Source organism: Ischnura elegans, chromosome 3, assembly GCF_921293095.1.
Source record: "Ischnura elegans chromosome 3, ioIscEleg1.1, whole genome shotgun sequence".
In the NCBI taxonomy this organism is placed as follows: Eukaryota; Metazoa; Arthropoda; class Insecta; order Odonata; family Coenagrionidae; genus Ischnura; species Ischnura elegans.
Genome location: NC_060248.1, coordinates 131,424,326 through 131,496,414, shown reverse-complemented (window position 1 = coordinate 131,496,414; position 72,089 = coordinate 131,424,326). Strand labels below are relative to the sequence as shown.

Sequence of the window (72,089 nt, the reverse complement as noted above, 5' to 3'; positions counted from 1 at the left end):
TGGACGCCCCGAGTGCGAGAAAAGTGAACGCACTTTGTTTTCTCCAAAGAGAAAAGGAAGCCGTTATTTTGGGTCCATTTGTGAAGTTTATTGATGGTGAGTTGCGCCATACGCAATGCATTCACGACCCTAGATGATCTGCAGAAAATCGCGAGATCATCCACAAACAGTGACCCTAACACTGGCTCCTTGATGCAGTGAGCTATGTCGTTGATCGCAATAGCGAACAACGTCACGCTCAGAACGGAGCCTTGGGGAACTCCGTTGTCAAGAGGGTAAAAATTTGACAACAACTGTCCCGTCCTTACTTTAAAAACACGGTTGGTTAAAAATTTTTGTATAAAAATGGGCAAACAGCCTCTAAAACCCCACTCGCGTAATACGCGTAGAATCCTACGTCGCCAAACCCGGTCGTAAGCCTTCTCTAAGTCGAAAAATACACCGACTACGTGTTGGCGGAGAAGGAAGGCTTCTTGGATGAAATTTTCAATTCTAACCAAGTGATCCATTGTGGAACGGTTCCGTCTGAATCCGCATTGTATCCTAGAGAGGAGTTTTCGACGCTCCAGCCACCAAATGAGACGTCGATTTACCATTCGCTCCATTAACTTGCACAGGCAGCTGGTGAGAGAAATCGGCCGGTAAGAATTCGGATCAGCTCGGTCTTTTCCATGTTTTGGGATGGGAACAATGACGGACTCCCGCCAGGACGGAGGAAAATCCCCATTGGCCCAGAGCTGATTAAAAGTTTCAAGGATTTCCAGCAACGCCGATTCCGATAGATTTCGGAGGAAGGCATTGTGGATCTCGTCGGGTCCTGGGGACGTGTCGTGGGAGTCATGGATGGCAGATTTCAGCTCCCAAATGGTAAATGGCATATTGTAGTCTGCCGTTGTTTTAGGCTCCATAAAGGATATAGGGACGTTCTCGAGCCCTTTCTTGAGGATCGCAAAAGAAGGTTCATAGCATTCGTCGCTGCTCACTTTGGCGAGTAATTGGGCGAATACGTTCCCTATCGCAGCTGGAGAAGTGATAACCTTTCCTTCGACTTCTAGGAAGGATATACCTAGATGCTGTCTGCTACCCGATATGCTCCTCACCTTACGCCATACCTGTGCAAGTGGAGTCCTGTGGTTGACACCGGAGACAAAATTCATCCAAGAAATCCTCTTTGCGTCCTTCACTACCTGACGCGCTTTCGCTCTTAGTCGCCGAAAAGCGGAGAGATTATTTGCTGTAGGATACTTGTTGAAAATTCGGAGAGCTTTCTTACGTTTTTAATGGCTTCTGCGCAGGTTTCATTCCACCATGGCACAGCATTTCTTGGAAGGATGCTTCGAGATCGTGGTATGCTAATTTCGGCGGCTTGAATGATGCTGGATGTCAAATGATTTACGTTTGTTACACAGTCGTTGTTTTTATCCCACACGTAGTTAAAATTTGAGTTAAAAAGATGCCAATCAGCTTTCCGGACAATCCAACAGCCTGGTCTAATAAAATCGGGGTTTAAATTTTGCTCCCTTTTGATTAAAAGGGGAAAGTGATCGCTCCCACTAAGATCCTTATGCACAGAGAGTTTGAGTTTATTGACCAAACTAGTCGATACAATACCCAAGTCAATGGAGGAAGAATCGCCGCTATAAGAGTTAAAACGGGTTTTCTCGCCGTTATTGAGTAAAAATAGGTTAAAATCACTAATAAAACTTGATAAAATACGTCCCCTGCGGTTGCACTGTCCCGGGGTGCTTCCCCATAGCCGATCGTGAGCATTGAAATCTCCGAGTAAAATAAAAGGCTGAGGTAGCTGGTGAACAAGGGATTCTAGATTAAAACGTGTGACGGGTGCACCCTCCGGCAGGTAAACGTTGCACATCGTTATCGCCTCGGGAGCGTGCACCGTCACCGCTACCGCTTGGAACGGTGTGTTAAGATTAATTCTGGAGGTGTAAAGTGCCTCCCGAACAAAAACCGCCACTCCACCATGGGCTCGTTGGCCGCTGGTATCGTCCAATCTAAAAGCGTTAAAATGTTTTAAATATCCCTTGTCCGTGTCCTTAAAATGTGTTTCCTGCAAACATATACAGGACGGGTTAAAATCTCTGATTAAAATGTCTAGCTCCTCCTTATGCCGATAAAAACCGTTACAGTTCCACTGTATGATAAAAGCCATTAAAAATTGATAAAAATTAAATAAATAAATAAATAGATAAATTAATTTAAAACTGCCAAAGGGAGAGTCAACACTTAATGCGTCTTCTCTCCTTAGCCTTCGCCCGGATGATTTCTGACTCGGATATATATTCGTCTTCTTCCATAGACTCTGGTTGGCTACGCGTAGGCGAACCAGATGGACCCGGGGACTGAGATTTTCCACGCCTGCTTTGCGTGGCCACGGTGGGTGTTGTGGTTGGGTTCTTCTTTGAAGAGCCCTGACTAGCATCGTTTTTTTCCGGCGGTGTGCCCTTCTTCGTTGCCGGCTTGGTAGCCTTATCCGGCTTGGCTTGCTTTGCATTCTTAATAGTATGTTCTTCCTTATTTTTCTCTTGCGTGTCTGTATTGTTAGTTTTCTCACTGTCTACTACGGCAGCATACGAACGGGAGAACGTAGGCGCGATGAGTGTTCTGTATTTCTTTCGTGCTTCTTGATATGGCAGCTTTTCCACGGTCTTTATCTCCATTATTTTTTTCTCTTCTCTCATCTTGGGGCAATCTCGAGAATAAACCGGATGTGATCCCTCGCAATTCACACAGGTTGGTGCAGAGGTGCACGCGTCACCTTCGTGTTTCTCTTTGCCACAGCGCGGGCAGGTGGCCTTGCCCTCACATCTGGTAGCGATGTGGCCGAAACGCTGGCATTGAAAACACCGCATGGGGCTAGGAATGAATGGCCTTACGGAAACAGATTCGTATCCCACATAGACCTTGTCAGGAAGTTTGTCACGACAGAAAGTGAGGATGACGGACGTGCTGTTGGTCAGCTCACCGTTCCTCTTTGTCTTTAGACGGCGGCAGTCTATTACACCCTGAGACGCCATCTCACTCTTTATCTCATCTTCAGAGACGTAGAGTAGGTCGTAATGCGAAATGACTCCCCGACATGTATTGAGTGTTTGGTGCACCTGGACCTTAACCGGTATTTCGTTAAATTTTGTAATTTTCAATAACTTTTCGCTTTGTGTTTCGTTGCTGGTTTTAATTAACAGTGATCCATCCCTTAATTTTTTGGCCGATTCTAAGTCACCGGGTATCGCTGCCGACAGAACTCGTCTTATTAGAAAGGGGGATACCTTTGTCAGGGTCTCACCATCATTAGCACATCTCATAACAAGGAATTTCCGACATGCGGTAGACTTACTTTCTCCCCCGCCCACTTCCGGACGGGATCTTTTCGTTGGAGGAAGAAAGTTGTTGTCCATGGACTCAAAACAGAAATTCATCCCCTGGGCTCCCCACCCACCACGGAGCCACACATTCGGGACGCCACATCGAGATCCGGTGTGGTCGCCAGGGCTACCCGAGGGATATAGGAACCTTTGACAGGGGATCTCTTTTGGGTTAGAACCTCCAGCGCGGGGGCCCTCCGAACCCACGCACCTTCGGCCGCCCTCCGGAGATCCCCATATCTCCAGCACTAACCCGTCCTGGCGTACGCTCGGAAGGAGCCGCCAAGCTCCCCAGCCGCCAGGAGCCGATTGACCGAGCTGGGCTCTTCTCGGCCGCCCGTTTTTCGGGGAATCCAGGGCCGAAGTGGGGTGTTGAACTCCGGCCCATACCGGGTTTCCGACGCCCAGCTGGGTGTCGGAGAACTCACCCACCAGGATCCCCTTCTCCCCCTTGTACGGGTCTCCACGCACGGCAAACACGTGGGTGAATCTGGACGCCAGATGTTTCGGCTACTCAGCACAGCAGAGTCACATGCTGTCTGGACGCTATCCTAGCGTACGAAGGGTTTTTTGACGAGGTTGTCTCCCCGGTGGGCTCGGGTCCGTGGGGGCGCGACTCCCCAAAGGAAGAGATTACTCTCTTCCCCCCGTGCGGGGCTTATGCCAAAAACTGAACGAGACTCTCTTAGACCTTTGTCCATAACTAATACTGACTACAAAATTTTAGCGAAGGCTCTCTCTAATAGATTGTCAAAAGTTATCTCCTCTCTGGTGTCTGAAGAGCAATCTTATTGCATTCCTGGGAGAACCATATATGACTCAATTGCATGCACTCGAGATCTTGTTAATCTTCATAAAAATAGCCAAGAACCTCTAGCTGTGGTATCCTTGGATCAAAAAAAGGCTTTCGATAATGTAAGCCATGCTTTTTTATTCAAAGTTATGGAAAAAATGGGATTTGGTATGGTTTTTATTAATATGATCAAAACCCTTTATCAAAACTCTTTATGCATGGTAAGAATTGTGACAAATCTCACCAGTCCCATTCCGTTTTGCAACGGAATACGACAGGGGTGTCCTCTTTCTGGGCAATTATACTCAATTGCCTTTGAGCCCTTGATGAGGAAACTCAGACACGAGTTAACCCCTGTAGTAATCCCTGGTCAGGTACATTCTAGTATTGTAGCAAGCGCGTACGCAGATGACATTACGGTTTATATAAATAAAAACGATGACTTCAATAAAATCACAGATTGCTTTAAAATTTATTCTGCACACAGCGGTGCGAAACTGAATATGTGCAAAAGTCGCGGCCTGTGGGTTGGACGTTGGCAATCACGGGATGACGACCCCCTCGGCATTCAGTGGTCTAAAGATGGCATTAAATGTCTCGGCGCTTGGATAGATGTGCAACCAGAGAGGCAGCAAAATATTCTGGATACAGATATACGAGAAAGAATATTAAGAGCCATTCGTAGGTGGACCCCAATAGCAGGGCCTATGTCTCTCAGGGGAAGGGTACTAATATGTAATCAATTTATAGCCCCTACCATCTGGCATATTCTACATTCCTACTCTCCCTCTGAAAATATAGCTCGGAGGTTACAGGCCATACTAGTGAACTTTGTATGGTGTGATAGGAAGCATTGGGTTACCAAAGAAGTAGTGTCAACACCTCTAAATGAAGGAGGCCTTGGATTGGTGGATATTTCATCAAAGCTGATTGCTTTCCGGTACCTCACAGCGCAGCGTATTGCCCTCGGATCAATGTCCAGTATGAGGAGGGCTCTGGCGTTGGAGTGCATTAGAAGAGAGTGGGAGGTGGACGATCCTTACACTCTGTTCACTCAGACCGAGAGAATCGTCCCAAGTCGTCTCCACCCGAATGACCTACTCTATCATAGCGTCATGAAAGCGTGGAAAATGTACCGAGTGACACCGAATGAAAATCCACAACTTAGAATATCTGAGCGTCCTGTACCGACCGGTTGGCCACCACCAAGTCCTTCGTATGCTTTCAAATATTTCAGCCGCAGGCAAGACAAAAGTCTCGTTCTGCCAATTCAAAAAGCCTTTGTTTATAAAGAATGCCTCTACTTACAAAATAGCCACCTTTGGCCTTTGAAGGGCAAACATACTGACGATGGAATTTTGTGGCTAGCTTTGAGGAAGTGGCCAACCTTGGGAGTTGATGCAGACATTGCTTGGCGATTATGTCATGGGGCATGGGCCGATGGGGTCTTTCTCTCCCGAGTGGGTCACACTCCTACCGACAGGTGCCCTTGGTGCCCTGACACAATAGCTACGGCATGGCACTTGGCCTTTGTGTGCCAAAAAGCAAAGGAAGTTTGGAAAGCAGCTGTGTCCTGTGCTAAACAACTAACGGGTATGAACAGCATACTAGTATTATATCTGTATGCTGGGATTCCCCTTCGTGCCTTGGTTCAGAAACGGGGCATAGCCCTGGCAAATTACTTGTTTTCACTTGTTAAATCCACAATCCATAGAGAAGTGGTACTTTATTACAAAGGAAAAATAAATGACGTACAATATGCACAGGCCCTTAAGAAAAGAATTATCAAGAGGCTTACCAATGAAAAGGCCTACCACTCTCAAAATGGAAATGAAAAATGTTTCCTAAGCATATGGGCACACAATAATGTGTTCATTGAACAAAATACCGGGAATATTAATGAACAGTGTCCGCTATTTTGTACTAATTAGCGGCTAATATTATATCCACCATAAATGAATTATTTTTGGATATTTACGCACAATCCTGGTCAGTAATATGATGACTAAGTATTGGATATAAAATATTTTTAAAAAGCTTAGGATGATTTAGGTACTCCCCTACCTTGGAGTATAATAATAATAATAATAATAATAATGGAGACTAATGAATGATGGAGACTAAATCGGAAGCCTCGGATGGCCTGCCGCTGCCTGGGGATCGCCAGGGTGCCTCTGGAGCCGTCGCTGGAGGTAACAGTATGCGAACCGACGGTGGTCATGCAACAAAATAAAAGGAAAAGAACCAAGATGCCACACTCTATCGCATCTCTTCTATATGGACGATCTCAAGCTATATGCAGGATCTAATAATAATCTAAATCAATTAGTCCGTTTAACTGAAATATTTTCTAAGGATATAAACATGGAATTTGGAATAGATAAATGTAGAACTATCACAATATTCCGAGGTAAAGTACAAAGGAATGATATTCCACTACTGGATGGGCAAATAATAGAGGCCATGGATGAGGGAGACACCTATAAATACCTAGGATTCCAACAAGCAAGACGACTAGACCACTACGATAAAGCAAAAACTTTCGACTGAATTCCAAAATAGAATCAAGAAACTTGTTCGCACGGAATTGAACAGCAGAAACCTCACTAATTCAATTAATACCTTTGCCATCCCTCTCCTGACATACTCCTTTGGTATAATCAAATGGTCACAAACAGATCTAGACGACCTACAAAGAAAAATTCGATCCCAAATGACAGAGAAAAATATGCTCCATAAAAGCTCAAACATAGAGAGGAGCACGTTGCCCAGAAAATTTGATGGAAGGGGTATCGTAGACATCAAGAATCAGCACAACTCACAACTTTCTCAGTTACGGAAATATTTTTTCAGCAAGAAATCTACCTCGGATCTCCTGAGAACTATCTGTGACGCAGACAATAAATACACACCGTTAAACCTATCTGACGAAAGTATGCAAGTTAGTGAAACCACTGTTACTATAGACAGTAAAATGTCAATATGGAAAGCTAAATCCCTTCACGGAAGACACCCTCATGCCCTGGAGGCCCCTGAAATCGATAAAGATGCATCGCACGCATGGCTCAGGCATGGGCAACTCTTCCCAGAAACAGAAGGATTTATGATCGCAATACAAGACCAGGTGGTGAAAACAAAAAATTATGAAAAATATATCATTAAAAACCCAAATTTATTGGATGACAGATGCAGAAAATGTGATAATGCCTCTGAGACGATACAGCACATCACAAGTGGATGCAGTAAATTATCTCAAAAAGACTACCTGCACCGTCACAATCAAATATGCAACATCATACACCAGAAATTAGCTCTGAAGTATAAACTCATAGAAAATGGAGTTCCTTATTATAAGTACACACCTAAAACCATCCTTGAAAACGACCACTGTAAGATTTATTATGACCGTTCAATTATTACCGATAAAACAGTCCATAGCAATAGACCTGATCTAGTAGTACAAGATAAAACTCACAATGAAACGTACTTGATAGACATTACCGTACCTAATTCGCATAATATCACTACAGCCTACACCAGCAAAATGGAAAAGTATGAAGAATTAAAAAATGAAATCAAGAGATTGTGGAAATCAGATAAAGTACACATAATACCCATCATTATCTCCGCCACAGGAGTAGTGCCTCATTCACTCCATCAAGGTCTTCAAACTATTGGACTGCCGAAAAACTTGTTTATTACCATACAAAAATCAGCAATTTTAAATACTTGCCGGATTGTCAGAAAATTTTTCAAAACAGAGTAAAGAGACGAGAGTACTTGGTGATACCCGTACCTCGCCTAAAACCAGCAAAAATGCTGTGAAAACATAAAATAATAATAATAAAAAAAAATCAAACCGAATTCCCGATCTGAAACAGTGCCAGTAAGAAAAGAAACAATTCCACCATGGAGAAAACGCTTAGAGAGCGATATAAAACATCTAAGGCAGCAAATTGGTAAATTGACCCAATATCAAAATGGAAATATATCAAGAAAGTTAGTATCATCACTTAAATGTGTTTTCAAAAATTTCAACATAGATGTAGCTAATGAAAACCACAGCAGGTATGTCAAAGAGTTGCTCGAACTTAATAAACAAAAACTAGCAGTTAAAGTTGGGCGCCTTAAAAGATACAATAAGTCTTTCAATAGAAAGGAACAAAACCGGGAATTTAAAACTTCCGAAAAATCATTTTACAAGAAGCTGAGATCATCTGCAACAACTGACATCGAAGGTAAATTGCCAGATCAGGATGGAGTGTACAACTTCTGGTCCTCAATATGGTCGACCCCAACAGAAAGCAATTCGAGTGCAAGCTGGATTGGAAACGAAGAAAACTTACACCTCAATTTAATTGAAATGCAGTTTACTAAAATCTCAACCGAGGACATCAAAATAGTTTTAAGAAAGGCACATAATTGGAAATCACCAGGTCCTGATGGAATTCAAAACTTCTGGTATAAACAGTTTACGTCTCTACATGGAGCCATAGCCAAATGTTTTAATGATATTATTAATAACCCAACAATCCTCCCTGATTTCTTCACAACAGGGATAACATACATGAAGCCCAAAACAATGAATACGGAAGATCCAACACAATATCGACCCATAACATGTCTACCTACTATATACAAAATACTCACGTCTTGTATTACAAATAAAATATATAGCCATATTGACCAGAATAATATACTTGCAGAAGAGCAAAAAGGATGCCGAAAGTTCCATATGGGATGCAAGGAGCAATTGACAATTGATTCTGTAGTATTACAACAATCACGCTAAAATAACAGAAACCTTCATGTTGCTTATATTGACTACCGTAAGGCGTTTGACAGTGTCCCACATAATTGGCTCTTAAAAGTTCTGACTACATACAAAATCCACGGCACCATCGTTAAGTTTTTAGAAGCAACTATGGCAAAGTGGAAAACAGCCCTAATGGTCAATATATCGGGTAAAGGCTTTATAACACCAACCATTGATATACAACTGGGTTTATTCCAAGGAGACTCATTGAGTCCACTTTGGTTTTGCCTGGCGTTGAACCCATTATCAAATGCCCTCAATAGCACTAAATATGGATACAAAATAAAAAATAGTACAAACACCAGTTTTACTTTGTCTCACCTTCTATATATGGACGATATTAAAATCTATGCCTCAAATGAAATACAGCTCAAGTACCTTTTGGATGTCACAAGTAGGTTCTCCGCGGATATAAAAATGCAATTCGGATTGGATAAATGCAGATTGCTTCACATAGAAAAAGGGAAAATCAAGCATGGTAACTTCAATGTTACAGATGACGAGTCAATAATATCTATGGAAGCAAATGAGAACTACAAATACCTTGGATTCCTGCAAGCAAAATCAATACAACATAAACAGATCAAGAAGGAATTAACAACTGAATTCCATAAAAGACTAACATCCATCCTTAAAACAGAATTAAATGCACGAAATGTAATCAAAGCCATCAATACGTTTGCGGTACCTGTGTTGACATATACATTTGGAGTGATTGACTGGACCAAAACCGAAATAGCAGGCATAGAAAGATCAATACGTACAACATTCACAAAATTTAATTTACATCACCCAAAGGCTGCAATAGAAAGGCTAACGCTACCCCGCTATATGGGAGGTAGAGGGTTAATAGATTTACAACAGCTCCTCAAAAACCAAATTCATGGACTAAAACATTTCTTCTACGATAAATCAAACAGTTCGAAGCTTCACAAATCAATAGTATATGCCGACAACAAATTAACACCATTAAATCTAAAAAATGGCACGACCGATGAAGCAACCAACACAGGAGCTGTTCTATTAAATAGAAAGGTAGAAGTATGGGCCCAGTAGGGGCTTTCTCTAACTCGTTAACGTTTTGTTGTTAACGGGTTGTTAACGAAAGTCCTCTCTTGCAACGACACCCTCTTATCGAAAGTGTGTTTCTGTATCTCACCTTAACGACAGCTCGTCGTTGCAAAACAAGACCACGGCTCGTCGATAGCAAACAATACACCGTCGGCGCCTGCGAGTGAGGCTAGAATTTTCAACCAATCACATGCCTAGATTTATTCGTTCGGTAGCATTAAGAAGCAGTGCCTAACTACGGTAACTAATAAACGATAAATAGTCACCATAAATAAACAAGAAGCTGCTAAAGAACGCACCGGTCGATTTGGAAAAGAATAATAAATGATGGAGAAAACTGATGAGTATCATTTAAGTAGTGGATTCATATACTGTTTTTATGATGTGTCGTAATATATTTTCATGATGAACGAAATAAAGTAAGGGGGAAATTAGTGTAAATAAGCATGTATATTCAAGGATTCAACAGTCGTCGATGGAAGAATATCGGCAACTTTTGGTGCATTATGTATCGTAATTTTCAAGTATAATTATCTTGGAGAGGACTCTGTCTGCTACTTACTCGTTCACCTACGCCTATAATAATTTTTCTCTCGTGGTTATAGTAGTGACAAAATTATTTTTATTAATAGTATTGTAACGATGTAAATTTCGGAGTGCATCTTCAGCCACGGCTTGTTTACATCTTTTGCCTTATTTCCGTTTTAAGTCCACAACTTCCACAGTGGTAGTTATTCAATTAGAAAACCTTATTGATGCTTTCATCATATTTTGAGATGCTTGAAATCAATTCGTTGATAAAAAATACCGAGATTACGCGGATGTCATGGAAGGAATCATCGTGAGTGTTATGATTGTGAACTCGTGTCACATACTTAACGCTTTTTAGTGATAATTTCTTGAGTATAGATTACGGAAGTGTTAATGTTGTTGGTGTTGTTATTACTTATAATTATATTCTACGCAAAGCGAAGATAAGCACAATATAGTAAACATAGAAAAAAATGTGCATTTAAGGAAATAATATAAATATTTTCATAGTCGCCCACCATGTTGAGGCATCGAATCACTGATTAAATTCACACAAATCAAAGCGTAGCATAGGTTTATCGTTGGTAGCCACAATTAGGCATAGGAAATCACTGCAATCAACAGCTGAAAATGATACTAAAATAAGTGTATGCATGTACCCATCAAAACACAGGCATATTTTTCGTTGGGACTTAGTTTAACAGCATTGCAAAAGTTAAAAGTGACGACTAATGAGTTCTGAGTAAATGAGGGAAACCGTAATTATTTTCGTGAACGGTGGCTTGAGCCAGCCAAAAAAAGGCGTCAAAAAATCCGTCATTGTTACGGCCACATCGGGGGTTATTCAAAAGGTTGTTTTCAATTAAAAATCCGGCGAAAATTAGGATTCTGAACATTCCTAAGTCGTCTTCTCTGCACTAGATGCTTAATTACATTTGCTCTCACCTCAAGATGTGATCAGATCCCTACCTAAAAAGTTAAGACCCATCAATCGAGCCTAAATAAACTACCGGCTGAAAATAATCGGAGCACTATAATTGGAATGTGTAAATATTATTTTCACAAGGTAAATAACTTTTTTAAATCTACTTCAAACAACGTGTTCACTCCCCCGCAAAAACTAATGTCTCTGTTGCCACTTTTTATTATCATTGATTGCTGCAAAACGTTTTAATGCTTTCCATCTCCTTTGCAAAAGTGTATCTATAATTTTTCAAGTAAAAATACCTTTATCGCTTTATGGTAGCAGAATTATAACTTTGCCACGCACTGAGCAACCGATACCTAAAAACATTATAGCGGGCGTCGATAAGCTTAAGACGGGCTCCCGAGTCCCCGGATAAGCTATCGGCATTTTTCGTTAGTGCTATCGAGAAAATATCGTTAAGCGAGCGTAGAGAAAACCAATTGTCGTTAGTGAAGATTTTCGATAAGCTAACGACGCATCAACGTCGATAAGACTTGCTATCGAGTTAGAGAAAGCCCCTACAGAAGGAATTACATGGACGACACATCAATGACCTCAATCAACCATATGTTGATGAAATCTCATCAAACAAATGGTTGTCATTGGGTGATCTTTATGGAGAAACCGAAGGGTTCATGCTTGCAATACAAGACCAGGTCATCCGCACTAAAAATTATGCAAAGTACATCCTTGGTGATAAAAGCATAACAGATGACAAATGTAGAAGGTGTTTTCAGGTACCTGAAACAATCCAGCACATTATATCTGGCTGTAAGATGCTAGCTAATACAGAATATTTAAGTAAACATAATCAAGTTGCAAAAATTATCCACCAAAAACTGGCCTACCAACACAAGTTAATAGATACTAAGACCCCATATTATGTGTACCACCCTGAAACAGTGCTTGAAAACGGCGAATTTAAAATCTATTACGATCTGCCTATTCAAACAGATAAAACTATAGTTAATAATAGACCAGATATAGTGTTGATTGACAAGAAATATAGAACTTACTACATAGTTGATATTGCCGTGCCACTGTCGCATAACATCGAAAAGACAATTACAGGAAAAATTAACAAGTACCAAGATCTGGCAATAGAAATAAAAAGAATATGGAATATGGAACAGGTTTATATAGCTCCAATTGTCATCTCAGCTACCGGTATCATCCCAAAACACATACAAAATAGTTTCAAAATACTCAACCTCCATCCAAATACTTACATCAAACTGCAAAAGGCTGTAATAATTTCAACCTGTCATATCACGAGAAAATTTCTCAACGCAATTCAATAGTGAAGAGTTACCTTGGTGAAAACCCGTGCTCTTAACACTAAAGCTACTCGGTGAAAACTGAAGAAAATTTAAGAAAAAACATAATAATAATAATAAACACACAACCATACAAAAATCGGCGAAAACACATTCATCCCTTCTTGCTCATCCACGCCTTCCTCCACGGGCCATGGTCTGGGGGTGGGGTTTTGGGAATGGTCGTGGAAAGAGCGGGTAAACTGGTAGGGAAGAAAATGCGCCGAGTAGAAATGCACTGTAATGGGGCTTGAACCATTACACTGCTGCCCATCACAAACTTGTGCAAATGCAGTCCCCCCAAGGGAGCTACTACCCCACTTTGAAGCAAGAGGTGCCAACTAGGTGGAATTACACGTAAATCATGTTTAAATCCATCTTAAGAAACAAAGAGCCTCTATTATCCACCCCAGCTCTACTTAAAACAGAGGCAACAATAATACAAAAAGATTTCGAAATTATTGGAAAATTATGTCACATTTGATTGCCATTCTATGAAGTTACTCTAGAAGTTAGCTCGGAAAAACACGTGACCGCATCAAATTTAATACCCCTCACTCAAGGCATGAAGAGATACTTAGAGACCCTGAATTTTGATGATCAGGAAGAGTTGGGGTCAATATATTTGGTAAAAATTAAGAGTTAGATGGAGAGGAGGTTCTCGCATATTGAGGAGATAACCTCTGCTAGCCGAGGCATCCATGGTAGACCCTCGTTTTAAAAAAAGGGTCTTAGTAGTAATAGTAATAAAGCTATTGAAAAAACTAAAAATAATTTTATTCGAAAAGCAACAGCTGTTTCTCTCGTCGATGAAGCCCCAGGTCCTAGCCAGGAAATTAGAATGGAGTTGGAAACATCTGGGTGTGTGTGGAAGCACTTAGATTCTCTTGTGCAACACAAAATCTGTGATAGGTGCCCAACTGCTGCTGCTATAACTGAAGTGGATAAATATCTGAAGGAACCACATCTCCTACGACATGAAGATCCTCTTCAGTAGTGGTGTAAAAATCAAAGAGCTTTCCCAAGACTCTTTCTAGTGATGCAGAAAAGGCTCTGCATAGTTGGTTCCGCTGTACCATGCGAAAGAGTTTTCTTCACGGCAGGGAAATTTTGTCTGAAATGAGGAGAAGAAAACTTTAAAAAATTCAAAAATTTTATTCTTGAATTATAATCTCGATTAATTTATTTGCAAAAAATTGAAGGGTGATGCTCCATTTTGGGGACACTTGACTTTTTAGGTGTTTCAATGATATTTCTTCTGGTTATTACATTATGATGATATTTTGACATTATGAACGGTGTTCACACAAAAACACATGACTATTGGCAAAGTGTTTTAAGGGTATTTTTTCAGTTCATTTATTTCGCAAGAGTATTCTGGTCAATGACAATGTGATGTTACATTTTTGAAGATATGAACAATGCTCCAATTAGGGAACACAAGATGCATGAAGAAGTATTTTAATGGTATTTATCTGGCTATTGAAATTTGATAATTGTTTTTGAAGCTATGAGTGGTGTTCTCATCTATAAACACAAGACCGTTGGCAAGGTGCTTTAATGGTATTTAATCTGCAGTTATTGAAATGTTGCAATTATAGTTTTAACTTAGGAGTGGTGCTTCAAGTTGTGAACATCTAATGTTCTAATCTAGAAACACAAGACCGTGGATTTATGAACACTCTAGTTGACAAAGTATTTCAAGGGTATTACGCAAATATATTCTATGATTAGGATCGACTATGGAATGGAGAACATGGCGGACATACCTGTACACGACACAGCGGGAGCTTTATTTAGAACATTAACTAATCTCTCTAGAACATTAACTAATAAATATATGAAGTATCCTACTCTTGTGTTCGGAAGGTTCCCTTTAATCCAAAGAGGGAGTTGGGTAATTTCAGATCCTATGTATACAACTGCGAAAGAGAAAACCACCCTGGAATTTGTGAAGCCAAACGCACCGCTCTGGCATCAGCATCAGAGAATTGGAACCCGAGATATTGGGCTGACCAACTTACAGAGGAACCATTGTCACCGGATGGGGGAGCGGTTACGTCTTCTTTCGCTTTTCCGATGCGGCACGCGGGGTGATTCGTCGTACCGGAAGGGGAAGCTGAGGAGTTCGAAAGGACAATGCGGGACCGTGGTGACTTACACTACCGGCACGACGCACAATGATACCGGAGAATGCAGAATAACCTGGAGGACCCGGCCGTAATATTCTGGCTCACCTCCACTACACCATCACTTCGTAGAAGGGTGTCATTTGGGCTTGTCAAAGTCACAAGATCTCCCCGGAGCTCATCAGTCCCCAAACCCTGGAGGAGCGACTTCAATCAGCTAAACGAACCAATGAGGCGGCGGGTCATGAACCGGCAATTAGTGATTTCTCCCGATACTACATCCTACCCTTGTTGGACAGCTTGCTATCTCCAACACACCTTCACCTTATCCTTTTCGTCCCCTTTCACCTTCTGCAAACCTTCCTACCCATACCTTTTGCCCGAGGAGAAGACACCTGTCCAGTACGGAGGAACCGTCCATTTGGCAGTCACACATACCAGCACAGGTACAAGCCTCAAGCTCTCTCATGTAATATCTACACGGATGAGCTCTGCACGCTAAAAAAATCCATTTGGGGAAACACTAAGGACCATTAGGTACGCAGAGGCGATGGTCAAGGGGGCCATGGCCAAAGAAATGGCAGCATAGTGCCCATTGGAGTGTGAGAAGTCAAATGACACCATCGTCACTAGGGTCGGTAGTGATGTGTACAAAATAACCCATCCCTCGTCCAATTCAGCAATTAACTGTGGTGAAAAAATCAACGCTACTTTGGATGAGAAATTAGAATTCGGCAGCTTATATAATCTTAAGGAATCTTAAGGAAAAATCTTAAAATTAGGAAAAATTAAGATCCCCTGCACATGTGCGTTAAAATTAGGAACATCTAATTTTTCGGCGTTATCTCCATGTGAACTCAGTGATACGAAGGTGGGAATACACCGGATTACACCAGCCTCATGGGTATCCCTAACTGCCTAAAAACTACCCCCTTACGATAAAATAATTTTTGCGACTTGTACTAATTTGAGTGAATGCCTAAATTTGACGACAGCACCTGATGACAACTATAGTAGTGGGGAGGCATCCTCCTGTGTGTGATGTATGCTAGTAGTTTGTCTTTTGCATTCTCCTTGATAAGCTTTGTGTATATGGTGCATCACCTAAGTTGTAGGATTAAAGATTATAACTTCCCGACGATGGAGAAACCGCGAGAAAGTGTTAGTGCTAACAGTGACCATGTACAATTAGGTATCACCGAACCGAAAGTAAGGTTTAGTAGGCCCCCTGAGAGTAGGGCACCCATTCCTCCGCCTATTTCAACAATTTCAGAAGAGACAGCATCGGTTGTATACACCAACATAGACGGTGATTATGAGATCAGTTATCTAGCAATAAAAATTTTAAGGCAAGACAAGACTAATGGTGTTGCATATTTTATTTCGTGCGTGTATATTGCCCTGATGTTTAAATAATTTTTCGCCAAGGAATTTGAAAATCAGTTCAAAATGTTCCCAATTGAGTTATAATGTGTGACTTTTTCTTTTTTAGTTGTGAACTAGTGCATTTTATGATATTATTGTTGGCAGTGATTAAGGTTTGAATCTTTGTGTTTTGGTGTTTGATTGTCATATTTTTTGGTTTTCAAACATATTGTTCTGTGATTCAAGATAGTTTCTTTGAAGAAATTGTTACGGGTTTTTTTGGATGATATTGTTTAGGGGTTCATTTTTATCGTGCTACTATGTAATTGAATTCGAGAGTGATCGAATCGCCTGATAGGGTAATCGGTGAGTAACGCTTCCACTGATACCACACTCAAGGCTTCGTCCGGAGGTCGAAGTTTTGAGGGGAGGGTTATGTCACATCCTGACTTCATTTTTCAATCGATTTAGTTCTCACACTTTTTTATGCGTGTCTATTCTTTCGGTCGATTCCATTTTCGGTCTATGCATCCTCTTTATCCGTCTTATTCATCTTTTTTTCGTTAGTTTCTGGAACTTTCCTTTATATGCCTGTGCGGTGCTGATAGTGAGGAATGCATTTTTGATATGCTTATGCGTGTGCGCTTTTCTGAAAGGAAATCCACTCGTAGCGGCCGTGGTACCCACAAGGCCATGGAAGGGAAGCTCTACGATTGAACCGGAGCATTCGAGGGACGAGATCACTCTTGTTCAACGACCAACTGTCTCAAAATACACTCCTTGCGGCAAACTCCGTATCTTTCATTTCTCACCGATACTGTCCCGCACAGAGGACCGCCTTCGCAGTCCGGAATCCCTCAGCTGACGCCAGTCAAGATCCCTAGTCTGAGTCGCCCCTTGTCCGGCTGTCCACGAGAGGACACGACAGTATTATTGCAGAAAATAGTATAGAGAGAAATCCAGATACTATCGTGTTCATGGGGAAACGATTCACTCAGTCTGAAGATCTTTACACGTACCCACTTCAATCATCTCGCCTTGGCATCCATAGTTTCTGCGCTTAACAACATCTGTGAAATATTTCCCATTAACAGTGTTTCTGGGAAGTGCTGGCTGTTAAATATTGGAAATTATTTTGCTTCACTTCCTTTCCTTCACAGTACGCCACTGCTCCATTAAGTTTACACTCATTCATTGTTTAAATTCTTTTATATTTTTTAGTTTTGTTTCAGTTTATCTTATCTTTATTATTTTTAAATCATTGCTTATCATTTTACTATTTTTATTGGATTTTGTTTGATTGTTTTACTACATTACTTCTTGGTTTGTTACCATGTTTGCTTAGTTTTCTTTTTTTTGGATTAATTTATAATCCAGGGTATTTATTATTTGAGTGGCAGATGGCTGTCTTGTAAGTATGTGCATTGTTATTCCTGGATTGGACAGTAGCAGAGAAGTAGGCCATTAAGTACGACTTTGGGTACTAGAAGGTTAAGTAGTTAATGAAAGAGATTTTTTATCCTCATTTCTCATCAGGTAACTTGTACAGCAATGAGAGTGCATGTTTATTTAATCATTTTTTGTGACTGCTAATCTTTTTCACATATCCATTTCAGTTTGTTCTGCTGCAGTTATCTGTGCCTGATGAAAATAATCCTTCAGAAACCAAGGAAGTACAGGAACAAGGGAAGCAAAGTTGGTTGCAAGTCAATCCTTACTCAAATTAACTTGAATGCTCAAATAAACTTGGCCTGCTCAAGATTTTGAACCTCATCAACTTAGGGCTTTCGTAACTAAGCACCCTCACCCATACAGCAGTTGGGCTCTTCACATTTGTGAAGTGATAAGGAGTTACGGTAAGGCACTGAACCATATGTGAAGGACATGTTCTGTCATAACCCTGTTAGATAACTCCAGTCATCTTTTTCCATTTTATTTTCGGTTACTACCTCTCCGCTCATCTAGGTTTGAAGAATCGTTTGGATGATTCCAATTATGAAACACAACATAACCTTGGCAAAGGTAAAAGAAATCGGCTTAAGCGAGCAATTGAGTCTTCAGATGAGGAAAGAACTGAAAAAAAAACTTCCGGAATAGCTATTTAGACTGTCACCTCTACTTTGCCAAAGCCTCCCACCTTACTTAATGATGTACATCATCCTGGCACATTTTTCCAAGCAAAGTCCCATTCCTTTATAGTGCGTAGGGAGAAAGCTGATGTGAAAAATAACACACTGAAGGAGTCTCAAAAGAACTAAGGCTAATAGTTCGACAGAAATGAAACAAATTTTGGCTAAAAAAGAAGATGAATTTGACCCTGCAGGACTATCATATGAGAAGATTTAGTGCCAGCAGTGATACGCTTTCATTGCCTGATAAAGAGGTCAATTTTGGTGCTTCCACATGCAGCCCAGAAAATTTTAACTTTTCCATCTCCCAATTTTCTTCTCCAAGCAATGAGGGGTTACTTCAGAGTGTAATTTCCAGAAGGGCTCCCAACAGTCAGAAAATTCCTTCACCAAGACCAGAGAGGTCATCATCACCAGCAAGTGATACTGCAAACGAAGGGAAGTCATGCAACTCATCCTTAACCCGAGTTCCTTCAGCATCCAGGAATGTCTCCGCTGCTCAAGTATCACCGAAACGTATGTTATTTATTGATATTTTCAGACACTGATGTGTTGTGATGCTTGTTTTGTTTCATTAACCCTGTCACTCTCTCTCTCTCTCTCTCTCTCTCAGATGATGACTTTAAAAGATCTGAGCTCCTTGCCTTGCGGGAAATCAATCAAAAAAATCGTTTCAAGACCATCAGGGACGCCTCCTCTTTCATTCCATATAGAGGTGGATCTTCAGAAGGTGGAGGAGTTTTTGATGGAATCTGATGAAAGTCTCTGACCTGATAATTGTCTTTAACATTTTAAACTTGTGCTTGGATACAAGTTGTGCTCCCCTTAGTTTTTTTATTATTATTCTGTATTTGTAGTCCATGTGCTTGAGCGTACATGTTTCAAACAACAAAGACAAGGAGTACGAAAGTGCTTTGAAAGTTATGGTAAACTCACCGACAAAGGAGTACAGCTTCAAAGGGAAACGGAGGAATACAGTATCTCTGATTTGAAGCTGTGGACTCCAGTCAAAGGTGAACTTGTCTCTTGAATTTTTCGATAATTAACACTTGATATTTCAAGATTTGAGCATTATACTCAATCAATTAAGGATAAATTTGATGGCCTAGAAACATGATTTCTCTAACTCCAAGTACTGTTTTAGCATGACTACGGCAAAATTTTAAGAGCACTGAAAAGCATAATTTTTCATTCAAATTAGCATAAGGTATTCTTGGTGTTATTGCTGCATAAAAAGGCACAGAAGACATTTTAGAGATTAATTTAGGCTTGAATGTGCGGTGAATTAGTAAAAACTACATTTTTAAAATTTTTATTTGATTTGTTGTCCCCGAAGTTCGTGTTAGGTTTTCAAACCAATGCAATCAGAGTAGTGTCGAATGCGAATGCTGTACTTTTAATATAACACAAGTTACGTACGTTAACCTTTTATGCATTCTACTGAACATAAGGTGGTATAAATTGTGAGTTTTAAAAGTCATGATTAGGTCAAATTTTAGAATTTTAAGGGTGAAAAATGGGCAAAAATTAGAACTTTAAGGAGCACAAACTTGGCGTAATGCTGTGCACTATCCTAATACTATGTGTTTGCATTACTATTTTATTTTGCTTTTGTATCTCTCTAAACAATCTTTTCCTTACAGGAGCCATTCTTTGGAAAATAGAGTGATCTCGCTGAAACTGAAAGAGCGGTGAAATCTTGGTTGAAGGATGCTGCTTACAGGACTCAGTTGGATGGATTTGTAACTTCTAAGAAACCTCAGCAGGGCACATCACCTAGTCACAAGCTACAAAAATATACAAAAAAATGTCTAAATTTTCATTTTGTGTTCATATTTTATTGTACTGACATACAATACATTGGATAAACTATATCATTTCACTACCTATTGTTTGTATTAATTTATTGTCACGATGCCTTAATGCACTGACAGAGTAGTATAACTTCAATGTTTTTAAGATTTATTTTTAGTGTTAAATTACGAGTGCCACAAGTAACCATTTGGAATACAGAGCCTTTATATTACGTTTAAAACACTTACTGAAGTAACGCTTAAGATGTTGAAGACTTACTTCAGAAGAAACACTTATCAAGAACTTTCAGCTGAAATGTCATCCCTCGAGGTATCAATAAAATCAGTATTTAACTCACTCATTGTTTTTTACCTTCGTGGAGTTAAGTGCCATGTTAATGCTTCCAGTCAGTGTTGCTTGAGTTTCAGTAGTGCCCTTGGACATCCGCTACACACGGTTATGTTCGATTCCCGACTCTGCAATCGTCTTCCGGGAATGGAAACGTCGACGGACATAGAGGAAATATCCCGGCGGAGGACCCGAAACCTTCACGCAGCAGACTTGGCGTTGTGACTACGGCTAATTCATTTTGATACCTTTGCGCTCGCGCCACGGGTGTCGACATGATCTAACATTTTTTTCTCAAGGGTGTCTGCTTATTACTGAACATAAATTGCAGGACTCGAATTACAATTCACATAGCACCACATTTCGCATGCTTCCACTCTTGACTTCTCTGCTATCTGTCAAGCGTAGAATTTCACGCTAAAGCTTTAAAATCCTTAGGGTTTATTTTCAGATTTTGTAGCGATTTTTAGATATATCAACTGTTTAAAAGTGTTATGTGTTTCACTTGAAAGATCTATTGTTGAGTACTGTTCACGTGGATGATCACCTTATTACAAGATTCAAATTGAATTCATCGAAAGAGTACAATATAAATTTCTTAAATTTTTAAGTACAGGTTTGGTCTTCATCATTTGGACAACATGGAAATCCTCTGCATTTACAATCTGAAACCGGTTTTCGTGCGTGGAAGTATCTGGGAATTGTATTCTACGTAGGTTAGGTATGACTTTCTTAGATGTACCTGAATTACTACATGACATTAATATCAAAGTGCCATGGAATAGTGTGACTAACCCCGCCATATTTAGCATTCCACATCGCTCCACCAACTATTCCTTCTTTTCACCGATATCAACTTAATGCGTGAATCTATCAGTGAAGACATTGATGTATTTAAACTTTCGAACGACCAGCGCAAGAAATATCTTAATAATATTGCATAGCGTACTTAAGCACGCTATTTCACTTTACAGGCACATTTTATCTAATATGTGCATTAGAGTAGTAATTGATTTTATTTCTAATTTTATCGTGATATTTATTTTTGCGGTATGTTGAATGTCATCATAATTATTATAAATAAATAATATCTTATCAGATCACTATTCTTTTACTCCATAACTATTTATCTAAAATCGTTGTATAATTTCAAATAGTGCCAGGTATATTTTTTAATGAATAAATTTAAAGGGATGTTTATTATTTTTTATGTACCTACTATTTATCTAGCTGCAATCCTGAACGTTACCAAAATCACTGATAATGATTCTCTCAATGATGTATATATCATGTTTATTCTCTATACAATTGCATGTAATCATTTAATTCTTTTATGACCCGTAGCCCCCATTTTATGAGGCGCCAGGTTGGCAATTCAAGAAGGGAAGAAACGATTTCGCTCGCACAGACGTATTGAGTCAAGCAGCGATCTAACGTCCCCCACTAGTGAAAATAGTGCATCTAGACGTATTGAGTCAAGCCTTTGTCGCATCTTGAGTAGAAATTGACAAAAAACACATCACGACGAGCGAAGGAATGCAACTCCCGAGATGATGGCACAGATTGCACCACGTTATCGTGGAAAGCTTGAAAACTTCAATCCTAGGCACAAGAAACAGCAAAGGCTCTGAAGAAACAAGCAAAGCAGTCAGAGGGTGAAGCCGCGAAGCCGACCCCAAAGCCAAAACCTCAGCCGACTCTGGTAGGACCAACGCCCACCCATCTGAACCAGAACCCGACCCTAACCAGAACAGGACCACTGTTTAAGGATTCGGTGTTTGGAATAGATATGGACCCCTATCCCATCGAAGAGCGCCACGAAATCAAAGCGAATTTCGCGGGGCTTAGTGCACTGTCATCAGAAATGTACCGCAAGTTGCAATCATCGATCCCCTCGCTAAACAACCACCTCACTCCAGCTATGCTAGAGTATTATGTATCCGTCTCATCGATATCAAAAGCAAACAAAGAGATGGCGATGTTCAGACTGAGGAAAGAGCGTTGCTGAAGACATTCGTAGATGTAGTTTACTGCATTCCCGAACCACTTCGGCTATACCTCACATCGATAGGCGACACTGTGGACGACATTGGCAATCCAGTGTTCTTAATAGTTCCAACCCTCCCAATAGAAAAGTATCTGGCGGAGGCGGTTTCCATGCTGCCACGATCGACGCTCAGAACCACGTGCTTTTCGAGGAAGTCCCATGCCTTGGAATCATCATCCGCACCTTGATGGCTCAATCCGCTCAGGAAGAGTCACCTAAGCTGGATAGTTTGATCTCCGACGGCACCGAACCAACTGACCTCGTAGGACACACAGCACACTGCGAAAAGAACGCAGACGTCGCCGACCGCCTTCTGGCGCTCGGAGTAAACGGCGGACGCTTCAAGGAATCAGTTAACAACACAGGATTCCAAACGCAACTGCTGAATGCCATCAGTAACATCTTGTCGAACACCGCGGTACACAATCACTCCACCGTTACAATTCCAAGTCTGCCCCCCCAGCGGACACAGGGGTCAGCTTATACAGACGAAACCTACATGCAAAGGAGACACCGACCGATTCTGGATCAACACCGAAGTGGTGGCCTACAATCATATCCAGTCTCTCAGTAATGCTCGTAGGAGGCTGACGTGCCTAGTGGTCGCTCCGCTCCTTTTCACTTTCCCACCCTCTCTACCTGCTGCCACGCCTCCAAAGCCCAAGAAGGACCAGGAGTCCGACCATAGTGATCTTCGGTCGATGATCGATGGAGTGATGAGGAAAATGTCCTCATTCAAGGCAGAATTAGATGAGGTGAAGAAAGAAGACTCGACCAAAAAGCGTGAAAGCCTCTCTGCTCCGGAGGAAAAGTTCCTGTCCTTCAAGAACGTGGTGGAAACTGACCTCAAGCGTGTACTGAGATGTTTGGACGAGCTGAAGGAAAAGTGGGAGAACTTCGAGGATCGATTGGATGTCATGGAGCAATACTCCCGCCGGAACTGCCTTCTTATTCGTGGAGTCCAGGAGAGAGAGCGAGAGGACTGTCTGAAGGTAGCAGAAGAGTTTTTCACAAGCAAATTAAAGGTTAGTTTTAACCCTATACTACTTGGGCGTGCTCTTAGGATAGGACCACACAAAACATCGAGCGAATCTCATGCAAGGCCTATAATAGTGAGGTTCTTACCCTACCACGAGAGGGATAAAATTTGGAAGGCCAAAAAAGTACTTAAGGCTACTGGGTACTTAATTACAGAGTCTTTAACTGCCACTAGAAAAAAGTATTGCATGCTGCTAAAGACCTCTTGGGTCCTAGAAATGCCTGGACGCAAGACGGAAAAATCGTGTTGTTACGGAGAAATGGCAGTAGGTATTATGCTTCCACCATGAAAGACATAGACCATATCAGGGCTGGCTAGCTATTCATATTCCCCAAACTTCAGAGACAGAGTCATATCATGACTTGACGTAGCCTTCAACAGTCAAAGGCTAGAGTAAGAGAGACGTGCTGCTTCATTGCCGTTGTGTTTTGGCTTCCTTTTCCTTGATCATCTCTGTTCGCTCTCTCGCTAACCTTTCAACTAGGAACTAATCATCATTGGCATCTTTTAAGAGGAGGCTACACAAAGCACTTTTCACTTCACAACTAGCTGGTAAATATGCATGACACTGAGCAGCACCTATGACAAAGTGATATGTATCATCGAATGCTTGTGTATATATATATATATGTTATATTTTACATCTTAATTGCATGTGTAATATTTGTTTATACTTTGTACCTCATTGACTATGTTGTATTTTACAAATAACATTACTTTAGCTTTCACGCAGTAGGTTTTTCACGCCCCCCTTCTTGTGTGGGCGTTTTCCTGCACTGGGTTTTTTTGCTGAAGGATACTACACCCTTATCCTCATATTTTTTCCCACAAACAGAAATATTTTTTCCACAAAATTTTCAAATACAGTTGTTCATATTTTCGACATTTCACAAATATTGTATATCCTTTGTATTGTAAATGTTTGTCTACTATTTTTAATACGTTTGCAATAGGTTTGCCTTGCATTGCTCGTCACACAAGTGCTACTTGAGAGAAGCCATTCCTCAATTACACCTCTTAATTCTCAAAATCCGATTTTATCCAGTGCTTAAGGCCTAGCCTCATATACCAGGGAGGGATTCATTTTATTGTTTGGAGCCTGGGTTGTAAAATACTAAACGGGAGCCCAGAGTGTATACAGCTATTCACTTAACTATTATCAAGAGTTCTCTTCCATCAATTAAATAATACTCAAACCAAATGGTTATGCAAAAACTAAATTGCAAGGCATGCTAACAACTAGACCGTAGAATTTTGAACTAAAATTCAGACAGTTGAAATGTGCTTCAAGTCATCTCAACGTCAAGCCTCAGTTATGTAACTTTCTCACTTATGAAACTTTTTGAGGCAGTCTGCTGAAAGTGTCATAAGTGATAATCTAAACTATTTATGTTGTTACATATATTCCTGACACCCTTTTAGTCGCCTTGTACGACAAGCAGGGATACTGCGGGAGTATTCTACATCCCCCAACCCGCAGGGGTGAAAAAACAAACATTCATTGCTATTAGCCAGATGGCATGGTGAATGGCGACGACTTTAAGTGAATCCAACTGTCTATTTCCTTCAGAAAACCTATTTGTGAGAAAGCTTGAGATTATGGCAATTAAATCCACCACCAAAAGGAGAACATAAAAGCAGCAGCCCATATGCCACCTCTTAACTAGGTGTTAGATTTGAATAGGAGCATCAATAGAAGTAACTCAATTCTTGGAGCAGGAACCTAACAAAATAATGCAGGTTTTGTAAATGAATGCTGCCTTCATTCTTTACAACACAAACAAAATTATCATAGAGGGACAAAATATTTTTACTTTCATATAAACCTCATTTAATTTACAAGGGTCCAGCATAATTCACAAAATAATTGTCTCTAATGGTAATTACTTTGCACAATAACAGCTTCGTGGCAAAGCAAAAATTAAAATTAGGACTCCAAAATTTCCATTCCAATAATGTAGCCAACAACATCATTTAATTTCCAGTGATTGTATTGACCATTAGACTTTGCCTTTAGCAACAAGAATAGCTGAATTTACATACATGAAAATATTTGAGGGAATAGACCATTTTTGCACCAGCATAAAACCATTTTGGGAAAAGCTGATTTTTCGAGATCTATGACAAAACATTTTTGGAGGAAATGTTTTCCCTTACCCAAGATTCACTCAGAAGTTAATTCGGACGTGTTCTCCACCAGATAGTATTGAAGTGAGTTAATAGGGCATGCAAACGAACAGGAATAAGAGGAAAATATTTATTTGTTAGAAGAGGGGCAATACTCATTTGATAACAAATCACATCAAGACTTGAAAGCATATTACTTCCACAAAATTCATAATTGGATAAATAAAATTTTCATAAGGTTTATTTTTAAATTTTAATGTTGATGGCAATTATTACATCTAACTGCCACAATACCAATGCTGCACTTAAAGGAAGAGTCGTTGGAAAATTTCAAAAAAATAATACAATACCAGGCACAATGACACATTTAAAACATCAAAGCCTACAGAGGCTCCTTAAGGCACCATTAGCTCTACAGTCCATGATAAAGACATTTAATTGCACAGGAGAAATGAACATCCAGCCAATCCCAGCTGGGCAGTCAAAAAGCAGCCAAAAAGAAATCAGCCACCATGAAATCCCCACAAATTTTCCACAGGTCTGCTTCAGTTTTGATATCCTGCAGGAATTGCTCGGCCATACACTAGGCTCCAATTGGGGTCCACTCCATGTCAGGACAACCCTGATGAAAATATAAATCATATCAATAACTACCAGCAGTGTGGATGCTATGTTTGAAATTCTGCAGTAGCAATACTAAGATCAAAATCCACTGTAGATATAACAGCATTAGAAAATGAATTTCATGATAAGCATGTTATTTTAGAAACTATATTTTGTTATAAGAATCATCAATTTTTTCGATTAATCAATCTTTGAGTTCAAATTTTGATTTTTGCTGAAAAGTCATGCTTTTCATTTTAACACGTTGCATACCGGGGTAAGCTAATGTTTAAAATATAACGTTACCCAATCAAACATTATGATGCATCAAATCATTATGAATACCGAACAACAACTGAAAACGTACTAATGAATACGTATTGTTCGCTTTAAAATTGTTTAGGTCGACGCGCCTAAATGACGAGAATCTTCGTCATCCGTCCAAAACGTTCGGGAAAAAAAAGACGAGAATTCTCGCCATCTGTACGCAACGTGCTAATTAAAAATCAATGGCTTTGGAACTCGATTATAACCAACATTTTTGCAGCACTAGATGTAGTGTATTCACAGGATATTAACTTACGTTTCCCATACCAGTCTTATTTACACAGGAATACCCTGAGAGAATAAGAATGAAAATACTCAAAGTTGAATTTAGATGAGAAGGGGCACTTTACCTTTTTCTCCCAAAAAGAACTCTGACATTAAAGGGAGAGCGATGCCATGGAGGGAATGCTAAGATTGAACCGAAAGCATTCTGTGGGTGAACCAAAGAGGGATAGACCACCTAACCTATAAGCATTGCAGCCCTTGGTGCTTAATGAATTGCATCAATAAAACTGTTTTCTATGACTTCAATAAGAATAAAGCAGACTCCCGATTATCAGGCAGTGTGCCCGATATCCCGTTTATATACCCGCGTTGATGATAATTGGTGCATGAGTTTCACACTCTGCCAATGTTTTCCGCAATCTTTACAAAAAATAAAATCGGACGGCACTGAAAATATTGCATTTTAATTAGTGACGGGACGTTCGAATAGTCAAATCACCGAATACCTCGAATAATAGGCTTTGTAAACTATTCGGTATTTGATGACACAAGGTCACCAATTATTCGAATTTTGAACACACAGCACAGATCATCAGTGATCATATTCAAATTTATTGAAAATGGTTGGGTCTTACATGAAAGTTGGCACATTTGCTTGGTTCAATTCTTTAATAATATTTTTACGAAAACTTATCTAGTAAGTGCTAATATATGTAAAAATGCCGATGTCTCCACGAGAACAACACTAAGAAGAATGTATGCATACGTTCAAATGCACGCTAGATGACTTTTCCCCGACTCCCTGTGCATGATGAAATTTAAGTTTTGCAATGAACGCAAGAAAGCATTACTAATAATAAAACCTTTAATATGCAAATAATAAAAAACAAAAGAACTGCGGAACTCGACGGGCGTAAGTTTTACTTAATAGTGGGTGAAAATTGCTTGAGGATTTAGGAGTTGTATTGAAGTACATTGACTTTAAAAGTGTTCAGCATTTTTTAACTTTAATTTTCATTGGTACTTAAAATTGGTGAAAAAATACAAATTCAGCATTCAGTGATGAAGTATTCGTATTCGATGTCGAGAAAAATGTAATTCGAGCCATCTCTAATTTTAATGCAAGGCTACACTGGGTTTATTATTTGATTCCCTTAGTAAAATGCAATTAATTAATTTATAGTGGAACCACGTTAAGCGAGTATGGGCTATTGCAAGACCCCCACCATTACGAGAGATAGCAGATTCATTAGCATGTAAAGAAATATTTTTACAAGCGTAATTTATAAAAAAACACTTTAAACATGAGCCAATGGAAGCATTGGATGCAAGAAATAACCCAGATACAGTTTAATCAGTAGTTGTTAGATTTTCCTGCGAAAAATACCAAGGTAATAGAATGATCACTTAAATGCACAAGTATGTAGTAAGTGACAATCGTGGTTGTTTGTGCATAGGGATAATGATTGACAAAGCATGATTTGCATGATTTTGTTTCAGCACGGTGCTTAAAAATTGAATGGCTAGTTGTTATTCAGGTAAGGAAATTTAGTGATGCAAAAAACATCGTCTTCCTTCTGGATTTATGCTCAAATTATATAATATGGAAATATCTCCTTACTCACACCAATCCTGTTCCTATACAAGTGTTGAAAATAGGTTTATTGGCTATTATTATCTCCACCTCCAGTAAAGTGACAATTCTCCATAGCGATTGTTTATTCTAGCACCTTAGGGTCTCGCTTTATCGAGGATGCACTGTATTTGCTGTAAAATCTAGTGCGATCTTTTTCATGATCACCTGAGGTAATGATGCTTACGAGTAAGAAAAGCAAACAGGAGCATTGTAAAAATACGTCACTGAGGGAGAAACTCCTCTGCCTGCCGCTTGTTTTTGACCTAAGGTTTCAGACGACTGACTCACACTGAAAACCAAGGCCACTCAGTTCCCCTTGGACTTGCGACCGGAGAAAGGGGAAGGGGGGAAGATAATAAATTCATGCAAGAGAGACACCCCCATTTTTAGCTACAATTTCCAGGAAAAGGTCCGTCTCTTACACGCGTTTATACGGTACTCAATTGAGATCAATGCTGCTTCACAATAAAATCAGACAATGTTGTTTAAATTTTTTAGAAGCAAAAAAATTAATAGAAAAATGAAATGTCTTGAAGTTCATGTCTGATGCGTGTTATAACCCCTATATATACTTTTTATTGACCTTTACCACATTTTCAAAGCTTAATTTAATGTCATTTTTATTCTACATCATTTTTTCCAGGGACATTGAGTGATATTACATAAGGACCAACTGTTAATTGACAATTGGCCTGACATGTATGAAGTTCCAATCTTACACTGCCAGCAAATATATTTGACATACCTCAGTCCAGTTTTGTGGACTTTGTCCCTTTCCTGTTGGCACTTGGTATGACCTCCAAAAGATGGCTACTCCACAGGGCTCTAATGAGTCCCACCCGATCATCGTCACTTGGCAGAGCTATGTCTTTTACACTCGTAAATTGGTCACACGATGACTTCAAGTGACTCATTGCATTTAGATAATGTTTAGGAAATCGAAGAGCAAATCCCATCTGCAAGATAAAATCAAATGTTAAAGTAAAAAATCACGGGATGTAATTGCGCCTTGGTACTAAATGTAGAATGTGGTTCTAGGATTTACTACCCTCTGGGACACCAATGACTTATGAAATGCTTCTCAATGAAATGAAAGTTCAGGAGGATCTCCCAAGCTGAAAAGTTATAGACGTGAAATGCATACCTGAAATACATACTCATAATATGTTGTACTGGTTTGGTAAAACCTTGGATTGGAAAAACTTGTAAATGATAACCATTTTCCACTTTCTCAGGAATTACTGCCAGAGACCCACTCTCAATACAGTTATATCTCTCATTAATACAAAGTTCAAGGGAATAAAATTTCATGCTGATTTTCACTCTCTTAACTACCTCCTCCAAAAGAATTTACCTTAAATGTTCTCCACATGAAAATGAATTCAACTCTGTGAAATATGCTAACTAGAAACTGCAGAGACATGACATCCAGATTGTAACAGTTCTGCTGAAAAGCTTCTGAATATCAGCTGTAAGTATATGAATAAATGAAAAATGCCAAGTTACCATCAATTTTTACAGAAAATTCTTGCAGTAGAAAGTTATTGGAGGAGATGCTTTGCAACATGCATCGAACTCCAATTTTTCCAGGACAGCTGCCAAAATTCCAGGTGTTCTCTGAGTTTTTTTTTCAAAAGACTGATATTCACAGAGTTTTCCTGGTTATCTAGGAAATTGGACACCTATGAAATCACATAAACAATGCATATTCAACAATGTTTTAGGATTAGGTCAGGAGCATGACTTTACCTCATAATAATGAAACAATAATAAAAGCATTGTCTGTATTACTGAGAGCCCACCATGTGCCTCAGTGTAGTACTAACTAGAGATTCAAGCAGAAACAGGGAGCGAATAGGAGATGATTACAGGCAAGGGCACCAGCAGTTAAACATTATGACCCCCTAAAATCACCAAATATGGAAGAGCACTGAAGATAATCTGTAATTACTGTATTTAACTGAACATAGTCCCCCCTTTTTTTCCAAAAATGCCCCTGGTAAAAGTAAAGGGGGGACTATATTCAAACGCATTTCTAAAATTTTTCCCAAAAATGAATACTCAACATTGGGGGGTGGGGATTATATTCTGAAGGGGACTATATTTGGAGAAATATGGTAATAGGTGTGAACAACTTTTCAAGGATGTCAAGGGGAGCATGGTGGCCTAGAGTGTGGGGCAACTGGCTTTCTGTTAAATGTCCTTGGTCCACATCCCACGGTTAAGGCTTTTCACACCCCTAAACATAAATACTCAAAATGCTAGGTGACCCTGGGAAAGGAGCACGCTCCATTACCTTGAATTAATTTGGCACACTTGCAGATCAGTCAGCTGTAAGATCTAACCTCACCAATTCAAACAAGCCGTATGATTTAATAACTGAGTGAACACGTGATGGTTGCATGTTTTGTCACACCCTTAACACCTTAATAGCCCTCTAAAATAATTTCTGTGATACACAAGGTACAATATGAACAAAGGTATCTCATGTGCATATATCATATGTAAAAGCCATAACAGTCATGCCCTTGAAAAGGTAATGCTATTTTTCACCCACTCAGTGATGTGATCCCAAGGCTGGTTTAGATAGGTGAGGTTAGCCCACGTAAATCCAGCGTAGGGGGAGCCAGTTCCTTTCCCAGGACCAACCCACCCGTTGAAGTTTAAATCTGGGAACATTTGAAGCCTCCAAACTTCAAAGGATGTCCAGCCAATCAAATCAGAAAAATTCAAGCATAATTCCAGGTTTTCAACGGAAATTTAACAAAACTCTAGATTAATCTTATGTGATTACTATGATAGGTAAGTATTTCAAAACACCCGAAATTAATTCAATACTTTTAAATGATATTATATTTATGCATTACTTTACGCTCCTAATTTAATGACTTAAACTAGTGATAGAAATTTAAGATGTCACCTGGCATTCCATTCTTTGTGTTTTTGAATCTCACTAGAGTCAAGAGTGCCGGTCATTTTGATTCTGTAGTCTTGACATTCCACGTTTCGATGTAAAAATTCTATTAAGCTACTGCACTTAAAATTACGACAAATACATTTTAGGGCAGAAAATGGTTCGAAAGATCCACAGAGAAAAAAATCATCCGCCTTGACCGGGATTCCCCGATCTCCGGTCGAGTGCTTTAGCCAGTTCAGCTACCGAGGCTTCATTCTTCCCAGTGGATATTTCTTCCCGGTCAAGGCAGATGATTTTTTTCCCTGTGGATCTTTCGCACGATTGTGCATTGCGGGTGACTCCCGTAAAAGTTATCACCACGGCTAGTCCCAGTACACTTTAAACCAGAAAATGGTTGTTGAACTGGCAAAATGTTATGCGAAATGAATTTGAGATAAATGATTCTGAAATCCAAATTTGAGGCAAAAATCGTGTATAACTCATGCATAATTCCAGGGATTAAAAATTCATGCATGATTCCAGATTTTCCCACTCACTGGGCACACTGCTTCGCCTGGATTTGAACACATGACCCTCCAATCAGATCAATCATCCACCCACTAGGCCACCACACACCTCACACCAATTTCGCACATAGAATTACATATTATCCTAATAGCCTCCACTTCCAGTCCCACTCATACAACTCCTCTAATACTCACCTCTGTTTTATCACGGGTGGATAACATGTGGTGAGGGCGTTCATTAAATATTGAAGAGTAAACCACAAGAGATTCCGAATCCTGGTTTGGCAGAGACAACTCAAGGGTTTGGTTAGAACGAGTGCTGCCCGAACTATACTCCGGCTCACCTCCTGCTGATTTAATCATTATTACAATCATTAATCACAAATGATGCAGGAAAGACATGAAATATCACCACAAAAACATGCAAAAAGGAAGAAAAATTACATGTATTTCATGCAAGGCAATATGTGTGTCAATGCTATGGGAATACGAGAATAGTGGGTTCAGGAGTTACATGGTATTGGCACTGTACTTGCATGAATCTAAGACGAGGTTTTTTTTCCATCCCAACTCCTGGAGAAAAGAGGGTTTGTCTTAATATTGGATGCAAAGCTCTCAAATGCAATTGGGCTGCATAATCTACATCGGAAAAATGAAGGATAACCGAGTTTGCCACCTGGTAGCTAAACAACAAAAAATCATCACTAAAAATAGCTGAACAGTAATTCAGCTTATTTAATTTTGCGTTTAAGTAAAAAAAAATTTTCCATTTTTTGGCAGTAGGCAAAGATTTGGTGCACGCCGATCAGTCGCCGGGTGCACTTCTGCCATGTCCGCAAGCTCACCTGCTTTACCCTGGGTTCGGTTCTGTTCAAGTTTAAGCTTGATCAACTCTCAAAATGTTCAAAAATTTACCTAAATTGTAAGATTAAAGCCTCAATACCGTTGTGGAATAAACTGCTCCAAAGTTGTTGTATTTGTCTCAGAGCAATGGTAAGAAGGCAACATGATTTGCCTCTGATTAGAGAGATCGGTTCAATTTTAATCCTGTCCCTTTCAGAGTACTTGGATGGCAGAGAAAAGAGGTCATTACACTGCCACTTTCAAAAGAAAATTTAAATTATTTGCAGAGAAAAATTCCAATTTGGCACCTGGAAGAGTATTTGGTAATTCAGAATATAATGTTAGATGCTGGAGACAAGATTTGATTAAGATTTTCTCGTGTGTAGCAACAAGGAGGGAATTTTCTCAACCTCAAAAAGGAAGGTAAGAAGAATTAGAAACAAAACTCAGTGACTTGGTTACAGTGGAACCCCAGTCTATCGTTCCCGCATTCATCGTTCGCCGTCCCTGGTCCCAAAAAAAAGTCCCATGAAGACAATCTAATTTTTTCCTGCATCTATCATTCCCTGAATTATCATTTTCCCACATTGATTGTTGGCAGATCATGGTCCCAATGTATTTTTTTCCCGCATTCATCGTTTGATAAAAATGAAATTACGTATTTACAATGTGGCACTCGAGGCCAAAATCGACAGGCACATAGTTTGAATCTTCCCCAAGAGATGGAACCACCATAGGGAGAAGCTCAGGGCCGTGGGATTGTCTACGTTGTACAGTTCTCACAATCCACTATCCCCCCTCCCATCAGCCCTCGATTCCCCTCCCTCCGACTCTTTCCTCCACTATGAGACCAACCAAGAGGCATCTAACATCCCAGGTTACGTTTCACACCGAGTTCGTGTTACGAAGACCATCACTCATTAGCTTCGAAAGGAAATATCAAATTACACGAGAACAATAGAAAAGTATTTCACCCCTCCTCCTTTCCCTCCCACTGACCTTTTTCATCTTACTTGGCTTCAAAGCTCCGTTTTCAGGAAGCCAATTGCTGCCTGAATCACCTATTGGCCCCAAAGGTGATTAACAATGACTCTCGGCAATTGGATTTATACCTTCACTAGATTGAAATATTAGTAATGCGCTCGTAATTCAAGAAATAATGAGACCAAACACAATGTATTTCTGACATTAATTAAGCATTTTAAGCGAGGAAATACATAGTTGGTAAAGACAAGGCAGACGAAACTCGATTGGCAAAATTTTGGTGAAACTGGATAAGTCGATTCAAAAATCGACATGGTCGTGTATTCAAGATGCTGGCGGGAGAGAGTGCAGAAGTAAATGCTGAAAGCACAGATGACTGGCTGGAAAGTCTGCCATCAATTCTGGATGGCTACGAGCCACGAGATGTGTATAATGCAGATGAGAGTGGTCTGTTTCTCAATGTGCTTCCAGATATAACATTGGCCAGTAAAGGGGAATGCTGCCATGGTGGTAAATTATCCAAACACAGACTAATGGTTTTGCTTTGCGTGAATAGTGATGGCAGCGGCAAGCAAGTGCCGATTGTGATAGGGAAATCCCAAAAACCGAGGTGCTTCAAAAACGTACAAAAATTGCCGACAAAATATTACCCAAAGAATAAATTATGGATGACGACAGAAATTTTTATTTCATTCCTCCATGCATTAGACATGCAGATGGGGGGCAAAATAGAAAAATTATCCTCTTTGTGGATAACTGTGCGGCACATTCCAAATACACATCTTTTTTGAGGAATGTTAAAGTGGTACAGTTCCCAGCAAACTGTACAAGTTCGCTCCAGCCCCTTGACTTAGGGATTATACGCAGTTTAAAAGCATACTATAGACAATGCCTTGTACAAAAATCCATTTTCCTTATGGAACAAGGAAAGGCAATGAAGAAAAAACTTAACTTACTTGAAGCACTCCACCACATTATGGCAGCATGGAAACAAGTGAGCCAGTACACTATTCAGAATTGCTTCTGTAAAGCTGGGCACAGATACCCTATTGATAACAATGAACTTGCAGGCAGTGATGTTGATGATTTTAGTCAAATCTGGGAAGAACTTTGTAGAGCCCAGAAATACGATTTTCAGAGCTACGTTGCAGTAGATCATCATGTGGTAACAAGTGGCACTGAAACCATTGAAGAACTGTGTGAGGCGTACACAGCTACTGGGGCTGTAGAGCAAGAAGAGGAAAACAAAGTAGAAGTGATCCCAAGCTTTGTCGAGACTTACAAGGCTTTGCAAAAAGTGAAAGCATTTTACTATGTGCATAGTGGAAGCGACAAGGATCGTGAAAACATTTTGGAAAAATCATATTTTCAACTACGACTGAATACCGCTGAGAAACAGAAGAAAATGCATGACTTGTTTGAAAAGCATAGTGATTAAAATGTGAACAGTTTTAATAGTGTATCCTAGCCAAAAGTGATTCAATTCCATTATTCAATGGGTTTTATCAATTATAATTTGTGTCTTTGTTTGACAAAGGGTGTCCGGTGAATGTAACCACTAAAATTCCAATATGTTTGACGAAGTACCATAGAGTTAGTATTAACTCTTACGGTATTTTTACTATGGTATTTTGGTGCCCAGTTTGAAGAGAAGTGATGAGCAATGCATTCTCAAGTGAATGAATGAGTAAATGGGACGCAAATAAAAAACGCAAGAAAATAGGAGGGAATCATTTACTTTTTTTGAAGCCTAATAATTTTTATGAGGACTTTCCTGATTTTATGACATCCCATCAATATTTCATTGTAGCCTGGACGATACATTAAAACAACAAGGAAGTGCTGCACCTACGACTAAAATATTTTCGATTGGTTACTATTTTCTTCAGTTTCACCAAGAGAGTGCGTGTGGGGATTTAAATACCCACTGAGGTAAGGATACATCATTTTAACATATCAGCACATGAATACATTTACCTCCTAGAAAATAAATAAAATTTTCCAAGAGTTGGCTAGTTAGTTTGGGTTGAATCCAGTACTCCTCATCCCAAGTAGACAACTGAAGTTGGGTCTTGAAGGCCACTGACGAGGGGAGATAATGTACCCCGCCAAGCCTTTTTCAATGCCATATTTTTATGGCAATCGGAATGGCGAAAGCCTCTCGGAATGGGTACAGTTCCATGGAATGGGCCTGAGTTTGATTGTATTTTTCATGCGGTACATTTAACATGCCTTAGATAATTTAAAAATAGCAACCCTTTCTCCATGATGCATGGTGGTGTAATGATTATCATTATGATTATCCATCAGGAAGGCAAGGGTTTGCGGCTCCACAAAAGCGATGTATTTTGTCGTCTTCATACAGATCATTTTTGCCCGGCTTCAATATATGTAATTTAAATTGTAGCAAGCCTAGGCCAGAGGAGAAATTTCTATCGTGGTAATGGCTTTTGGGTATTGAAGCAATCTTATTACGAGCTCGGAGATAGGAAGACTACACTAGAAAGTGTTGGTCCCCCACAGGCACAATTCGTCTTTGGAACTCCGTCGAAAAAACAGGCCCACAACACATTTCGGAAAACACTTCTGGTGTGTACAAGTTTTGATGCAAGGCATGCATATTTTAGCACACAGTTGAATTTTGGTGAAAAGAGATGGTCGTAATAAGACTGCCGAAGCTGTCATGGCAGAGTGAATGCTGAGATGGTGAGCAAACTTTTTTAGCAAGGTGTCGTATTCCTTAGGATTATTGAAAGAGATATTATTTGAACCACTTATACCCAAAATGTTTACATAAAATTAAAATATTGCTGTAAATAGCTATATTTCAACATGAACCCTTTATAGAATATCACAATTACTCGCCAAAATCCTGCATTTCCTGCTGCATAGGCAACCATGCCAAACGTTCACGCATTCATCGTTTATTTCGTCTGTCCCTTTGAATAACGATAGATCAAGTTCCACTGTATATCCCATCAGTCTAAAGGACTACCAGTTTCTACAAAATCATTCAAGTGAAAGAAAAAGAATTAGCTCGGACTTGGGAATTCTGCAAACTGAATTTGGAGCTAGTCAATCTTGGATGCAATAGTTCATGGCTCCGAAAGGATTTTCTCTCCATCAGCGAACTTTGATTCGTCAAAAACCTCCACCAAATTTTGAAGAGAAGCTGGTTGAATTCCAGCATTTTGAGATAAGAAAACAACAAGAAAAATGATATCTTCTTGGCCAAATAGGTAGTGCTGACCAGACGCCAGTTACTTTGACATGCCCACTGCATATGCAGTGACAAAGAAAGGGGATAAGGAAGTGAAGATACTTTCTGCCAGTGCTGAAAAACAAAGACTAACAGTGATGCTGTGCTGTACTGCTGATGGTACTGATGATGCTACCACACGTACTTCTCAAATGTAAGAATGTGCCCAAGGGTGAGAATTTTCTTTCAGAAAGGGTGGGTGACGAGAAAAATGGTAGTTGAATGGCAGAAACTGGTATGGTTCTGACGGCCTGGACAACTCCTTAAACACAAGTCTCTACTTGTTCTGAATTCTTATCGAGGGCAAATTACTCAGGCTGTGAAGGATGCCATAGAAGCAGATAGAAAGAAGCACATAGTGACTTGACCATGATTTCAGAAGGTATGACATCCCAGCTGCAGCCATTGGGCGTTTCCGTAAATAAGCTTTCTAAAGATCTATTGAAAAGGTTTCAAGCAGATTGGTTGGCATCTGAAGAATGGGAGCTGACACCACCTGGATGCATAAAGAGGACTCGTCTATCTCAGTCAGTGCATTGGATTTTAGCTGCATGGAAAGGAGTGAAAGAGGAAATAATTATTAAAGCATTTAAGAAATGCGGTATTTCTCATCTTATAGATGGAAGTGAGGACGATGTACATAGGCAGAGCAGTGATAAAGAATCAAGTGGAAATGAATGTGATAGTGACTGTAACTAAAATCTTTGTGAATTACTTTGAGCATGTAAATTACATAAGTCACCAAGTGAAAGTATCTCCTTTTTTATCATTTCTTGTTGATCAATCCATAGTATTACATTGAACTTGTGAATACAACTTAATATGTTTGCATTTCCTATTTTTCTGCTCATATGCACAAAACTTGATCCTTAAGTATTTTATCATTTATTGCTTTTGATGGGAGTATTGTTTTATGGCCACTTCGGAATTAAACAACAAGAAATACCTTGGGTCACTTGTATTAATTGCCCAATTGCAACGCAGGTAGTGAGTATGACTCACAGGTCTGGAGCTCTCTCTAATGATGATCGTGGTGGCAGGGTGTATATAATGTTTCGCTGACTACTGACTTTTGTATCCTCTCAGCTGCATCTTGGCGATAAGCATGACTTTTGGTTTATAGTAGGGTGTTATCATTTCCCCGAGTGCGTCAAGCAATCTCACTCCGCCATTCTGGCAAGCAATTATGTTAAAGGTGATGGACTCTTGTAGCAGTGCTCACAACTGTGAGAAACAGGAGTAGCATTCCGCTACGTCTGTCATTAATATTAATTCCTCAATATTTTTCTGCTGAGATAAATGAAATAATATAGAAATCTACTCTATTTATTGGAGTTGCAACCTCAAAACTCCCGTCATGGATATTCAAAGCAAACAGCAATTAGAAGATAAACAAAAGACAATGAATAGAAAAAACAAAAACAACAACAACAACAAACATAAATATAGAAACGCAAAGTATTCCTCCGAATATAGTCCCCCTCTGAATATAGCCCCCCCCCCCCCCCTAATTTTGAGGCTTGAGTTTTGGGAAAAAATTTAAAAAATGGGTTTGAATATAGTCCCCCCCTTAAATTTTATCACGGGCATTTTTGGAAAAAAAGGGGGGACTATATTCAGACATGTACGGTAGAATAAATGTACAGGCACTAAGTAGTATTCGTGTAACAAATTATTTTTCAAAATAATTTTTTCCCTAATGGAGTTCCAAAGTCTTAAAACAGTGTTCATCTTAGATTCGTGCAAATACTGTAGTTACCTAGGTTGACCGAAATATAAGGTCATCTACTAAAATACACAAAAAGATTTCTACCAAATCAACCACAGACCAACCAACATAAAAGTAGCTGATCATGACATAGAATCAAAGCACAGAATGAAGCAACTCACTTAGTACCAGCTACACCACCAAGCAATCTTTGAAATGCCTCCATTGAGCAGTAGTGATTTAGTTGGGTTTATTCCACAGACAGAGGCTTATTACACATAACCTCCGTCTGTGGCATGGTGCAGACTGGAGATGTCAAAAACTTGTTTAGTTAAACCCAGCCTATGAAGAAGATGCCTGGGTAGCATGCCTGACCATATTTGAATCCTGGCTAAACCAAATATTTTTCCATGGTGAATTTCATTCCTGTTGTATGTAATGTAGAGTGATCAATTGCTTGGGAGTGGAGGGTACGTAGCTTCATACCGCATTGTATTATACATTTACACAAAGTGGCAAATGTTAAGGAAAACAGGAAAATTAAATATTTTTTCAAGCTATGAAACGTAGACTGTTTTTGTTACTTATTTCTTCTACTAAAGGGCTACTTTGATTATTTTTAAAGAAAAAACATACTCGCCATTTACATTCTTGTTTATAACAAAAGAAACCATTATTATTATCAAGACAAAGAAGAAAAGTCATGCAAGGAAAAAAGTATTAATGTCAGTATAGCTGATTTCATAGCCTGGCATATGTTGTTAAATAAAGCAATTTTAGCCCTTAAAGCAGAATTAAGAATTCATAAAAAGGGAAACAAAACAACATGCAAATAAGTGAAAAATAATGAGGGGTCAAAATGATCCCTGACCAGCTTTGTGTTAACGGGAAAAGTCTGTGCTTCTAGTGTTAAACACATTCACAGATTAAAAGCAGCATAGAGTTTACAATGGAGATCAAAGTTGAGGGAAAACTAATAAAATATGAAAGAACAGGAATAGAATTCTGAAGACTCATTTAAGGATTCATGACCTATTCTTAATCCTCTCCCACTAACACAACAATCATATTAACAATATACAATTTACCCTGATAGAGCTTCAAATATGAAAGGAAAAATTTTAGTTCACTTTTGAAAACATGCACATGACTCATAACACAATTACACCATTACACTGTTGTTTATTATAAAGAGAACAATTAGGTGGCAAAACAAGCATCTCTGGGCTACAACTCTGAAGTATTTCCCTGCCCATGACAAAATTTCCCTGACCTCCAGTCCAGATTTTTATTTCCCTGACTGGTGTGAACCCTGTTTAATGCTACATAATTAGAATGAAGAGCCACGTACAGAGCAACCAGGAAATTCCATGCTGGTAATAGGGGGCATAGTGTATGCTAACTCTTCAATGGACTCAAGCAGTCCTGTAGAGACCTCCAAGACCTGTCTAATTATTCATCTACAAATTTTTCATTTAATTGAATGATATTGCCTGGATTGGATGGAATTCCTACCTTCACTCCCTCCATCTGCTGAGCACGATTCTTCATCAGAGCTATCATCCTCGTCCATGCCCTCTTCAACGTTCCGCTGGATGAGAAAGCAAACGTGATCTGGAAACCTCAGACGAACTTTGCACCCCAAATCTGGAGGAGGTCCATCCGGGATACATTCCTGAGGAGAGTATAAAAACAGTTCAAACGCTTTCTACTCATATACAGTCGGATCCGGATTTAGCGTCTTCGCATTTAGCATTTTTCCGCATTTAAGGTTTATTTTTTGAGGTCCCAATTCATTCCCTACTAAACAATATAAAAGTTGTCCTTGTTTAGCGTTTCCACATTCTGCGTGTTTCTGCATTCTGCGCCGTAAAATTTTGTCCCCGAACAAGATTTTTTTAACCTGATTTAACATTTTTTCCTAACAGCTCATACAAATTATTATTCAAACGTCAATGATGATTGTCACCGGCATTAGTTTTGAATAGGACGAGAGTCAGTAAGGTTTCACATGAAGGTACTTTATATTTGTAGCATAGGTATTTAGCATATGACATTAAGATAGGGTTTGCTTTTGGTAATACATACATAACTATACATCTGCATTTTCTCAATTTCTTTACAAGACGATGATGATATGGCAAGTAACGCCTGAAATTGTTGAAATTTTTGCAGGAGAGTAGAGTTGTGGAGAAAAAAAATGAACATAGAACAGCTTACTGAAGAAATTTACGTGCACAACAGGAGTTGAATTTCCTGGAAATGCAGATTAGCAAAATTGATTGCTAAATATGCATTTTCATTATTTCTTGCATCGCTAATGTCCTCATAATCGGAAATAGTCACTATTATTCCAAATGAAACATCTTTATTTCACTCGTCTTTTATAATGATGCAATTATGACGATTTTTCGAGCACATCACTGCTTGCACCTCACTTATGCAGAATAACATTGTCAAAATGTATCGGAACCGCTGATAAATAAGTATTAATGGAATTATTAATGCTGATAACCATCCACACTAGCATTCCCAGTGGGATTTTGCCGTCACTCCATTTTTCTTCCGAAAATGTCCAACTTCTACTAGATGCCATGGTGACAATAACAGTCAAATTTTAAAAAGCTGAAGTTAGCTTAATGCCATTAATATATTTCTTATACTGCCATATAACTAAAAATAATGATCCCATGGAGAAAACGTCGAAATTTATAATGCAGGCAAAGCGCGAATTTGGTTGGTAGCAAGCACTTAATAAGAATTCGAAAAATATTTTGGGATACATATATGAAAAATAACTTTTGGCCAATCGTAACTAAAACTCCGTATTGACAATTTTTTTTATTATTTTGAAAATGGAATTGATACTTGGGTTCATGAGCTTCCACTACCTTGAAACTTGGAACGAGAAGGGGGAGAAAATCTCAAGTTACGGCTGCACAAAAAGCAGGAGGGTTGAATTACAAAGTGTTTCGCCCGAAGGCTCAAATTATTGTACTCACAAGTAAGGGTCGGATGGTCTGCAGGATAGGCTTATTAAGTTGTGTGAGAGATCGAAAAAATACAATGCATTGTACAACCACCTTTGAAGCCAGTGAGAAGGATTTCAGAAAAGAGAGTTGGTGACTTTGTAAATCATATGTTTGTGATCAAGTCGGCAGTGTTGAGGCAACTGAAACCAACGAGAATACAAGAAAAACTCTTTCACAACGCCACAGATTGACCAGCATTAGTCTCACAGAGACTATTACTGCTTGAACAGCATTGTATTATTGAGAGAAAAGGCTGCTGACGGCTGATTTTGGGATGGCTTCAAAAAGGAAAGCTCTAAGCTTCAAAGAGAAGAAAAATTATTGAGGAGGTGGATAAAAATCCTCACTTGAAGAGAGTTGACCTGGCGAAGAAGCTGCTTTTACCAGTAACAACCTTGAACAACATCATGATAAAAAGGGAAACAATTTTAAGAGAAGCCGCATCATTGGGTGTTTTATCTAAGCGTCGCAAGCACTCAAAAAAGTCCCCGTTTGAGGAACTGGAGAGCCACCTACTCACCTGGTTTCAGCAAGCCAGAGCTAGCAATTTACCTATAAATGGCGTTATACTGAAGGAGAGAGCACATGAAATAGCTACGAGACTTGGTGTTGATGATTTTACTGGATCCAGCAGATGGCTCAATAGATTCAAAGTTAGGCATGGACTGGTATTCAAAAGTGTGCGAGGTGAAAGCAGCAGTGTAAATGAAGAAACTGTGGAATCCTGGAAAAGTGAGCTAGGGAATTTAATTGAAGGTTACCAGCCCAGAAACATTTTCAATGCTGACGAAACTGGGCTTTTCTATTCCCTTCTACCTAACAAAACACTAGCATTTAAAGGGGTAAAGTGCCATGGTGGCAAACTTAGCAAAGAGAGGTTGACAGTTCTTTTTTGTTGCAATAATGATGGGAGAGAAAAGTTCCAACCAGTGGTGATTGGTATATTTGCTAAACCTAGATGCTCAAGCATGTACGATCATTACCATGCAGGTACTTTAATAGCAAAAAGGCTTGGATCATCATAGATTTATTTAAGGACTTTTTGAAATCCCTCGATGCCAAAATGGGATCGGCCAACCGAAAAATAATCCTTTTTATTGACCGTTGAGCTGCACATTCTCCTAATACACATTTCTTGAGAAATGTAAGGGTAGAATTCTTTCCAGCCAATTGCACGAGTGTTCTACAACCATTGGATTTGGGAGTTATAAAAGTTTTCAAACAACTTTACAGAAGTGCATTGGTAAGAAAGGCAATAGTCTCAATAAATTGTGGGCAACAACAAGCCAAAATTAATGTGTTACAGGCCGACCATTTTATTGCAAGTGCATGGGAGAGTGTGAATAGTGCAACCATCACAAACTATTTCACAAAAGCGGGTTTCCTGAATACCACTGAAACAGATTGTGATTCACAAACTTTATTGGATGATAATGAATGGCAAACTTTTAATTCTAATGTATCATTTGATGATTTTGTTGATTGTGATAATGAAATGCAGACCAGTGGGATTGTCCCAATAGGTGAAATTTGTGGTGAATCAAATGAAACAGACTCTAACTGCAGTGAGGATGAGATTGGGGAAGTTCCCGCAGTGGCTACGTTTTCAGAGGCTGTGGTTGGATTAGATAAATTAAGATCCTACTTTTCATCTGCTGAGAACAATCAATCAATTTTATTGACATTCATGGTTAAAATCAATATTGACAATATCAAACTAGAAAATGAACTGCTTCTTAGTTATGGCAAAAAAAAACAAGCAAAGTAAAATCTCAGATTAAAAAAAATAACTCTTTAGCCACTCTTAAAAGTGTTTACATTAATATGTACTGAATTTGTGAATAGGCATAAAGCTAATGCATTGTATTTTTTGTCTGGGATTATTTTAATTTTTGGTACACATTTTTTTGTTTTCTTACTGAACAAATGCCAAATGAAAATCGAAAAGATTGCCCATTAGATCACCAAATTCATCATATGCCTCATGTGCAATCCTTTTTTACATTTGCTATTGGTCGGCTCCTAGCACTGTAATGTTTTTGAGATAATTGTTATGATAAAACTTTTTCTTTATTCTTAAAATATTCACAAATTGCTCATCATATTTAATTTTACATCCCATTTTTTGCAGTTTTCTGAAAAGTTTCTACCAACCTTTTTAAGCACATTCGATAGATGAAAAATGTTTATTGTTGCATATGATTCCTTTTAATTACTTAAAATTAATTTTCAACATTATGGAAAGCTGTTCCAATCACAGCATGCACTCTACAACCTCAAAAATGGCAGGTCCTCATTTAGTGTTTTTCCGCATTTAGTGTTTTAAATTTTGTCCCCCCTGAAAAACCTTGAATATGGATTCTACTGTAGTATGAAAACATGCATGAAAACCTATTGCAACAAAACTTGTAATGACATTTTCTCTGAATTGGTAAATTAATTAAACAGCAGTCCCTTTTAGATTACATTATTATTGACATCTCTGCGTCAAAGCTTTGGTGTGAGATCAATGTCTCTCTTGATTTTGGTGAACTTATCAGTAAATCTTCCCCAACCTATTCTCCTAAAATTTTCTTTTGTGAAAGCTCTAGTGTTGAATCTCCTGCCTTGCTGTCTCAAGAATCTTGGGATGTTTTTGATGCTTCCCATTATGTGATGATAACCATTTTTGGATTGTACTTCAACTTGGCATTTCCATTTAGAAATATCAAGCACAGGAAAACACTCGAACACAAATTCATTCAACAGAGCTCAAAGCTATGCCCAAGCACGTTTATACCCTTCACTCTCTATATACATTCAAAGATCCTAACAAAGAAAAATGACTTCAGCAGGTAGCAAGAAACCAATCAAAAAAACCTATGTAAAACATATGAGGGGTGAAGCAGAACAGCAATACAATTTGAAGTGATTATCTTCTTTTACAAAACAACTAGGGACTGAAGAAAAAGCTTCCTTACTCTAAGAGCTCCTGCTTGTCGCAATTCATAAGGTGGCAATCGTGACCTCATGAAGTCCTCCACCATACTCTCCGGCATAAGAAACTTCTGTGTGCAAATCTTCACCAACTTGTTGTGGAGGATTTCCATTACAGACTGCACCTTGTCGGTCTGTGTGAGAAAAAGAAAACGGGATGAATATACAATTGTAATGGTGGCTCTGGGTTTTGAAACATGAGCAGATTAAATTTCTCCATAAATGTTATGAAATTGAGCAAAGAAGTTATGCTTCGACCAAATAACAACTCACTGTACAAAAAAATCAGCTTATGACATTTAATCAAAGAAAAACTGGTGCAAAAATAATAATGGTATTAGAAAAATAGATTAAGTGAAGAAAGTATCAAGACAGGCAAAGCAGACTTTTTTCAACATAAAAGCAAAAGAAATTGCCATTTATAGAGCTGAGCCTTTTAATTCTACATCATGTAGTGATGCCTTTGCATCAAGAGGTACAAAATGCCTTCAAAGAGAATACTTTTTCATTGTTTTCTTTCTTGATGTGGTAGCACGCAATAAGATTCACTTCAAAAACCTCTTGCATAACAAAATAAATATGTCTATAAGTCTGATCTGATATTTCAAAAGAATATTAATTTTCAAAAGTGTCCAAAAATGGGAGGATGTGTGAAAAGAAGTGAAATAATGTAATCATAAAAATGATGCCACAGTAGTACTTCTATGATGAACACTTTTCAACACTTACCTTGGAGAGTTTGGTAGATTTGATGAAGTTTATGGGCAGACCTCTCCGGAAGTCTATGTCTGTATTCATGGCTTCTTCAATGAGGCTAGGGAAAACTGACATCATGTAATCTCCCCAGGAGCTACAAACAGCAAAATAGATTTTAAAAAATAGTTTTAAGAACATGAGCCTGAAGGAAATGTAATTGTTCAATAAACCGGCCCGATAAGTATGTACAAATGGTAAGTCAGAAATCAGGGTGTCCAGCTAATCAAAGCATAATTCCCTGTTTTCCAGAGAAATTTTACAAAATTCCTGGTTAATCTTGGGCGATGGATAAGAATTTTAAAATTATTTCAATGCTTAGAAATATATTATACTTATGTATTTACAAGGAATAGGTTAGCTAATACACATCATACTTAAAATTTAAATTAATTCAGTGCAAGCCAAGATGCTGTTTCGACCTCATTAAGTGGATGTTGACGTCACCTGGTATTCTATTCTCAATGTTTTTGAATCTTACTCGATAGATATTGCAATCACGTTTTCTCGTCCTTACATTCCACATTTAGGTGCAGCCGTAAAAATTAAGCTAACCTTACGACAAACACATTAAATTACGAGAAACATTTTAGGTCAGAAAATTGATGTTGAACTGGCAAAATTTTGTGTGGAATGAATTTGAAATAAAAGATTAAGAAATTTAAGAAATCTAAGTTAGAACAATAATCCCAGCATATTTCCACTAAAAATTCACGCTCAATTCACAATTTTCCGGGTCGATGGACACCCTGGAAATAATAAAATACCACCACTGTAATGCAACAAATAAGTACCCTGGTCGCCATGAAATTCGACACTGACAAAAGACACAAAAATATAATATGTACCTATGTGGTTAGTCTCAAGTTTCTTTGGCGGAGTGGTGCCGTGGCAGTCATCATCTTATAGAACGGGCAGCCAAATTCTGGCATGGAAGTTTTCTCTGTTCATTTTTGCTAAACGTCCCATATCTCCGCTCTGTATGTTATCAGGCTTTCTACCATTGTTTTTATGCCGGTATGTTGGTCTCATAAAATAGACTTCTATGACAGTTCTACCCTTTGTAATTCCGCTGTTGATCTCTCGGTAACTACTTCTGCTTTTATTCAATACAACTCCTAAATACTTTGCTGTGCCTACTCCCTTTCCGCACATTCCAGAGGTAGATCTGGTACTACCACTTTATAGTAGTAGATCTAGTAAATCATCGCTTCCAATAATCAAGATTTTTTTTGTTAATAGTGAGCTCATACATATATACATATCCTTACATTTCCTAACCATGCAGCTCATGTTATCCACGTCTTCTGAAATCAGATTTCAGTCATCTGCAAAGTATAACGAATATAAAATATTTAATCCCACTCACAGTCATAAACAGCTTCACATTCACTTTGCCACCACTGCAAATCTTTCCAATGGTTTCCAAAAATAAAAATAGTAATTATCTGTTTTGGTATTTTTTTTAAGATTTCAAACAGATAATTTAATGTTTATTTAAATGCTACATCATAAACTGTAGGAAATACTATGTATTTTTCTGTCCTCTGCATATAGGTGTAACAGCTGTTATGTAAAATATTTTTTGCAACAAGTACAACATTGATGTCATAAAATAATTTTTTTATATTAAACAACAATCTCTATTTCCAGATATCTAGGTCTACCTTATATTCTGAAGCATGGATAATAGGGAGTTAATTGCATATCACAATTTTACCTCACATAAATTAGCAGCTTACTTTTCAACAACTCCATCATTTCAGTGCCACTGACCAAGCAGCTAAAAAAGGATAAAAAATGCATACAAAGTGCGTCCCCTGGGTAACAATGTTAAAAAATCCCTGGTATTTTCAGGTGTCCCAGGGAAATTACTTTGTTTTTCAGAGTCCTAAACATAAGGGTTTTAGGGTTAATCGAATAGACATTATAGCCTCTGATAACAGTTGTCTAACCATTTTAAAGTTAGATGCAACATCATGACATGACTTCCCCCTCAAAAAGACTTCTATCTTAAATGCTTCCAATACGACAATGAATTTACACCAAGATATACCCCAATTAGAAACTGCAGAGGCAAAGAACAGTATTCCAGCACACAAACATATCTGCTAACTAGTTTCCAAACATGAGCCATAATTAAGTGGATTAGCAATGAATACAGAAAACTCTCGAAGTAGTATATTACGAAGTTTTAAATAATACGAAGTGAAATTGCAGTCCCAGCAAAAAGCCTATGGTAAATACATGGGGCTATTTGATTAAACGAAGTTTCCAAAATACGAAATATTTTGAAATTACGTACCTCGGCTCGGTCCCCAGGAGCAAATGGATTTTATTTATACAAACTAAAGCGAAAAATTAGTTGGCTAACCTGGTTACTCCAGTGAAAGCAGCAAAAATATTAGTGCTTATGAGTGAGGTGTATCAAAGTGTGAAATCGTAAATGATAGTGCAACTTTGGCAAGAAAGGGTTCGCCTACAAAGTTACGCTGGAAATTTTGGGGAAGTAAGAGTTCAGTAAAAATATCCTGGCAGACATGATGCCGCTATTAACATGCCCACTCCTAAGCATCGCGTCGACAATATGTACTTCGTAGTTTAACATGTGAGGAAGGTTGTACGAGGTATTCCTTACACTCCTACTTAAACCCTACATAATTGAATCATACCAAGAAAATGTCACAAGTCCAAAAAATGACTCAAATTTCAACATTCTTGCATGTTAATAAGCAACCTCATGATAGCATAGCATACTCTCTCCATTCCAACATGGTTTCTGAAAAGGAAGATCTACTTTAACTGCGACCTTTGAAGCAGTCAACTCTGCTCTGAAGGCCCTTGACTGTAAAAACAAAACTTTAGGGCTATTTTTTGATTTATCCAAAGCATTTGATTGTGTTAATCACCAAATACTCCTGAGGAAGCTGGAAAGACTAGGAATCAGAGGGGAACCAAACAAATGGATTGGCTCTTTCCTCAGTGATCGCTCACAAATTGCATCACTCAATGTCAATGGAGTAAAATATGCCTCCCCTACTAAAAAAAGTTGCCTTGGGCGTTCCACAGGGATCTGTTTTAGGCCCACTTCTCTTCCTACTGTACATTAACGATCTCCCTCTTGCTGTCAGCAATATAAATGGCCTTACCCCAATCCTTTATGCCGATGACACTATCGTCATAATATCAGGCCCATCATACCCTAACCTTATTAAAAAAGCAAACACAGCTACTGAAAATATCAGGAACTGGTGTCAAGTTAATGGACTACAAAGAAATGCAAACAAAACCCAAATGTCAAAGTTCACCCATTACAATAATGTAAATGAAAGCTGTTTAGTTAAAATGGGCAATCAGTCTATTGTAAAAACTGATCAGGTAAAATTCCTGGGGATACCTCTAACAGCTAATATGTCATGGGAAATTCTGGCTGAGAGCACAAAGAGTGCACTTTATTCAAGCTACTTATTCAGGCAACTGAGATATACAGCAGGCGTTGAAGTTCTTTTAAAACTCTATTATGCGGAATTCCACACTACGGCGCTACAAAGCATACTGTTCTGGGGTGCATCCAATCACCTTGGTGAAATTTTCAAACTGCAAAAACGAATTATAAGAATCGTTACTTTCCATCAAATTAAATCTCCCTCCTAGCCCATTTTCCATTTCTTAAAAATCCTCCCACTCCCCTGCATATACTTACTCCAGCTTATTTTACATGCTGGAAAAAACCTGATTCGATTCTCGACTAATTCTGATATCCATTCTAATAACACAAGAAGGAAAAATGACCTGCATTGTTTCTGTATAAGAACCGAAAAGTTGAAATGTGGCCCAAATGAAATGGGAATCAGAATTTACAATAAATTACCTAAGAAATTGAAAAATACGCAAAGTGCCAATCTCCTCAAGGTAAAACTTAAAGACTTTTTACTGGAAAAAAAGTATTACTCTGTTAATGAATTTGTGAGTGATGACTCTCTCGAGTCTTAAAGTATTTCTGTTTCCTTGTACATTTTATACCACATATGTAAAGTTATCTGTGTTTTTAATAATATTTTTTTAATCCATGTAATATGTATCTAAATTCCTCTTTTTTCTGACGAGCCATATATCTATTATGTTTTTTTATGCATCTGATCTATCATGGCAAATAAAGCATTATTATTATTCAGTCGGTGCCTTGCGAGTGTGTGTAAACTTTAGGGATATGGAGCCTCCACAGCTAAAACGAAAAAGAAGAGGGTCATCCTTAGAAATAAAAATGAAAATTATTGAAGAGGTGGAGGCGAAGAGATTATGTGAAAGTGAAATTGCGGAAAAGCTTGGAATCCCACTATTGATTTTGTCGACAATTATAGCAAACAGTGGTAATCTACAAGAAAAAGTCAGGACGGGTGTTTCCCTGAAAATGAAAAAAATTTGCACAGCACCAAGTTCGTGGAGGTTGAAGAGGAGCTGTACACCTTCTTTTGTACGTGCTGCGAGTAAAAGCTTCCCATTAGTGGCCCAATATTACAAGATAAGGCCGAATATATAGCCTTGCAAAAGAAAATTGACAATTTTAAAAGCTCCAGTGGCTGGTTAACAAATTTTAAGGCAAGATTCAACATTGTATCCCTGAAGAAAAGAGAGGAAGAAGGCTCTGTTTACACTCAAATTATTGTGAAGAGGCACATAGATAACGATGCTATACTTCAAGGGTATAGTCCAAAAGATCACTAAAATTTTGATGAAACTGGGCTATTTTTTAATGCATTACCCCACGCAACCCGGGGTTTTAAAGGGCAAAGGTGCCATGGGGGAAAAAGGAGCAAAGTGCGTGTTACTGTGGAGCTCTGGATCAACCATATGGGCAAAGATAAAATCAAGCTCGTTGTCATTGGGAAATTTGAAAGGCCACGGTGTCTGAAACATGTGAATTTGGAAGCCCTCCCAGTTTTTTACCACGCGAACAAAAACACCTGGATGACACGTGAAATTTTACAGCAAACTATGATAATCTACAGAGAAAAATGGCTGGAGAAAACCAGAAAATAGTTTTAATTATGGATAATGCCACTGTCCATAAATACGTGGAAGATCTAAAATTGGCTAATGTTTGAGTCCTCTTTTTACCCCCGAACACGACTAATAAGTCCCAGCGCTTGGACCAAGGTATTATTCAGAACTTTAAAGTCTTGGACCTGAAGAATTATGCGGTATTACTTACGATGGATCGGTATGTATACAATCTATTTTGCTCATTTTTGGATATTGATTAAGATCTTTTTAATTGTGTTTATTATTCTTTCAAATCTATTTGCTGCTTTTAGAAATGGGAACAGAAATAAAAAATATTCCTAGATCCCGTGGAAGATCTAAAATTGGCTAATGTTTGAGTCCTCTTTTTACCCCCGAACACGACTAAAAAGTCCCAGCGCTTGGACCAAGGTATTATTCAGAACTTTAAAGTCTTGGACCTGAAGAATTATGCGGTATTACTTACGATGGATCGGTATGTATACAATCTATTTTGCTCATTTTTGGATATTGATTAAGATCTTTTTAATTGTGTTTATTATTCTTTCAAATCTATTTGCTGCTTTTAGAAATGGGAATAGAAATAAAAAATATCCCTAAATGGATGCTATTACATGCAATCCGCACCATAGCCGAGTCCTGGAGACAAATTTCTTCTACTACAACCTCAAATTGTTGGAAGTCGGCCGGATTCCATTCGATAGCGCATCATGAGGATGTTCCGAGGTTGGCATTCGATGCAACTAACCTAACAGTAGTTTTACTCATATAATAACACAGCAATGGCTGATTCGTTGCGTTATACCTTCAGGAAGCTGCTGCAGATGAAATCGCAGAGGAGGTTAGAGGCTTGGAGGACGATTATGAAAAATACATGGAAAAAGCAGGAGGATCACAGGACATAACATCAAGCGATTATATTGCCCTGGACGATGATATCCAGGCTTGCGACGATGCAATGCCAATACCTGTGTCAGGAGAAGTGAAAATCTCTTCTCTATATCAAAGATCCTTAGCATAATTTTCATAATGGTGGAGAAAAAAAAACGAAAACTAAATGAGATTGAGGTACAGGTTTTGGGGTATCATTTTTGGGAATTCATGCAAGTAAGTGAATCGATACTTCACACATGCTGACAAATACTTAAACGTGTGTTATAGGAAAGCAATGAATGTGGATAATAACCTCTCTCTCTCTTTATTTCTCTGATAACAGAATATGCTTCTCAAACTTTTTTTCTGGTAGGAACATTGCCGGACGAATAACTCAAAAAGAATTTACTTCAAATATTCGCCGGAAGATAATCATTTCCCACATAATTTATGCTCGTAACTGAATCTCAATGAAAATAACTAATTAAAAAGATAGTAAATTCAGTTGAAAATATGGCAGAATTTGAAATATTAACTTACGAAGATTATTTTGGAAACAGGCCGAGACGCTCGTTTTTCTTTTTTTTTCTCGTCACTGAGTGATAGAAGGCGATATAAAAGGCCCCAGCATCCGTTTAAATTCCGTGGGTGTTGGAAACAAATATCTATCTAACGCATACTTAATACAGCAGACTCCCAATTATCCAGCTGTGGTTTATCCGTGTTGTGGATTGTCCGTGCATGATTTTCACTCTCGGGTCAATATTTTCCGCCATCTTTATAAAAAAATGAAATCGGATGCAAAATCATCGGAATTACTACATTAATGCTAGGATACACCGGGTTATTATTTCCTTTCCAATCCCCTTCGTAAAACCAAAGCGATCGCGTGCTAGCTGCATTCACGGGAGCACCGTGTTCCCGTTTTCCAAGCCTCGCAGTGCGCGACAGCACTCCGTGATCAAGTCACGGATACACGTCCCGCAACAGTTGCAATCCGGGCAACTTGTGCGAGAAGCAACTACGTGGCGTGGTACCGACAGTGCAGTTTCCGACGTCGAGCAGTGGTTTTTAAGCATACTTTGCGAACCACTTTTCAGTATCCGTGATCACACAGCTACGGATGTGTGGTTTTCGAAACCAGGCCTTACATGGAGCATTAATAATACAAGTACAACCATGTTATGGCCACTACAAAGATGGCGAACTGGCGAAGAAAGCTCTCAATGAGTCCGGGAAGCACAATAACAGAATAACTGCGTAAATAGAAATATATTGTTCGTTTTACGAAAATTACGTTATACGAACATTACAAGACATTAAAGTGAAAGTTTGGGTCATCCGTGTTTTCCGATTATTCGCGCCGTTTTCTCTCCCCATCGTTAATTAGCCCATTGGGATAATCAAGAGTGTACAGTAGTTGCTATTCGCTATTAACCACATGTTTATAAGATTAAATTCTTTTTATAAACTTAGCAATTCACTATTTGGTTACATTTTCTAAACTGATTCAGGAATTTCTTAAGCACTATGATCGTTGACATTGAACTACAAAAAAAGGGAAAGTTCATGGTGGTATAATTATTTAACAATCTATCATAGCATAAAATCAATAACAAAAAGCATTTTCTAAGAATTATATCATGAATAAGCTCTGAAAATGTTTGAATAAGGCCACTAAAGATAAAAAAAAGGGTGGGGGAAACATGAGCAAACATTTTTTTGCAACTTATTACATAATAAGGTTTGAAATTACGAAACTTGATATTAAAAAGGGCCAATTTTCCGGTCCCACTGGCTTCGTATAATTGAGAGTTTACTGTAACAAGTTAGCAACAACTTAAACAGAAAATTATCACCATGGAAAGTTATTCAAAGAAAAGCTACCAATAAGTAAATAGATTGAGACTTCTGGGAAAATTAAACTATAATTCTAATAAACATATTTAAATATATATTAGACGAAAAAAATGTTTTACTTTTCTCCACTTGCTTTACGTGTGTCACAAGGATTAAATGCACTGGGCTTGTAGTTTTTGAGGTATGAAGTATCAGGTAAAAGCAAATTTTTCCAAAACACATGCCAGTTTTTCCACATGACCAAAATTCTGCGAGCATTTTAAGCTTTGCTGATTATCAAGGCAAGTGGATACCCACATGCAGGAATTCACAGAGATTAAGTAACTCACTGGTGCTGGTAGGTGCTGATAGTTATGTGGGTAGAGTGGTGAACTGCAGGAGGGGTGTCAGCCTGATGGATGGTGCCACGGGGGAAGTATAGGAGATCCCCAGGATTAAGGATGACCGTGTGGGTCGGTTCTCCAATTTCAGCCTCCGAGAGCCCATCACTGTATGACCTGCAGCAGAGTAATATGTACACAAATAAGTAAAACATACGAGAATATACATATAGTTCACTTATACCATTTAAAAATATGGTTCTTCCTTCAAAAAATATGTAATCCCCTCCCGCAAACTCACAAGAGAGAATTTAGAGGCCAGAAATTAGTGCACAGACAGACAAAAAGGCAATCAATAAAGAAGGGCTATATGATCAGTTCATTCTTCCTGTATGAGTGTAAACCAGGAATTCCTGTAAATGGTAAAAAGGCATGGTATATGTTTATTGTATACCACTATGTATATTGGTGCAGTCTCATTTCCTTCAATACTTTGCAAACATTCCCCAATTTTTTTCAACCTTGATTCTGCTCCAGATCAACACAGTTTCATTTTTAGCTGTGTATTGGGTGGAAGTTTTTGTTGCTACGTGGAAGGTACGACTAATTTTCTGTTGAATGTCACATTTCTGCAGCAATTCTTTCATATTTATTCCTTCTTGTTCTCTAATTACATAAGCAAGTTGAATGTTCAATTCCATAGAGTCATTAGGACTTAGTGAGCCCACCACAATAAATTAGTTGCCTTGCTACCTTACTCTACATTGTTATAGCACCAACTTCTCAGCAATAAGTATTTTTCAGTGCTCTTTATCACATTGTTGGGATCTGAATACAGTTAATTTTGAAATTAATGCAATACATTGCTGTATGAATTACTTTATATCTCCTGATCCATTGGTCATCCCAACTGGATTTTTTCATCCTCTTGTCATATGAACACACCAAATTTCACGAAAATCAAAGAGAGTCAGGATGGCAGCTGCATTGATTTCAAATGGAATCCCGTGGCACCTCAAGGCTTTCTTCACAATTTAAAGTGTAATATAGATAAATACATGTGTGTTTATATGATATATGTACATTTTAAAATGTAATCAATACACTGTGCATAAAATAGGCCAGAAAATAGGTGTTGAACAGGCAAAATAATATGTGAAATGAATTTTGAAATTCCAGGTCTGAGCAAAAATTCATGCATAATTCCAGGGACTTAAAATTCACACATAATTTCAGATTCCCCCAGTTTTCCTGGTCACCGGACACCCTGCACCTCACTCTTGTAATATCCTGCTCCCTCTGCAACTATGAATAACATGCACTGGCGATGCAATCTATTGTCGCTATGTGTCAGTTTATTGATTCTTCTGCTGTCTGTGTGAATGGATTTATTCGAGCTATTGCACAGTTGTGGCTTGAATAGACATTGATTTTTTTATTCCAACTCTTTAATTGCATTCCATAATCATGCTGATGTCCTCAAAAGGAAGATTGTAGTTGCTAAAAAAATTTGGAATTTCTCTTTCTATGCTCATCACCATTCTCTCAAATCGGGAAAAAATTCTAACCAAAGTGGTGGAGGAAATGGTGCTGAAGAAGACTATGAAACAATCACAAGGAAGACTATGCATGGCACCAAATTTAGTGAAATAGAAAACAAAGAATATGCTGGTTTTGTGGATGTTGGCTAGGAAGCCTTCCAATCAGTGGACTTTGATGGCAAAGGCAGAAACAATTTCTTTAACAAAAATGCTGAGGATTTTAAATGAGGTTGCTTGACTAAATTTAAATCTTGCTAAAACATTATTTCTCTGAAGATAAATGGCGAAGAGGGACTAGTCGACTGTGATATTATGAGGGCTATTCACAAAGTAAGGAATTCTTTCGTTTGCTGTCACTAGGCACCAACCAGTCGCATATATCTTGGTGTCCACGAGCTTGACATATATGTCAGCATTCAGCCGTGACAACGAGAACGTCTTCGTGCTCGCCTTTTGTTGATGCGGTCAGTGATATGGTTTTTGTTGGCAAAAAGCTTCAAACTGATAGAAAATTATAACCAAATGTGTGAAGTGTACAGAGGAAATTTAAGGAATGAAAGTTATGTCCCGAAATGGTGTACTCGGTTTTAAAATGGCAAACTAATGTTCACAGCAAAGAGAAGAGTGGATGTCCGAGCATTGTGACTAACGACCTCGTCACCTAAGTTGATGAAAAGGTTTGTGAAAACCGCCGTTTCACAATAACAGAGCATTCACTTTGTTATCCAAAAGTTTCACTGATTTTGTTGATTGAAACTGTCACGCAAAGGCTTGGCTACCATAAATTTTGTGCAAGAAGGCTGCCAAAAATTCTTACAGACCACGAATCAGCGAATGGGGGCAGCTCTGCACCGCACCCAAGAACTCCTTCATGCTTTCATATGTGAGGTTTTCCCTCATGTACACTTTAGTCTCGATCTTGCATTGAGTGAAGACATCACGTTCCCAAGAATGATGACCTGGCTAGCAACACAACTCATTGATGACAAAGATGAGCTCCAGATGCATGTCACCGGGTGGGTGAGATTGCAGGAGGTAAAATTCTATGATGAAGGACTTTCAAAGCTTGTCCACCGATAGAAGTACCTAAATTTGTTTGGCGATTATGCATATGTAGTATTTTTGTCACTCTTTCAGATGCATATAATAAAATCTTATTACTTATCTTAGTTTTTTCTTTATTCCAAAATGTTCCTTACTTTGTGAATAGCCCATGTATGATGGATTGGCACAAGATAAGTGATGCCATTATGAATGAATGCAGTCCCCATAATCAGGTCAATATTGAAAGGAAGGGGCTCTTCTACTATGCCCTCCCAGAAATCACCCTAGTGCCAAAAAGAAGAGCGATGCCATAGTGGTAGGAAAAGTAAAATGCAAGGTCTCTGAATAAACCAGACAGTGAAGGAGAACATAGGACCAGTTTTTATTAGTAAGCACGAGAAGCCTTGGTGCTTTAAAAATATTCGTCCAGATTCTCTTGGTTTTCACAAGTTCTATAAAAGTAGTTGGATGATCAGGGGTATTTTTCAAAAAAAGGTCCTTTGACTGCAAAGTAGAGGTCACGGAGGAATGGAAACATTCTCCTTCTCTTCCCACAAGAATCTGGATCAACTCAACCTAACACATGTACAGATTATCTTCCATCCACCAAATGCCACAAGTAAAGCCTAACCTTCAGATAAAGGGATGAACTTTAAAGTAATGTACACGAGGAGACTTGTGCTGGACTAAAAGCATTGGATTGCTATGTACCCTTTTTTACTCTTTCTAATTATCTCCATGAAGTTCAGTCTCATGTCATCCCAGCTTGAAGCCCATCACCCACTTGTAGCCTAGGAATACAATGCTGGATAAAAACCGCAACCAATAAATATCTAAAAGAGATGTATAAATCAGAGGTGAAAAAAGAAGTAGCTAATGATATAGGTTCGAATAACAACGAACAGGTGGGCACAGGTTGCCTACTGCGATTATAATGTCAGTATCAGCTGATTTTTGAGGGGATTGTTTCCCTTGAAACACAGGGGCTTGGGAGTAGTCCCATCTAGAGAGACAAGCCCTTACAGGGGAGGCCTTGCAAGATGGATAAAGTGCTGATTAAATGGGTCAGGACGATAAGATTCCCCAAGTTATGTGAAAAAATAGGTTTTATAGGACTTCAGTATTTGAAAATTTGAATTTCATAGCTGTTCCATGCATGGCTCAAATTCTACCGCTCATTATCAAAGATGGACAATTTGAAAATCCAAAGCTGATGAACATCATTGCTAGAAGCAAGAAGCTCTGAGCAGATAGCATCTCCTTGAAAAACCAATGGCTGAAAACTTTTACGTATAGTTCAAATGCTTGGAACAGAGTTACATCAAAATGAGTGAATCAATACTCAAAGAACTGTTTTCATGATGACAACCGAGCCTAGCAGGACAAAAAGTATGAAGAAGCAACAAAAATGAAATAAGTGAAGCACTTTCTTTATTTCCTTTTCGTCAATGTTAATGAGTCACCAACTATTAACTCTTTAATTGGTTGCATCACGTCACATAGTCCCAACTATATTTTCTTAAATGATTTTTTAATAAAATAACTTTGCTTGAAATTGGATTTTTTTAGTCATTTATATCTTGCAATTCTACTGCTGAGTGAAGTTGGATTTCCAAAGTACTTCTTTGTTTCGCTGCAACCATGAGCATATCAGATTTTTCCCACCCTCTGACCCAACGCATTATTCTGTTTCCGTCTTATATTTATCCATTTTATATAGCAGGCTGATTTCTTCCAATGTTGTAAAGCTCATTACATTTCCCTCTTTTTATAAAGTTCATGTTTCTATGTATGTTCTCTGCATAAATATTGATACAGATACTATGCATTGCCATGGTTTCTGTACCGTTCATTGTGTCTAACTGCAAATTTAATGAAAATGAATAAATTTTATTCAACCAACTTACTTAGTGAGTAGCAGTAAAATGACACCAATATATTGACAAAAATTTTGTAAATCACAATAAACTCAACTCGTGTCACAATGACCTGACGCAACAAGTTTTGAGGTGCGAGCAATTATGGGTTGAAGTTACCTAGATGTGGTATAAACATACTATGTTGTTGATCTTAATTTTAATAATTGTATTTGTCGTGGCAACACTTAAGTTGTTTACTTAAACTGTGTTATTCTTGCTGAATAAAACCTTGATTAGGTTTTTACTGAAACTGATATTTTACTACAATTTATTCAGCAAGAATTCTTTAGTAAGATGGAACAGCTTTTAAAGCCAGAAAGATTTGATACTGACCCTTCACATGTGGGTGCTGAATCGAAGTGGAAACACTGGAAAAGAACATTTGCTAATTTCCTGGGCCAAGTGAACAAGGTTTCAGAAGATGGTAAACTGCAATTACTCTGCAATTATGTATCTGCTAACGTCTTTCGGTATATTAGTGACTCAGAAAACTACTCAGATGCCATCAAAATACTAGATTCATTATATATCACAAAACGAAATGAAATATTTGCAAGACACTGCCTAGCATCTAGATCTCAGCAGACGGGTGAATCAGTCGATGAATATCTCCAGGTATTAAAACAAATGAGCAAAGATTGTGAATTTCAAGCAGTAACAGCTGATAAATATAAAGATGAGTACATAAGGGATTCTTTCATACGAGGCCTCAAGAGCTCTCGTATTCGAGAAAGATTACTGGAAAACACCAACGTCACATTAGAGAAGGCCCATGACCAGGCTAGGTCACTTGAGCTGGCTGAGCTACATTCAGCGTCTTATCTGAATACAGCAGATTCAACTCCTGTTGCTGCTGCTGACCATAGAGAAGATAGCCCTGAAGATACTACAACAACATCAGCTGCCTTGGTACGATCTGAAAAATGTTTCTTTTGTGGTAACAAACGGCACCCAAGGGACTCTTGCCCAGCAAAGGATATTATCTGTAGAGGTTGCGGAAAAAAAGGACATTACCAAAAAGTATGTAAATCAAGATTTAAACATTCATCTACAAATTCAACAGCTTCTACGTCGTTTTTGGCTTCTGCAGTAACAGCACCTCTATGCCTTCAAAAATCCATGACTAAGGTATTGATCAATGGAGTGGAACTAAATGCACTTATCGATACTGGAAGTTCTCTTAGTTTCTTGAATGAACGTTTTGTGGAGAGATGCGGAATAGTCGTTAAGCCTTACTCCGGTAAGATAACCATGGCTAATTCTTCTTTGAGTTCTGATGTTACTGGATGTGGTACGCTGACCTTGAAGATTCAGACCTATACATATGCAAATATTAAGGTGTTAATCATGAAAAATCTGTGTGCTGACTTCCTGATTGGGCACGATCTTCTGAAGAGTCACTCATCTGTAGAAATAGAATTCCATGGAGAACAAACACCTCTTAAAATCTGTTCACTAGCTACTGCTCGAGTTCCAGCAGCATCGCTATTTGCCAATCTCACACCAGACTGCAAACCCGTCATAACTAAGTCAAGACGTCACACAGAATCCGACAAAATATTCATCGCTGCTGAAGTGGAAAAATTGCTCAAAGAAGGTGTAATAGAACCTAGTAACTCACCATGGCGTGCTCAAGTTTTTGTAGTTAAGGGAGAAAATCATAAACCTAGGATGGTAGTTGACTACTCACAAACTATTAATAAATTTACAATGCTTGATGCCTACCCTCTCCCAAGAATAGAGGAGTTGGTACGGAATGTATCACAATACAAGATATTCAGCACCATTGACCTCAAGAGTGCCTATCACCAAGTACCTATTCTAGAATCAGATAAGCCATATACTGCTTTTGAAGCTGCTGGAAAACTTTACCAGTTCCGCAGAATTCCTTTCGGGGTAACTAACGGTGTCCCAGCTTTCCAGAGAAACATTGACAGAATTATCAAGGAAGAAAAGCTCAAAGGTACTTTTCCTTATCTAGATGATGTAACAGTTTGCGGCCATGACCAACAGGAACATGACCAAAATTTGGAAAGATTTTTAGGTGCAGTAGAAAAGTATAATCTGACATTAAACCAAGATAAATGTAAATATTCAACTAAATCTGTGAAAATATTAGGATATCTGATCGAAGATAGAGTTATAAAGCCTGATCCGGATAGGCTTGCACCTTTGATGAACCTACCTGTCCCAAATGACATGCCAGCCCTTCAGAGAACCTTAGGTATGTTTGCTCACTATTGCCGATGGATTCCCAAATTTTCAGAGAAGATTCGCCCTTTTCTGGTAAAAGGACCATTCCCGCTGTCTGAAGAAGCTGTGACAACATTCAATTCACTCAAGAAAGATGTAGCAGAGGCATCACTCTCTGCAATAGAAGAAAATACACCTTTTCGAGTAGAAACTGACGCTTCAGAGTTTGCCATTGGGGCCACCCTGAGTCAAGCCGAACGTCCCATTGCCTTTTTCTCTAGGACACTTAATGCAGCTGAGCAAAGACATTCCTCTGTTGAGAAGGAAGCTTATGCTATTGTGGAATCACTGAGGAACTGGAGACACTACCTTATCGGAAGACATTTTGAGGTCATCACTGACCAGAGGTCTGTTGCCTTCATGTTTGATCAGTATCACTCAAGTAAAATAAAGAATGAGAAAATTATGAGATGGCGACTTGAATTAGCTAATTACAAATTCGATATCGTTTACCGACCAGGCAACCAAAACACAACTGCAGACACAATGTCGAGGATTACAGCAAGTACCTACTTAGAGGGAAGAATGAACCTCAAAGAACTACATGATGCTTTATGTCATCCGGGTGTAACAAGAATGCACCACTGGGTTAGAGCTAAAAACCTGCCCTACACACTAGAAGAAATTAAAGGAGTGATTAATTCTTGCACCTGCTGCAATGAATTAAAACCTCGATTCTGTAGAAATGAAGGGCAGCTTATAAAGGCAACTTCTCCATTTGAGAGATTAAGCTTAGACTTCAAAGGACCCTTACCTAGCTCATCCAAGAACCGTTTTCTACTGACTATTGTTGATGAATATTCAAGGTTCCCTTTTGCATTTCCTTGTACAGATATTTCGGCATCTACTGTTGTGAGAGTATTGACTATGGTGTTTTCGCTCTTTGGTACACCAGCTTATATACATTCCGACAGAGGAGCTTCGTTCATGTCACATGAACTGAAATCATTTCTCACCTCCTTAGGCGTTGCTACAAGTAGAACTACTGCCTACAGCCCCCAAGGAAATGGTCAGGTCGAAAGATACAATGGAATAATATGGAAGACTGTACTTTTGACCTTAAAGTCAAAAGGGTTAAAGACAGAACAATGGGAAGAAGTGCTTCAGTCAGCACTTCACTCTATTAGATCACTGTTGTGCACCTCAACAAATGCTACCCCACATGAACGTATGTTCACTCATCCCAGGAGATCTTTCAATGGTCGCTCCTTGCCTACATGGTTAACTAAACCAGGTCAAGTTTTAATGAAAAACCATTTGCGGCACAGCAAGTATGACCCGATTGTTCAGGAGGTCGAATTAATAGAGGCAAATCCAGACTATGCATATGTAAAGCTTCCCAATGGGCAAGAATCAAGTGTTTCCATTAGACATTTGGCTCCAAGAGGGGACTTCCCAGACAAGCTTGACGGACCTCCCTTGAGCCCATCTATTGACTCCGGAGAACTGACATCACAAAACTCCTCATGCGATGAAGAGACAGGGCAAGATAAGGGCATACCTAATTCGAGTAAGAGTGTCTCTGAACAACCCAAGAGTCCATCTCCACAGAAAGGTTCTCCACGTGGACGGCAGCGAAGGCTACCAGCTTATCTAAATGACTACATCAGATACTAATCGATTTTTAGTGGGGGTGAATGTGGTATAAACATACTATGTTGTTGATCTTAATTTTAATAATTGTATTTGTCGTGGCAACACTTAAGTTGTTTACTTAAACTGTGTTATTCTTGCTGAATAAAACCTTGATTAGGTTTTTACTGAAACTGATATTTTACTACACTAGAGTACCAAAATAAAGAAATTGCTATTCCAACCACTTACCTTGGCAGCTCAAGAATTGGCTTGTATAGCCTCCAACGTTTTTGACCCTCCAACTGAAGCACAAATGCTTCAATGTCATCATGATGAGGTGGCAAACCTTGAGAGCCTCCGGGAGTAATGTACACATTGGCACCCACAAGACATCCAAAAAAGGACTCCAGCATTTCCATCAACTGCCATAGCGAGTCCTAAAAAATATGGAAATCCGTCACTAGCTTACCCTCTACTGAATACCACCAGAAAAAAACCAAGACGAAAAAACACTTTAAAAATTGACTTTTGAAAAACCGATGTCCCCATCCTATTTCAAACGTGTCCCCTCAAAGGGATTTTAAGAAATCCGTAGGGGATTTCTCAAGCTGTTCGCAAGATTTAGACATCCATGAGGACACCATTATCAGTATCTTGCCCAAAAACAGCATTGATTACATTTCCACTCAAGGTCACCGATAAAATCAAATGTATTTCCCAATGAAATGCTCCTTACTTGGATTAAATACCAAAATAATGGAATTCGTCGGCAAATTCCCGATTTCTGGACAGAAAATACCGTTCACTATGAAAGAGTACTATACCAACGAAATTGCACAAGCAATGGATTTCCCTTAAGACATCCCTTCCAGATATTAGAAGTATGTGTAATTTAAGCATTTCACTCAATCGCCGTTTACCCCTATTTTACATTTCTCGTCATAGTAAAGCCAAAACTCACCTGAAATCGCTGCGGTTGATGAAACTGAACGGTAACTTTCTCTTTGTTTATTATTTTCTCCAGTTTACCGGACACTCTTCCTTTATCGTTCAAATTATCCCGTTTGCCATTCCTATAACGGAATATGTTGAGGTCTCTCTCAAAGTGAACATTTTTTGTTTTCACTATGTTCATCAAAGTACTTCTAGAAAAAAGAGCAGTAAATTTGTCTAAAACGGGAGTAGATAATCCACGAGCAATGACCAATGGCTTCTTTTCCCAATACTCTTCAAAGAAACTGTTGAAGTTTTGTGGGTGGATCAAGGATTCGAACAATCGTTTCGGAGAAGCATAATCAAAATAATATGCCATTCCATCCTCCGTTTCACACTTTTCACCATTGCTAATGCGTTTTCTTCTATTGGGTACCTCTTCTGCGGCTTCTTTGCGAGTCGTCCTGGTGGCATCCGTTACGCTCACATTATCACCATCTGAGTCTATTTTCCTCTTTTTCTTTCCCCTACCCATACGTTATGCTGAAAACAACACTCTCACACTAAACTGCCATTTTCCATATCTATAATTAACAGCATGGAACAACTAGTAACAATCACCAATTGAATTTACAACATTGTCGTGCCATGCCGTCAAAAACTTTCAAACTGAACCATCGCTTTCTCATATCACATAGCATTTGTTTGTACGAGCATGTGACGATGTGACCATGGAGTTCGAAGGGCGCGTTACGAGAATTTGACCACCGTTGTCTTCCACTAGGTGCGCTAGCTACTAGGTACCCATTCCTCCACGAGTTATCGCCGCGAAATTTTCAAATATTATTTAAACCTATTGCCTGGTTTTAAAATGTTATAACTGCATCTGCTTATGGTTAAATTTTTAGAGCCAAAATGATGTAAAATGTATTTCCAGGAATGTCATTTTTCCATAACTTTCCTAGACCTCCCGTAGCCTTGAGGGTGGGAGGGGTACCCCACCCGTGCCCCTCCATCCTCCTCAAAGCATATTCCTAGTTCCTATTTAGTATCAAACTTAAAGAGTTTTTCCAAAAAAATCACGTGAATGACACTTATTTGAAATCTTGCCGGTTTTAAGCTTGCACCCTATTTCTACCGAGAATATTTCGAAATGAAATTCACTGGTGCGCCCATTATAACAAAATGCAATTTTTTCCAAGGTTCCTAACACAGGTTTGGTGTTCACGCACCCCATCTCGAAACTTCCACTCGGTTTTTTTTTCACATATATAGAATGGCATTCACGTATTAGTTCAAGCATTTGCAGGCACCGATTCATAGTTCGCCTCTACTTCTTAGGTGATCTACAAAAAAAATCAGGTTAAAAAACTACTGTGCCATACAAGATGGCCTCGAGTTTCCTGGTTAACCCGTGGGGTAAGTATGGTTATAATCCAACCAAAGGCACATGGAAGGTGACTGGTAACTGTTTGAGAATCTGCTCGTAGAGGGCAATCGTAATTACGATTTTAGTTTAAACTGCCTCGCGCAACTCAAAACACTGTTACTGTTGAAGTTGACACCAGTCGTAAACTGGACTTTATTCCTCTTCCTTCTCCGTGCTTCGTCTCTCTTATCTCCCGGATGATTTGTATCCCTTTTTAATTCTGCGTTATTCACTTCCCTATGTATTAAACTGCTAAATACACGCAGTGATTTCCTTCATTGTCACTGCCACCAACCCTTCGTCGGTTCAAATGTGGCATCAGTCCGAGCGTAGCCACCGAGAGACAAGGCCTGAGCAACCAGCCGTGACGTCACGACGAGAAGGGTTAGATTATTGCCACTCATTCGTTCGCTTGAACGATCGCAACTGGAGTGAACGTAATTCTTTCTAATTAGATAGTAGAATTCCTTCGCATTTACTTTGCTACGTTAAAATATTTACCACAAATATTTCAGGTTTACTTTATTCAGCTCTTAACGTCCTTATATATTTAAGATTGCAAACTAAACCACCGAAAGTAAGCAAACGCAATGCTCGAACTTCTTGTTCAATAACACATTTTTGCTGCGGGGAATCCTTTGAAAAGCAACAAGTCATTAGTTTTCTCCAAATATATGATAAATTATTCCACGAGACGTTAATTAATACGTTTTAAAATCTGATCGGAATGAAGTAGCTGGCAAAGGCTTTAACCAAAATTCTCAGTATATCACTCCGGTAGCTTTAGACATCTCACTTACTTGACGTGCTCCTCTCCGAAATTGATTATCTGGATACCATGGACCTTTTTAAAAATAAAAGTCATAGGGGAGTGGAGGTGATGCATAAATAAGGATGTCAACAGTTGCGTATTAACATGTTTATTATTATCATCAAAACTCGAGTGTAATTGTACACATCACAGAGGACATTCTCAAATGCGGCTGCACACATTTCCCTGGTACTTTTACTTTTAAGCACAAGTTGAGAGATAGAGAGAGAAAGAGAAGAATTGCACTAAATATCTACATATCTGTGGAATAGTCAGGCTTGTTAACAGATTTCAAGGACTGGTGTTCGCCAATAAAGTAATAACAGGGATCACTGTCTGGCATGACAGATTTTCAGTAATCAGAGGGAATGACTAAGGAGTTACTGCTATATCTACCACAAGAGGCAGATCAAAACATTTGGGAGAAAGTCTCACCTAAGATTCCAACATTATAAACATTCTTGCGTAAGCTAAACTTCCCTAGTTTTAAAATTAGAACTTTTTCAAAATTAACACTAACATTGCGCGCCTAGTTTACCACAACAGAGAGCTAAATTCAAGGTATGGGGTTGAGGATAATGTGTTCGGAACAAGTATGCAGTCATGCTTATGAACCACTGTCCAAACATTTCACAAATCAAGAAACTGAACTTTTCTCCAAGATTCACTAAGCTTGAAATAATATTCTGTCGGTCGTATGTCTCCTTCACCCTAATGCTTTCCTCCACCGCCTCTTCCAATGCAGAAAATTCCTTCACCTGTCTTCGTTTGCCTGGGCTCTCCCGTATGCTTGCCTGAGAAGACAGGTAGATGGGGTAATAGGGAAGTTAGGATGTCACAGCGTCTCAGTCGTGACCATTTCAATGGTGCGGAAAGTAATCTCGCTGTCCTCTCACCATACTTCCCTAATTCACGAATTATGCCATGAGGAGCAAAATTCTCTTCACACACACCTGTAAAAGTAATGCAATTCACTATTTAGGTCTCAGTACAACAATCAAATTAAATATTTGACATATTTACGCTCATATAAAAAGTAATCCCTTACTTCCCATTACATGATATTTTGAATGACTATTAATTTATTTTAAAGCATTTTCAATTCTTTAGACTACTCTATTTTTCTATTCTACCCCTCATGCCTTTAATTTTTAACCTTGAGAAAACTGAGGCGTGTATAGGGACACCAATGGCTACAATATTTATTACGGAGGCTTCCGCGGTGAGTTATTTGGTGATTGGTTTTCGGGTTCATTCAGCATTGACTCATATTTTACAGACGACAGTTTCGGGCGCGTTCCAGCTCCCGTCTTCGGGTACAAATGATAATCAATGATAATGTCCAATCATTTGGAACCGAAGACGGGAGCTGGAACACGCCCAAAACTGTCGTCTGCAAAATAGGAGTCAACGCGGAATGAACCCGAAAAACAATCACCGACAACAATATTTGTTTAACTATGAATAATCGAGAATTATGGCTTACAGGAATTAATAAGAATTGATTCACCAAATAGGAGTCATGAATAAATAAAATTTGACGAATTGCCCAAATTTTTAACTAGAAAGCAATAACTTTTCTATCGCTGCGATCAATACAATAAGCCTTCCAATAAAAAAAGCTATTAATAAATGCTACTCTAGCCGGTTGGATTTTTTACACCACGGCCGTGCTTCTTTTATTTATAATTAATTAAGTAAGTACTTGAATATTTGGCCAGCAAGACTAAATTTACACTCTTTGACTCCTCCAAACAATAAAATTAAAATAATTTACACACTTCCAAGTACAGGAAATCTTGGACTGCTGTCAATTAAATTAAAAGAAATTCTAATTTTTTAAAGTAGCAAGTGAATGCCGCTATTCAACTCCTCATCTCTTTAATTATAACCCACAAGATTAATTATAAATATTTATATTAAATCATGAAAATATTTCATTCCCATCAAACGGTGACATAAAAACAACGATCTTTTATGCACTTGAGTAATTTCACTGTGCTACCTTTACTTATTACCATATTAAGAACCTTTCAGTAATAGCTTAAAGCAATATCAATCTGAATTAAATGATATACTTCGATCCACCGAATGGGATTCATGACTAAATTAAACATGCCGAATTACCTATTTAACAATGAATAACTTTTCCACCACTGCAATCATTACCAAAAGACTTCCAATAACTAAGGCAGGAACGTTAAATAAATGTTTAATCACTCAGGAGACTTTAAAAGTATCCATCGATTCGTGCCCTTCAAATTTAAACTCGGCAATTTCATCGAAATAATAAGTCTTTAGCAAAACCAAAAATTATTTTGAACACACTTCCATCAATACCTCTATAATTATACGATACGTACCTATTGTTCTTTGTTGGCTCAAGTTCTTCATTCATAATGGCACGAATGGATTTTTCTCAAACTTCTGGATCGCTCGGGAAATTGAAAACAGACATCTTGGGCCCCGTCTTGTAATTTCCTCGGCAGTCATAAACACTGCGGTAGTTAGACTAATTGCACAACTTTTTACACTTTAGTAGAACTTCAGTAACATCCACTGCTACCGTAGAACGAACCACTGCTAAAAACCTCTTTATTTTCTTCAAATTATAGTTTTATTTTCACGTCTCACTCATTGAAGCGACTTCTGTTTACCACTTCGACAATGCCACTATCCTTCCATCAACAACTCCCTAACAACATTTGTAACCCCACTCGTCCTGACGTCACCGACCTTCTCTGCTCGCTTGCGTAGGCCTTGTCTCTCGGTGGCTACGGTCCGAGGCGATTTGCTTCTGACAGACAACAGCACCATGGGGTGACCCAACATTTTCTGCCTCATTTCACCCTTCCATCTGGAAGTAACTTTAGGCACTAAGGGCCGTATCCAGAAACCATGCTTCAGCTTGTAGCGGCGCGCACCGCTGAATGCTGTATCCAGAAACCTCACTACTCCAAAACGCTCCAAATGGGTGGGGGCAGTGTTGCCACATTTATTTTGGGCTGGATTGATGACGTAGACGAATTTAGCGACATTTTGAGTCCCTACTATGCGGGCTTTGAGAGGAACTAAGGGCGACAATTGAATAACGAATATCGCAACGCGACTTTGTTTGTAAGCAAAATGGAAACGGGTTGGAAGAAGAATCTCGGCGTAGGAGAAGAGTTTGATTTTAAAACTAATTATTGATAGGAAAGTTGTATTGGAGTGCAAGAAAACCAATGCTGTGAGTCTTTCTTTAAAGGCTATGGCATGGAAGAAGGTGGAGGTTGAATTTAATCGGCACGATGGCGTAACGAAGGTAAGCACATTATTAGGCCGTGATTTGTGAAATTTCAGCGGAGAATCTTTTGTCTTGTTCTTAAAATCTGAATGGAAATTATTGATATAATTTCTCTTTTTTAGTGGTGTTCGTGGAAATAAGGTGTCTTAGGAGATGCGGTATCTCACACGGAATTTATTCTCGGTTCCATGGGATTTTCTTGGTTCTTCAAGTTTCTTCTGTGAATCTGGTTCCGTTCATTGTGTGAAAAGTGTCCCTTTAAATCGGCAAAGTTATCATTGAGAACCAGCTGGTACATGCTGATAAATCTTCGTGTTCAGAAATCTCGCGACGTGTACCAAGTGTCTCGACTAGTGTCGATCGCCGGTGATTGCCGGCTGGCCTCGGCGGCTCTGCCGCCGGGGAAAGCCGGCCGATGCCCCAGACCCCGCACCCCGAAAATGCACCAGGCGGAAAAGAGTAACCTCATCAAGTTTTGTTCAGGACACCCTAGTTTCGGTGCTGACTTCATTGATGATTTTTTAAATAAAATGTTTTCATCTGTTACAATTATTGTTGACAATGCGAAATGAAAGGAAAGTGAGCATTTTTTAAAAATAGTGCCGATATTAAGTTGTACGGGTCGTCGGTACCGAATTTTCGCTCTAATTACTGACTTCTTATGTCCGCAATGTATAAGTAATTTGATTTGTGAAGTTACAGTTAGTGTATTCGCTCCCGATTTTCTTCGTGTGAACATTTCCTGGACAATTTTATATGCAATTTGTGTTAATTAGATTTGTGAAGTAACAGTACGTGTGGTGTTGATGTTGATTTTCTTCGTGAGTACTTTTTTTGGACAAGTGTTCTTGTAAAGTGTGATCATTTTATTTGTTGAATTGAAAGTGAGTTTTACGACGTTAATAAATACAAGTTTGTGAACTCAGTAATTCTTGTGGTGGTACTTATTGCTGAATAATCCTTGGTGTCACTTGCGCAATTCGTCATTGTGGTTGACAAATATACTCGTACAACTGTCGATTGCATTGGTATAGTTGGATATTTTAGACTTTGAGGTAATATAATAGATACATGTATTGTATTGCAACGTCCAAAGATTTACGTGACATTCATTATGAGATGAATATCATGTGCTATTGTAAACGGACTGCGAAGCAATATGCCATTTCCATCAACCCTTCCCTTAAAATTTAACTCATCATTTTTGTGACGGCATAAATCATTATAGGTAAGTTTTCACGTAATTGAACATGGTTTTCAATGGCTCGGAACTGAAATTATTCAAACTAGCAGTAACTGAGAATGGACGTAGCTGACTGGAAGACGACTTTGTCGCTTTGAGTATTTTACGCAAATTTTGGATATCAGAGACACAAAGCTGGTGATTGCAACTTTATTTGGGCACTTATATATGTATAATATTAATGGTTTTCAAGGAAAGCCACGGTCTATACCAAAGTTAATAGCTATTAGAATGGCAAAGTCGACGAGGTCTCAGCATAGTTGCGTTGACAATGGTTATTTTTCGTAAAAAAGTATTTCAAAAGCATCAAGGCGAGACATTCTTGTGTCCCTAATTTATTTGTATTTAATTATAAATGGTTTTCAAGGCATGACAGGGCCCGTTTAGAAGTTAATTGCAAATAAAACGGTGAATCCTAAGAGTTTTCATCACGGTATTGTTGACAGTATTTATTGGTAGTTAAATTAGGTAAAATATTTACTCATTAGGATAAAAGATGGTTATTGAAGCATTCTTACTATCTTTTTAAGTAATAATAAATAATTATCATGAGCTGATAGCCCTTTAAACATCAATAATTATGAATTCTAAATGCGAGACGATAAGCAGACGAAACCCGGCGGCCATATTACTTGTAGCGAGTAGTGTGCCATGGACCTCACTAGACTTTTGCAGCGGTACCCGTAGCGGTGCTCGGCCGCTACAGCGGCTACGTCATCATCTGATGACGTATCTAGCAGTAGTGAGGTTTCTGGATACGGGCCTAAGGCGAGATATATAAGGAGGCTGAACAAGATCGTTGAGGATTCTGTAGCTGGCCATGAACCACCTCCGAGAAGAAGAAAGTACATGCAAAGATACGGACGAGGATGTGGGGAGTACGAGGAAAGACCTCATTTGGGAATTGTAATGGGGTTTTCTCATAATTTCAAATATCATGGTTGTCCTAACAAAGTGAAAAATATTGATTTACACCGTGACTTCCGAGTTCTGCAAAGTTCTCACACGATTTTCATTCCTGAGAATGATTTATATATAAAGCATTGCGAGCATATATGCTTTAGTTGCATTGCGAGCATATATGCTCGCAATGCAACTAAAGCGAAGATGCTGCAAATTTGCACGGAGACTTTTGGTGCCACCCAGCGGCGAGAACTCGCACATCCTAATTATCATACCCGTGCTTGGGACTGTTCTGTGGTGTGGTAGTGTCAGGTAGTGTACACCTAGTAGTGATGGGCAAAGTCGATCATTTTAGTGATTCAATCATTTTGACTCGAGTCACATAAGTGATTCAATCAATTGATTCAATCACTATGATCGAAAAGACTCAAATCAAGATTCAATCACTATGATCGAAAAGACTCAAATCAAGATTCAATCACTATGATCGAAAAGACTCAAAGGAGTCATGATTGAAAAGACTCAAAAGGAATCATGATCGAAAAGACTCAAAAGGAATCAAGATCGAAAAGACTCAATCAATGGATGTAATAAATCACTTTGAATAATCGAATAAATACTGCCTCATCTGCGAAGAGCATTGGTAACGCTGATTGCTATCCATATTATCATTTCATATACTATTTTAATTGTGAATTCCTAGATGAGTAAATTAGATTGCAAAAATGAAGGAAGCAGTGTCATGAAAATATTTGGGAAGGCGAAACTGCCACAGTTTCTTAACACTAATTAAATAATTTCTAACTATAGTTGATCAAAATATAACACAAAATACACCACACACTATGCATGAATCTGATCTGCAGGATAATTTTATGAACGGCACAATAAAATATAACCAGCTTTAATTTCTACTTCTTAACGTTCTCCTACAGGAGTCATCTTAATATTTTCCTTTTACGTGTATTGGTGTTATTAATACTGATAACTGCTGGAAAACATTTAAGAAAAAGATTACACAAGTATTCAGTTCTTCATAACATAGTATTTAATTTTATCACAACCATTTCTGCCCTGACGAAAAGAGATTAAGCATCGGTCGTTCCAAATTTTGAATCAAACCGGAAACCGAGATGATTGATATGAAACCGGAAGTCGGAGTGATTGATGATTGATGATCGACTTGTTTAACGAAATGAATCATGAGTCATTTGATTCACCTAGTGATTCAATCTTTTTGATCGAATCGTTCATGATCGACCCATCACTAACACCTAGTGGCGAGATAGCGAATTACTGCCATAGCAGTCTCGCAGTCTACTGTGATGTTTAAAACAGGATTAAAGCCTTTTTAAAGCGGAGTTATCAAGTCGTAGTTAACTTTTATATCAATCTACTGTTTGGCTCGAGTTGTGCGTGTGGACAGTGAATTAAAAACACCACGAAGTGTGCA

At 38.7% G+C, this 72,089-nt stretch overlaps 2 protein-coding genes across 3 annotated transcripts in view; one reads left to right on the top strand and one right to left on the bottom strand.

The window, feature by feature from the left end:
* Positions 1-25,701: 25,701 nt before the first annotated feature.
* On the bottom strand, positions 25,702-63,662 carry LOC124156593 (ribosomal oxygenase 2-like). 2 transcript variants are annotated; one of them, XM_046531233.1, is made up of 9 exons: positions 62,993-63,662; positions 62,281-62,468; positions 53,709-53,876; positions 45,601-45,721; positions 44,856-45,005; positions 40,379-40,538; positions 32,265-32,416; positions 29,392-29,602; positions 25,702-26,477 (listed from the first exon to the last, which is right to left on the bottom strand). In XM_046531233.1, exons 1-8 carry the CDS (start codon positions 63,497-63,499, stop codon positions 29,393-29,395), a joined length of 1,656 nt encoding a protein of 551 aa, XP_046387189.1. In that variant the 5' UTR covers positions 63,500-63,662; the 3' UTR covers positions 25,702-26,477; position 29,392. The 2 variants fall into 2 exon arrangements, with proteins under 2 accessions (XP_046387189.1, XP_046387188.1); XM_046531232.1 differs by having other exon boundaries at positions 32,265-32,419; positions 62,993-63,661.
* Positions 63,663-71,930: 8,268 nt separating this feature from the next.
* LOC124155133 overlaps positions 71,931-72,089 on the top strand; it is a 6,852-nt gene continuing 6,693 nt past the window's right edge. Inside the window, exon 1 of the mRNA XM_046528862.1 lies at positions 71,931-72,089. This exon is cut by the window's right edge and continues 474 nt beyond it. The gene's annotated coding sequence lies outside the window, so the exon portion shown is untranslated.

What these genes read in the sequence shown, in the direction of transcription:
- LOC124156593 (XM_046531232.1), bottom strand. Translation starts at nt 63,499, where the DNA reads ATGGGTAGGGGAAAGAAAAAGAGGAAAATAGACTCAGATGGTGATAAT. An exon ending in AATCTACCAAACTCTCCAAG is followed by an intron (nt 45,006 to 45,600) that starts GTAAGTGTTGAA and finishes TTTCTCACACAG; the next exon opens with ACCGACAAGGTGCAGTCTGT. An exon ending in GACAAGCAGGAGCTCTTAGA is followed by an intron (nt 40,539 to 44,855) that starts GTAAGGAAGCTT and finishes TACTCTCCTCAG; the next exon opens with GAATGTATCCCGGATGGACC.